Source organism: Dromiciops gliroides, chromosome 4, assembly GCF_019393635.1.
Source record: "Dromiciops gliroides isolate mDroGli1 chromosome 4, mDroGli1.pri, whole genome shotgun sequence".
Lineage (NCBI taxonomy): Eukaryota > Metazoa > Chordata > Mammalia > Microbiotheria > Microbiotheriidae > Dromiciops > Dromiciops gliroides.
The window spans coordinates 452545705-452603141 of NC_057864.1; the positions used below are offsets into that span (position 1 = coordinate 452545705).

At 44.8% G+C, this 57437-nt stretch overlaps 5 protein-coding genes across 7 annotated transcripts; 2 read left to right on the plus strand and 3 right to left on the minus strand.

The window, feature by feature from the left end:
• Positions 1-25652: 25652 nt before the first annotated feature.
• On the plus strand, positions 25653-27942 carry TNFAIP8L2 (TNF alpha induced protein 8 like 2). Its single transcript, XM_044003964.1, has 3 exons — positions 25653-25730; positions 26198-26295; positions 26926-27942. Exon 3 carries the CDS (start codon positions 26931-26933, stop codon positions 27483-27485), a length of 555 nt encoding a protein of 184 aa, XP_043859899.1. The 5' UTR covers positions 25653-25730; positions 26198-26295; positions 26926-26930; the 3' UTR covers positions 27486-27942.
• An 8-nt stretch (positions 27943-27950) lies between these two features.
• Positions 27951-33333, minus strand: LYSMD1 (LysM domain containing 1). Its single transcript, XM_044003961.1, has 3 exons — positions 32697-33333; positions 30018-30376; positions 27951-29318 (listed from the first exon to the last, which is right to left on the minus strand). Exons 1-3 carry the CDS (start codon positions 32874-32876, stop codon positions 29180-29182), a joined length of 678 nt encoding a protein of 225 aa, XP_043859896.1. The 5' UTR covers positions 32877-33333; the 3' UTR covers positions 27951-29179.
• Positions 33334-33453: 120 nt separating this feature from the next.
• SCNM1 (sodium channel modifier 1) lies at positions 33454-38442 on the plus strand. Its single transcript, XM_044003960.1, has 7 exons — positions 33454-33606; positions 34483-34553; positions 34801-34889; positions 34967-35064; positions 35174-35265; positions 37876-38076; positions 38190-38442. Exons 1-7 carry the CDS (start codon positions 33556-33558, stop codon positions 38320-38322), a joined length of 735 nt encoding a protein of 244 aa, XP_043859895.1. The 5' UTR covers positions 33454-33555; the 3' UTR covers positions 38323-38442.
• Positions 38443-38919: 477 nt separating this feature from the next.
• Positions 38920-44077, minus strand: TMOD4 (tropomodulin 4). 3 transcript variants are annotated; one of them, XM_044004591.1, is made up of 10 exons: positions 44020-44077; positions 42762-42899; positions 42408-42564; positions 41740-41856; positions 41336-41425; positions 41027-41157; positions 40837-40944; positions 40133-40276; positions 39635-39779; positions 38920-39033 (listed from the first exon to the last, which is right to left on the minus strand). In XM_044004591.1, the coding sequence occupies exons 2-10, from the start codon at positions 42882-42884 to the stop codon at positions 39011-39013; spliced, it is 1038 nt and encodes a 345-aa protein (XP_043860526.1). In that variant the 5' UTR covers positions 42885-42899; positions 44020-44077; the 3' UTR covers positions 38920-39010. The 3 variants fall into 3 exon arrangements, with proteins under 3 accessions (XP_043860526.1, XP_043860524.1, XP_043860525.1); XM_044004589.1 differs by lacking the exon at positions 44020-44077 and adding an exon at positions 43361-43531; XM_044004590.1 differs by lacking the exon at positions 44020-44077 and adding an exon at positions 43060-43210.
• Positions 44078-44558: 481 nt separating this feature from the next.
• Positions 44559-56856, minus strand: VPS72 (vacuolar protein sorting 72 homolog). Its single transcript, XM_044003572.1, is given in 11 exon segments — positions 44559-44840; positions 44842-44901; positions 44903-44964; positions 44967-45154; positions 45380-45550; positions 45894-46061; positions 46228-46234; positions 46831-46945; positions 47158-47310; positions 54016-54158; positions 56805-56856. Coding segments are annotated over 11 exon segments (1194 nt in total). The 3' UTR covers positions 44559-44765.
• Between the last annotated feature and the right edge of the window lie 581 nt (positions 56857-57437).

The window sequence follows — 57437 nt, forward strand, 5'->3', positions numbered from 1 at the left end:
TCTTACCTAGTGAACCTTTGATCTGAAAAAGCCTGTGTCCTATGATGCAGTAAGAGAGCCTCAACTTCATGAGGGCACTGTATGATTAGAGGGTTACCTAAGACCAGATCAGAGGCTTTATCTACCAAGAGAGCAGTGGCAGCCACAGCTCTTAGGCAGGATGGTGCTCCAGAAGCTACTGAGTCAAGTTGAGTAGAATAATAGGCTATTGGGTGCTGGGCAGGTCCTAATTTTTGAGTCAGGACCCCAGAAGCTACTCCTTTCTGTTCATGTACAAAAAGAGTAAAAGACTTACTGTAGGGACAGTTAGGTGGTGCATTGGATAGAGCACCGGCCCTGGAGTCAGGAGTACCTGAGTTCAAATCCGGCCTCAGACACTTAACACTTACTAGCTGTGTGACCCTTGGCAAGTCACTTAACCCCAATTGCCTCACTAAAAAAACAAAAACCAAACCAAAACAAAAGAGTTACTGTAGTCTGGAAGTCCTAGTGCAGGTGCTGATAACAAAGCTCATTTTAATTCTGATGTAGCTGAAAGATGCTTGGAATCCAGCTGTAAAGGTTCTGGGACAGAATTTTTGGTTAGAGATATAAGAGGCTTAGTAATTTCACCAAAAGAGTGTATCGATTGTCTGCAATACTCAGCTGCACCCAGAATAGCCCTTAGCTACTTTTTAGTAGAGGGAGCAAAAAGCTGTTGAATAATTTGGACATGCTTGGAGAGATGGATCACATGCCAACAGCCAAAATAAAACTCAAATATTCTACTTGAGGTAGTCACCATTGTACCTTTGACTTAGAGACCTTGTGGCCTCTCTGGTGCAGCTCTAGCAACAAATGGTGGCTGTCTTCCTGGCAAACCTCAGCATTGGGTGCAGCCAGGAGTAAGTCATCTACATTTTGAACTAAGGTAGAACCTTTAAAAGTAATGGAGGCTAAAAAAAAAAAAGAAAGAAAGAAAAAAAGGGGCAGCTAGGTGGCATAGTGGATAAAGCACCGGCCCTGGATTCAGGAATACCTGAATTCAAATCCGGCCTCAGACACTTAACACTTACTAGCTGTGTGACCCTGGGCAAGTCACTTAACCCTCATTGTCCTAAAAAAAAAAAGTAATGGAGGCTAAATCCTGCTGCAAAATTTGAGAAAATAGTGTGGGACTATCAACAAACCCCTGTGGGCATCTGGTCCAAGTCCACTGTGTATTTTTCCAGGTGAAGCTAAACAAGTATTGGGAGTCTTGTTGTACTGGTATTAAAAAGAAAGCAGAGCAGAGATCTACCACTGAAGCATGTTGCCTCACATGGTATTGAGGAAACGATAGTAGCAGGGTTGGGCACTATTGGATGTCTAGGTATAACATAAGAGTTAATTGGTCACAGACCTTGTACAAAATGATAAACAGCTTTGCCATCTGGCCCAGGCTTGGGCATCTTAACTGGCAAAATGGGAGTATTACATGGGGAATGATGGCATGGGACAATGATACCTTGGTTTTTCAAAGCCTCAATTATAGGAGAAATTCCCTCAATGGGTTCCCTAGGTAAGGGATATTGTGGAATGGATGGTGGTGGGCCACCTTTAGTCTTAATGGTAACAGGCACAGAAGATTTAAGGAGACCTACATCAGAAGAGGAAGAAGCCCATAGAGACTCAGAAATATCAGAAGGGATTTCAAATGTATCTCTTACTGTTTCCTGAGTGTCTGAGATCAAAATTGGCAGCAAGTGGACAGTGTCCTCTGGCAATTCCAGGGAAATGCCACCATCTGGAGAACAAGATATGGTTGCTCTAAATTTACAAAGGAGGTCATGACCTAATAGATTTGCAGGAGAGTTGGGCATAAGTAGAAATGAATGTTCTACTGTTAATGGGCCCATAGATACCACATGAGGGGTTAATTTTGCAACTGTTTGAGTTTTCCCTGAGACCCTGACTACATTTAGAGATCCAATAGATGTACATTCAGGGTCAGGTTTGCTCACTAGGACTGATCTTGAGGCTCCTGTATCTAATAAACAATCATAATAAGTGTCTCTAACCCTATGTGATGTTTAAAATCTGTGTGACCAAAAATCTAGTGTGTGGTTTTCTTAAATTAGAAGCTTATAGAACCTGTCTTTGGGCATTAAGCATTTATTAAAGTATATGAGAAGTTAGCAAAAGAGAGAGAAAGAGCATGTGGAGTTCAGAAAGAAAAAGCCTAGCTACCCTGGCCCCTGCTGACACAACTGCAACCTCCAGTGGAAAAAAGGATCTTTGTTCTCCTCAAGCGGAAGCTCCCTGCGGGACCACCAGAGGGGTAGTCACCACACACAGTTCCAAGCTAATTGGCTGGTAGCATTGATTGACATGATTTACAGGCGGTTCTATGAATATATGTAACTTCCAGACATTAGTCACATGCTTTCTCCTCAGGGGGCATTGTCCTGGTTCTCACAATGTCTTTCTCAGCAGGGGGTGGCACCCTGATTCTCACACTCATATGGGGTTCATTATTCTTGGGAGGTGAATGGACTGGCACAAGAGGGCTAAAGATCTTAGGGTCTGGAAAGGTAAAGTCTTAGATTCCACCGTCCTTTCCCCTCCTCTATACCATCAGTCCTCTGTACCTCTCTGAAAGGATCTATAACTGTTTTGGTTCTGCCCCTCTGTACCTCTCTGAGAGGTTCTATGACTGTTTTGATTCTGCCCCCTAAAGGGGTTTTCTAAATTCACCACTCATCACTGTATAAGTTCCCTTTGTCTATCCTACAGTACCTCATCATGTGACCCCATCTATTGCAGTAATAGCAAATCTAGGGGGTTGATTAGCGATTCTCAACTGCTTGGACCTCATTGCCTCTGTGGTCTCCTGTAATGGAGCTAAATGCTCTGTCTGTTCCTTTCTTCCCCTCATTTCTTCATAAATATATGTTGCTATTTCTTTAATTCTGTCAATACTCAGGGTATTCCAACTTGGACACTGCCCTTTCAAAAATATTTCTGTATTTCTGGCAAGGATTGTTGCACAAAAATGGATCACGATTAAGTGTGCATCTCTAGAATCTAATATGTCCAATCTTGTAATTTGTTTGGCACTCTTACACAATCTATCATAGAATCTATTAGGTCTTTCTTTAGGTTCCTGAACTCTATCTATAACTTATTGCCCAGTTATCAGTCTTGCTAGCACAGGATTCCATTGCCTTCAACAATGTTTCCCTTGCTTCCTGCAACTTATCAAAATGCTCAGGATATTGGGGGTCCCCCAGTTAGGATCTTCTAAAGGCATAGCAGCTTTTCCTGATGTTCTAAGGAGTTTGCTGCATCTATTATATCAGCTCTTTCCCTGGGGATAATATCATTTCCATGAGATCAGTAACATCACCCCAAGTGGGCTGATATCCTCTGAAAATTGCCCTAAAACTGACTGATAACTGTTGTGGAATCCTCATCAAATTTAGGAATATCTTGTTTCCATGAACTCAAATCTTTGAGCCCCAAAAGGTGTGTATTGTCTGAGCCTCAATACAGCACTATTTCAACCATGTATGAGGATCTCTTGTAGGGGAAGCAATTTTTGGCTTCTGTCTCCTCTAAAAATGAATTTTCTTCTACCTCTGGCATAGAGGAAATAGAGGGAGAGGGGATAGAAGTTAGGTCATTTGGTGTTTTAGCCTGAGAAACAGGCTCAGATTTGAACTCGGGCTCAGATCCCCCTTCTCTAGTATCCCCTTGGGTCAGCTCCTTGCTCACTTTACTCCAGAGTTCCCAATAAAGTAAATGTAGATATTTTGGGGGCCCTTAGCACAGGACTGTTAGAAAATTCCTCAATGTTTGGGGATCAAATGACCCAATTTTGGGCATTCTTCCTCTAATAGCTATGCCACATAAAACAATGACCAATTGTCATGTAGATTTATTCAGCATTCATCTCCTAGTATCAATGGGGGCCTTTAACTACTGGTAGATCTTCATAGGTTTATAGTTCCAGAGCTACCAAGGACCCTATGTGCTATCTGTTCCATTGCTTTTGGGTTTTTTGTTTTTTTTTTAAGTGAGGCAATTGGGGTAAAGTGACTTGCCCAGGGTCACACAGCTAGTAAGTGTTAAGTGTCTGAGGCGGATTTGAAACTCAGGTACTCCTGACTCCAGGGCCAGTGCTCTATCCACTGCACACCTAGCTGCCCCGCTTTTGTTTTAAAGATAAGAAAAAGGAAGTCCAGCAAGGTTAAGTAATGAAGTTAATCTCAGAGGCAGAATTTGAACCCAGGATCTTTGATTCAGAGCTGGTGCTTTTCTTATTTCTTTCTTTCCTTTATTTTTTTTTTTGCAGGGCCATGGGGGTTAAGTGACTTGCCCAGGGGTCACACAGTAGTACGTATAAAGTGTCTGAGGACAGATTGGTGTTTTTCTACAGTACCTTTCTCTCTCTAACCAAACTGAGAACCCTTGCAAATAACTGGTTTGTTTTAAAGATCAATTTAATTTTCAAAAGAAATTGGAGGCGGCAACAAAAGGGATTTGCTATTCTGGACTGCTTTGACCAACGTGGAAGTCTTCATCAATGAAGGAAAATGATCAGAACTCTGGAAGGAAGTGATCACCTTTAGTATTTGTGATAGAGGAGGAGAAGAATGTTGGAAACAGCCTAACATGCACTCTAGATTTTGGGAGGACACATTTTAAAAATGTTCAAAGGATAGGTTAGACTTCATGGACTAACATTCTATATGGCACCACCTCCCATCAGGAGAAATATTCTTTGTTCTGGTTGTCATCATGTGTGCTGTGGTTCTGATTTTCCTAGTGCTTCTGTGGTTCATCCTAAATAGCTTGAATTAGAACACCCACCATGAATTGTAAATATCTGGCATCACATGGACCAGCATGTGACACTTGAGACTTGTTCTTTCTCAAGGAGGTAGGAAAGACCTAGGATTTCTGGGTTTTGTTCTCCTCCACAATTTGGAGGAGAACTTTACTCCCCATCCTCTCTTAGTACTGCCCCTGTAAGGAAGACTTTCCAATAAAAGCCCTATAAGCATTTAAATCATGGAAAGTGCTTTAGAAGATCATTAGGACCTTGCCACAAATGGATGGTATGGGATTGGACCAGTGTTTCCCTGACATATCTTCTTTCTTCCCATCCATAACATGGGGAAGCTTTTACCTACAACTGATTGGTTCCAGATTCCCAGACACAGCTTCCCCCCACACTCCCACCATACACAGCCAACTGGGCTAGGTAGACCAGGACAAGGGGGTCCCTGAGACCTGACTGGCCCTGGTTTTCCTGATGTAGTTTCTGGTCATCTGGGGACATAAAAGTTCCAGCCACCTAGTGTCTAGGCCTCTCAGAGTTTTTGAATACCAAAGGTCAAAAGAGCATGCTACACCCTGATGATCTAATAACTGAAAGGAAGGAAGGGAAGAGAGGGAGAGAGGAAAGGAAGGAAGGAAGGAGGGAAGGAAAGAGAAAGAGAAACAAATACAAAGGAAGAGAAAAAGCAAGAAAAAAGAGTAAGAGGTAACATGAATTTCAGTACAGCTGGAAGAAGATTCTAATAAAACACATTCTTTGCTTGTTTGTTGGTTTCTACCCTGTTAGGCTATGTAGTGCAGTGGATAGAGCACCCCCCACTTGGAGGTCAGAAGAACCTAAGTTCAATCCAACCCTCAAACACTTATTAGCTCTGTGGCCTTAACCTTGCTTGCCTCGTTTTCTCATCTGTCAACTGAGCTGGAGAAAGAAATGGCAAACCGGCCCGTGCCTGGAGAAGGGTTCCATTTGGAATTTTCTGGCAAAGATATTGGAGTGGTTTGCCCATTTCTTTGCACTGTGCTAAGAGCTGGGAAAGCAAGGACAGGTGATGGAAAAGGAACACAAAAGAGGCCTGGTCCTCTAAAGTATTCCCAAGAATTTATAAAGCTCAGAAGCTGAATGCTAAGGATGACAAAGCATGGTGAGTTCAAGAGGAAGTTCAAGGAAGGATGGATTCACTGTTCAGGTAGATGGGACAATGATAATGATATGAAGAGATAATGATAAGTGGCAGAGAAAGCACAACTACTCAGTTACTTTGATCTTATTTTATATATATGTAAAAACAGGGTTAACAGGGAGTTGAAACCCAAACTTAAGGAGAAACTTTAAGAGAATAAATTCAAGTTACCAGGGCCACAGCAAAGTATTACAAGGGTGCTGGAAGAATGGTGGATATAATTGCTGAGCCACTGTTGATGATCATTTAAACCTTGTATAATATAGAAATGCTACTCATTTCTTTCTTTCTTTCTTTCTTTCTTTCTCTCTCTCTCTCTCTTTTTTTTTTGCTGGGCAAAAAGGGTTAAGTGACTTGTCCAGGATCACACAGCTAGGTAAGTGTCAAGTTTCTGAGGCTGGATTTGAACTCAGGTCCTCCTGAATCCAGGGCGGTGCTTTATCCACTGCACCACCCTAGCTGCCCCCAATGCTACTGCCATTTCTGCACTACAGAAGCATTAAATATTCTGATTTTCCATGAGGTGAAATCTGTTAAAAGCTGAGAAACTTGACCTTACTTCATGATGAAATTCTAGAATGTAATTTCTTTTTGGAAATTTAGAAAGGGAAACATTGACTGGTAGGAGCACCATAGCTTTATCAATAACAGCTCCAGCCAACTAATTTCATTTCCTTTTTTCTTAGTCTAGTATATAAGGAAAATCTTGTAGAATAAAAATACCCAAGTTTCAGCAAAGTATAGGTCAAAATCTCTCAAGTTGTTCTTGAAGACAAGATGGAGAGAAGTAGATTAAAATGATATTATAGTTACATTAATATGGAATTTAAATGAATGACAAAACTCAAAGAGTAGCCATTAGTGGGTAGTATCAACGCCGATGGAAATCTATAGTTGAATGCCTAGGGATTTCTATTTAACCCTGTGCTGTTTAACATCTTTAACAATGATTTCCATGGAAGCAGAGATGGTGTGCATTATGAAATCTGCAAATGCCACACACTTGGCAGGATCAGTGAACATGTTGGATGACAGAATCAGGATCCAGAAAGCTCTTGACAGGTTAGTATAATGGCTGAAATGAAAATGGAATTTCATTCCCCTTCAATGGACCTGTGATATCATCAATATGGATACTCCTACTGATGGTGTAGATTGCAACCATTGATGCCTTCTAATCCTGTGGAGCCATTGTCCAAGTTTTCCATAAATCATCACACGGTATCCAAATGGTATCGAGAGCCTTCCTAAACATTACAGGCACTAATGAAGCACATGTTGTTGTTGTTTTGGGGTTTTGTTTTGGGTTTTTATTTGTGAGGCCATTGGGGTTAAAAGACTTGCCCAGAGTCCACAGCTAGTAAATGTTAAGTAACTGAGGCCCGGATTTGAACTTAGTCCTCCTGAATCCAGGTCCCGTGCTCTATCCACTGATTACTCTTGTTTGTTTGTTTGGTTTGGGTTTGGGGGGGCCAATGGGAGTTAAGTGACTTGTCCAAGGTCACACAGCTAGTAAGCATCAAGTGTCTGAGGCTGGATTTGAACTCAGGTCCTCCTGAATCCAGGGTTGGTGCTTTATCCACTGTGCCATATAGTTGCCCCTGCTTACTATTTTTTAAAAAAGCTTTCAAGAAAATGTCAGAAACTACTATGACTACTTCCCCATTTCTACAAAATCTTTATGAAAATAAAGGGCTTGGGGGCAGTTAGGTGGCACAGTGGATAAAGCACCGGCCCTGGATTCAGAAGGACCTGAGTTCAAATCCTGCCTCAGACATTTAACACTTACTAGCTGTGTGACCTTGGGTAAGTCACTTAACCCTCATTGCCCCGCCAAAAAAAAAAAAAAAGAAAAGAAAGGGCTGTCTTGATGAAGGTCTGAGGAAGGGAAAGGAAAGCTTTCATCAGTGTTTTTCTACAGTGGACCACAGTCACACAACTGATTGAAAGGTACAGGAAACAGAAGATCCCAATGTACTTATTGTTTAATGACTATAAAAAGAGTTTGATTCAGTAGAATGAAATGGCACCTTAAAAGGTCTCCAGCAAAGTATTCTCTATTCATACGTTAAAATATTAGATCCCTTGAAAGATTCAGCAACAGAGATAATTTTGTTTGACTCTTCATTTATTTTGTTTTTGTTTTTGTTTTTGGTGAGGCAATTGGGATTAAGTGACTTGCCCAGGGTCACACAGCTAGTAAGTGTCAAGTGTCTGAGACCAGATTTGAACTCAGGTCCTCCTGAATCCAGGGCCAGTGCTCTATCCACTGCGCCATTTAGCTGCACCGACTCTTCATTTATTAACATCAAGTAAAGCATAAAACCAGGGGGACATATGCTCATCAAAGGTATGAGCCATTGTTATGGAGTCCAAATGGTAGGATTGTCCATAGATAATGAAGTCCTCTAAATGCTCCTTAATGAGATCCAAAATTACTCAACAGAGATTAGCCTAACTATCCAAGAAGAAAAAAACAAGTGTGTGAAAAATGCCTGTTGTTCAGACTATGATATGCAGTTGAGTGGGCAGCTGGTCCATGAGTGTTTGTATATATATGTGTATATAATGATATGCAAGAGAGATTCGTTTTTTTCTGTTTGTGTGTATATATGTATATATACTCAACGTTTAGTTACACACACATATATGTATATAGCGTGGAAAGACTGTGAAGATGATTAAGGAATTGGACCTATAACTGCATTTGGGAAATCGTATAATGATTTTAATGATTCCAAACTTTCCAGAAACAAACAAAATACTCCCATCTTTTGAACACAAGTGTTTTTCCATTTGGACTTTATGCTGGGCATCCTCCATCACAAGGGCAAATATCAATGGTAAGTATATATTCCCCTATTTTATTCCTTGACTGATGATAACAGTTTTAGGGTCAAAGTTATTTTTGTCTATCTACCTTTTTAGAGTTAGAGTAGGAAACACCTAGCTGGAGGAGAGCATTTTGGTCTACTGAATCAAATTCTTTTTTTTTAGTCTACAAACAATTTATCCAGACAAGCATAATGGGACCTTCTATTTTCTGAACCTTTCAGTCAATTGTGTTACTGTAAAGATGTGGTCTGCTGTAGACTATGATTTCTGAAAGTCTTGCAGTTCCCTTTTCAAATTTTCATCAAAGAAGCCTTGATATGTATATAGATTGTTCTCAAAAAAGATTTTGTAGAGATGAGAAAGTAGGCATATGGGTCAGTTGTTATTGAAGCATCTCTATTCTCCCCCCTAAGTGTCTGGCATCCTCCCCTACCTATTTCAGATATCTTGAGAATCCCAATTCCCTTAAAATTGTGCTGTCTACAGCATGGACCTTCTGTATCTATTATTTTGGTCTGGTCCAATTGCTCTTATCATCTTTTTTAAAAAAGTCATTTCTACATCCTCATGCCACACATTGGGAACAGTGATGTAAGAGTCTAAATATGGCCATTTCACAGGCATTATTAGAGTTTGTTATGAAAATGTTGGCAGATGTTTTCCATTTCCCATCTATTTACTGTCCCTCTTCCAGTTTTATCCTTACATGCTCTTAGGATGATCTGGCTTAATTGGCTCCCTCACAAAATTTTCTGTAAACTTTCTTTTCCTTTTACTTCTCATTGTTTTAGGAGGCAATATAATCCCCTACCATGTGCCTCTGTAAGATTTTACAAATGAGTTTACATGTTAAGCCAGGGTTGCCCTTGACTGTCATATTTGTGTTGTTAGCTCAAGTAGTTTCAAGGTTCTTTTGGCCTTCTCATTGTAGCAATTGATTTTCATTCATTAGATGCTGTTCATTAGGAAATGGTAATAATCAGTACTGATATCTGCTCCTTTATCCATTTCCCATTTGTGGGCCATCAATAGCTTGTTTGAAAAACTTATGCTAGAAATGTATTAATTGCATGTATTATATATATTTTTGTCTTCTTTAACAGGGTATTGATTTTTATACTTGCTTTAACTAGTCAATGGTCTTCCTGTACACAGCTCATTCAGAATAGATCTCCATGATAACTAGTTGTTTTCCTATATATTAAAACAGCCAATTTCTATGTCTTATGTAGAGCTTGCCATACCCAGTACCCCCCAAATAACTCCTTGAAGAATTAATGCTATTTAGGCATGAAGCTTCTATTTAGTCTTCAAGTTTGGGGATTCTTTTGTTTCTTAATTCTTCGTCATATATGCCAACATATATTTTCACTGTCTTCCCCATGCTCATTTTTGTATTGAAGTCACTGAGTATTAAAATATATATTGATTGGGCTCTTTGCAGATGATATGATGGTATACTTAAAGAATCCTAGAGAATCAACTCAAAAATTACTTGAAACAACAACTTTAGCAAAGTAGCAGGATATAAAATAAATCCACATAAATCATCAGCATTTCTATACATGACCAACAAAGTCCAGCAGCAAGAGATATAAAGAGAAATTCCATTTAAAGTAACGGTAGATAATATAAAATACTTGGGAGTCTACTTGCCAAGACAAACCCAGGAACTCTATGCACACAACTACCAAACACTCTTCACACAAATCAAATCAGATCTAAATAATTGGAAAGATATCAATTGCTCATGGATAGGCAGGGCTAATATAGTAAAAATGACAATACTGCCTAAATTAATTTACTTATTCAGTGCCATACCAATCAGACTACCTAAAAATTATTTTATAGAGCTAGAAAAAATAATAACAAAATCCATATGGAAAAACAAAAAATCAAGAATATCCAGGGAAATAATGAAAAAAAATTCACAGGAAGGTGGGTTAGCGGTACCAAACCTGGAGTTTTACTATAAAGCGGCAGTCATCAAAACTATCTGGTACTGGCTAAAAAATAGAGTGGTAGATCAATGGAATAGGCTAGGCTTAGGAAATGCAGTAGTAAATGACACTAGTAATGTAGGGTTTGATAAACCCAAAGACTCCAGCTTCTGGGATAGGAACTCAGTATTTGACAAAAACTGCTGGGAAAACTGGAAGATAGTATGGCAGAAATTAGGCACAGACCAACATCTTACACCTTATACTAAAATAAGGTCAAAATGGATACATGATTTAGACATAAGAGGTGATACCATAGGTAAATTAGGAGAGAAAGGAATAGTCTACCTATCAGATCTTTGGAAAGGAAAACAGTTTATGACCAAACAAGAGATAGAGTATATTATAAAATGCAAAATGGATGATTTTGATTACATTAAATTAAAAAATTTTTGTACAAACAGAAACAATGCATCCAAAATTAGAAGGGAGGCAGAAAGCTGGGAAACAATTTTTGTGGCCAGTACTTCTGATAAAGGCCTCGTCTCTAAAATATATAGGGAACTAAATCAAATTTATAAGAATCCAAGTCATTCCCCAATTGAGAAATGGTCAAAGGATATGAACAGGCAGTTTTCTGATGAAGAAACCCAAACTATCTATTCCCATATGAAAAAATGTTCTAAATCTCTAATGATTAGAGAGATGCAAATTAAAACAACTCTGAGATACCACCTGACACCTATCAGATTGGCTAAAATTACAAAAAAGGAAAATAATAAATGTTGGAGAAGCTGTGGGAAAATTGGAACACTAATGCATTGTTGGTGGAGCTGTGAACTGATCCAACCATTCTGGAGAGCAATTTGGAATTATGCCCAAAGGGCGATAAAGCTGTGCATACCCTTTGACCCAGCATTACCACTTTTGGGTCTTTTCCCCAAAGAAATCATGGAAAGGGGAAAGGGACCCACATGTACAAAAATATTTATAGCTGCTCTTTATGTGATGGCAAGGAATTGGAAGTTGAGGGGGTACCCATCAATTGGGGAATGGCTGGACAAGTTGTGGTATATGAATACAATGGAATACTATTGTGCTGTAAGAAATGATGAGCAGGAGGAGTTCAGAGAAACCTGGAGGGTGTTGCATGGGCTGATGATGAGTGAGATGAGCAGAACCAGAAGAACATTGTACACAGTATCACCAACATTGTGTGTTGATCTACTGTGATGGACTATATTCTTCTCACCAATGCAATGGTACAGAAGAGTTCCAGGGAACTCATGATAGAAGAGGATCTCCAAATCCAAGAAAAAAAAAAACAACTGTGGAGTATAGATGCTGAATGAACCATACTATTTCTTTTGTTTTTGGTGCGGTTGTTTTTTTCTATTTTGAGGTTTTTCATCATTGCTCTGATTTTTTCCTCTTCTAACATGACTAATGCAGAAATAGGATTCATGTTACTATGTGTGTGTATATATATATAAAACCTACATCGGATTGCCTGCTGTCTGGGGGAGGGGGGAGGGAGGGGAGGGAGGGGAGGGAGGGGAGGGAGGGAGAAAAGTCTGAAATTGTAACGCTTGTATGAACAAGGGTTGAGAGCTATCTTTACATGTGATGGGAAAAAAATAAAATACTTTACTAATTAAAAAAATATATATATATATATATATTGATTGGGGCAGCTAGGTGGCGCAGTAGATAGAGCACTGGCCCCTGGAGTCAGGAGGACCTGAGTTCAAATCTGACCTCAGACACTTGACACTTACTAGCTGTGTGACACTGGGCAAATCACTTAACCCCAATTGCCTCACCAAATATATATATATATATGTATATATATATATATATGTAATTTAGAGAGTATTATTGAGTTCTTGGGCAGCTAGGAGACACAGTGGATAGAGTGTCAGGCCTGGAGTAAGGAAGACTCATCTTCCAGAATTCAAATCTAGCCTCAGTCACTTAGTTGTGTGACCCTGGGCAAGTTACTTAACCCTCTTTGCTTCAATTTCCCCATCTGTAAAATGAGCTGGAGAAGGAAATGGCAAACTATTTTAGTATCTTTGCCAAAAAAAAACCCAAATGGGGTCATGAAGAATCAGACACTACTGAAAAGACTAAACAACAGCACTGAGTTCTACAAAGACTCAAAGAATTTTAGGATTAGAAGGGATCTTGGCGGTCATCTACTCTAGCCAGGACCCAAAAAGGAATCCCCACCATAACACAGACAAGTGGTCATCCATTCTCTTCTTGAAGACTTTCATTGAGAAGGTGCCAACTCGGGCAGCTAGGTGGTGCAGTGGATAGAGCACTGGCCCCTGGAGTCAGGAGTACCTGAGTTCAAATCCAGCCTCAGACACTTAACACTTACTAGCTGTGTGACCCTGAGCAAGTCACTTAACCCCAATTGCCTCACTAAAAAAAAGAAAGAAAAAGAAAAAAAAAATGCCCAAACCAGGCATTTCTTTTTCTCTCTGGGATCATCTTCTGACTATCTCGTCCTACTCTGCCATGCCCTCATATGGGTACCTCCCCTATCCCTGCTTTCCAGATGTTTTTTTAGGTGTCATCTGCCTCCATTAGAATGTAAATTACTAGAAGATAAGGGCTGTCTTTCCTTCTGCTTGTCTATGTATTCCCAGAAGTTAGCACAGTGCCTGACAAGCAGTAATATGTGCTCAATAAATGCTTGTTGGCTTGGCTTGTTTGGCATTTAGGAAATGGCTGAACAAATTATGGTATATGAATGTAATGGAATGCTATATTGCCAAAAGAAATGTAATGGAATACTACATTGCCATAAGAAATGATGAAAGGGACAGTTAGAGAAACCTAGGAAGACTTATATGAACTGATACAGTGTGAAATGAGAACTAGAATAATTTAGATAATAAAATAATAATAAAAGTTATTATTATAACTTTGTAAAGACAAATAACTTTGAATAAGAACTCTCATTAATGCAATGACCTGCCATGATTCCAGAGGCCTGATGATGAACCATGCTACCTACCTCCTGATGGGTGATGGAAACAAGATGAGACATATTTTACATATTGGGGGCGGGAATGAGGGTTAAGTGACTTGACCAGAGTCACACAGCTAGTAAGTGTCAAGTGTCTGAGGCTGGATTTGAACTCAAGGTCCTCCTGAATCCAGGGCCACTGCTTTATCCACTGAGCCACCTAGCTGCCCAAGATATATTTTTTTGACATGGCCAACACGGGAATTTGTTTTGCTTGACTACCTATATTCATTATAAGAGTTTTGTGTTGTTGGGGTTTTTTTCTTTTCCTCAAGAAGTGCATGTGTAGGGGGAAATAAAGGAAGTTGAATCAGGATTTAAAAGAAAGAAAAGAAGAGAAAAACCGTTTCTAGGACAATATCCAAAGACTTTCCATCATATTAGAACCTGTTTATCCTTTGCTGTTATAGCTTTCAAAGGTAAAATGCATACACACACATACATATAATCACAGAATTTTTAGGACTGGATGAGACTATTTTGTTCAAGTAATACCCAAAAGAATTCCCAACCATGACATTCATACAAGTAGCCATCTAACCTCTGCTTGAAGACATACAATGAGGGCACAGCTGCCAACTCTCAAGGCAGCTCATTCTATTTTTGGATAGCTTGAATTGCCAGGAAGTTTTTCCTGATATTGAGCCTAAATTTATTTCTTTTTTTTTTCTTTTTTCTTTTTTTTTAGTGAGGCAATTGGGGTTAAGTGACTTGCCCAGGGTCACACAGCTAGTAAGTGTTAAGTGTCTGAGGCCGGATTTGAACCCATGTACTCCTGACTCCAGGGCTGGTGCTCTATCCCTAAATTTATTTCTTTGTAACTTCCACCCATTGCTCCTGGATCTGGGACCAGAACCATTGCTCCTTTGCTCTGGATCAAACTGAAGAAATATTCCTTTCTCACATGAGAGCCTTCAGATATCTGACTTTAGCTATTTTGTCTCTCTGAGCACTGCCCCCCCCCATCTAGGTTTTCTCTAGGATGAATGTTCCCAGTTCATTCAACTGATTTTTAAATGACATGAACTCCATGTTCTTCACCATCATGGCTTCCCTGCTCTGAGCATTCTTCAGCTCTTCAATATCCTTCCTAAACTGTGGTTCCCAGACATGAACACAGTATTTCACATATGGTCTGATGAGGGAAAAGCACAAAAGGACTCTCATTTCCTTATTTTTGGATATTATGCCTCTCAATGCAGCCCAAGATGCTGTTAGCTTCTTATTTTTTAGCTGATGCATCACAATGCTAACTCATTGTGAACCTGTCAACCACTAAAATGCCTAGATCTACCCACCCCTGTCCCCCAGGCAAAATACTGTCCAATCTTGCCTCCTCTATTTTGTACATGGAAAGTAAAATTTTTTAATCAAAGTTTAAGACTTTACATTTATCCCTACTGAATTCTTCTTTTGAGATACAGTCCAATTCTCTAGCCTAACACTATCTTCCCCCCTCCCCACCACCAGATCTAGGTTCTGACATCCAATGTGTTAGTTAACCCTCTCAGCTCTCTGCCATCTGCAGATTTGAGGAGCATACCATCTAGTCTTTAATAAAGTCATTGACAAAAATGTTAAATAGTAAAGGCCAAGTATAGATGCCTGAGGCACTCTAAGGTAGACCTCCTGCCAGGCTGGCACTGAACCATTAATGACTACTCTTTGTGACTAGTCATTTCAACAATTTCTAAATGCATCTTTTGGTATTATAGTCTAATTCATACTTCTCCATTTATTCCACAGGAATAGTGAGGGAGGGATGCTGGACCAAATGCTTTGCTAAAATCTAGGTCAACTCTACAGCATTCCCCTGAGCTATCAGTTTAGTAACCAAATTAGTCTGGCATGATCTGCTCTTGATGAAGCTATGCTGGGTCTCTGTAATCATCATAACCAATTTTATAAGTACAAGATGGGGGACAGGAGGATAGTTAACACTGCTTATGAAAATATCTGGGGAACTGAATGGACTGAGTTCAACAGTCAACAGTATGATGACCAAAAATTTAGTCCAATATTAAAACTGTAATAAGGGAAGCTCACTGTTCTCTTCAGAACATCTATTCTTTCTGCCTCTACTTCCCTTGCTACTTGCTCACTTCTCAACTCCTTAAAACCTGACTGCCTATAACTCAACTGAAAATGCTTTCTCTGATCTTACTGATCACCTTTTGCCTTCTAAACCAAACCACCCCTTCTCATTCCTCATCCTTCTTGACCTCTCTGAAATCTTTGACACATTTGCTTGGCTACTCTTGCTTGATATTCTTTCCTCCCCTGGTTTCCATGACACTGGCTCTCCTCCTACGTAATTGACTGCTCTTTTTCAGTCTCCTTTGCTGGTTCATGATCTATCTACCTCCCACTCCCTAACTATGGGTGTCAAGGCTCTATCTTGGCCCTCTTCTCAGTCTGTACTCTTACTCCTTGGTGGTCTCAGCAGAGTTCAGTGTATCACCTCTATGCAGAAGACTCTCAAATCTATAAGTGCAGCCCTAAAAAAATCTCCTGAACTTTAGTCCTATATTGCCAGCTGGCCTTCTGGACGTCTCAACCTGGGTGTCCCATCAATATCTCAAATTTTACATTTCCAAAACTCATCTTCCTCCCTAAATCTAGCCCTCCTTCTTCCCTGTTTTTCTTTTCTTTTCTTTTTTTTTTGGCGGGGCAATGGGGGTTAAGTGACTTGCCCAGGGTCACACAGCTAGTAAGTGTCAAGTGTCTGAGGCCGGATTTGAACTCAGGTCCTCCTGAATCCAGGGCCGGTGCTTTATCCACTGAGCTGCCCCCTCAGTTCCCTGTTTTTCTTAGAAGCCACACCACCTTCCTAGACATATGTTTGCAACACTATAGTCATCCTTGATGCTCCCTTTTTATTCACTCCTAATAATCAACCAATTACCAAATCTTTTAGATTCTACCTCCCTATCTCATATCTGTCCCCTTCTCTCTAATCACATAGCCACTGGTTGCAGCTCAGTCCCTTATTACTTCTAACTTGGACTATTATAATAGTCTCATAAATCACAATGCTTCTAATATCTCTCCTCTCCAATCAACAATCAATAAATAATCTTCCTTAAACATAGGTGTCATCGTGTTCTTGAGTTGCTACAATGCTCAAAAATCTCTGGTTAATCTTGATTGCCTCTAGGCAATCAAACTCTTCAGCTTGGCACTTAAGGCTCTCTACAGTCTGGCCTCCACCTACTGTTCCTACCTTATTTCCTATTACTTCCCTTCACATACAACAGTAAATGTACCTGGGGTGGCTCCTGTGAATATAAAAACCGTAAGTAGAGAGAATGATGGGGTACACACATGAAGAATATGTGGAGGAACAAGTCATAGCTCCAGTGCCCCAGGGCTCCTGATGTCCTCAGCCAACTTGCTCTCTGTAAGAAACATTGTCAGGGGCAGTTAGGTGGTGCAGTGGATAGAGCACCAGCCCTGGATTCAGGACCTGAGATCAAATCCGGTCTGACACTTGACACTTACTAGTTGTGTGACCCTGGGCAAGTCACTTAACCCCAATTGCCTCACCAAAAAAAAAAGAAAAAGAAAAAGAAAGAAACATTGTCTACCCTGACATTAGCTTCTAGCTCAATGGGAGGACTTGGCTAGGGCACTTCTATGTTCTTTCAGAAAGAACCAGAACCCTTTTCTTAGGACAAGCAATAGGCCCTCCAATTCTGTTTCCTCATGATCTGGGCTCTGAGGCCTTCTGGCTTTCAACCATCAGGACCCCAAGCTACAGGCACCACACTTCAGCTGTTTCTATACAGAAGTTGGGGTTTTTGAAACAAAATCCTTGAATTCTTAGCTCAGGCTACAAGCAAGAGTATGTGTGGTGTGTGTGTTTGTGTGTGTGTGTGTGTGTTTGGTTTTATGTATACTGATGAAGAAACAGAGTTTCAGAGGTCAAAGTCAAACAGTAAGTGATAGAGTCAGGACTCAAATCCACTGAACCACACTGTGCTCCAAAAGGATTTAGACTTGTTCTGCTTGGCTCCAGAGGGTAACTCTAGGACTAAGAGTTGAAAGTTTCAGAAAGTTTCCACCTAAGGAAAGACTTTCTAAAACAACCAGAGCATCACAGTAGGGAATGCCTTAGGAGGCAGTGATTTCACTCTCACTAGACCTCTTCAAATGGAAATTGGATAGATGCTCCTAGGCAAATGTTGTGCCTCTTAATATCCCATTGGTTGAGGTACAGTTTGATTTAATAAGAGCCGAAGTCTCTTCCACTTATTGGATACTTTGCCCCAGTTCTCTTGGATCCTCTCTGTAAAGGCATCCTCCAGTGGCATGTGATAAAATAATGGGATTTAGCAGATACTCAAAGGCCCACCTGGAGATTAATCTAAACTGATTGAATTAAGTGAGAGTGATTCACTGCTGATTAGCCTACTTCAAGTTAATTAGATTGTAAGCACACCTGGCTAGTCCTTAAGAAGGTATTGTTCTCAGAAGCTAGACTTTGAACTTAACTCGAGATCACCTTCAAATCCAGTGACCAATGGATTTAGATGACAGCTTGAAGCAGTGTGTAAGGCCCGCCCATGCTCCAGACCTATAAAAAGCTTCCACAACCAGTTTGCTGGGGAGTTCGTGATTGAGGCAAGCTCATGGTGGAGGACTTGAGGAAGAACCAGACCAGACCAGACCAGACCAGACCAGACCAGACCAGACCAGACCAGACCAGACCAGAACTCTAGGCTAGATAGGCCTTTTCTTTTCTTTTCTTTTTTTTGGTGAGGCAATTGGGGTTAAGTGACTTGCCCAGGGTCACCCAGCTAGTAAGTGTTAAGTGTCTGAGGCCGGATTGGAACTCAGGTACTCCTGAATCCAGGGCCAGTGCTTTATCCACTGCACCATCTAGCTGCCCTGATAGGCCTTTTCTTAACTTTCTGAACTCCACGTGAATATCTGTATGCTTTAATAAATGTTTAATGCCCAAAGACTGGTGCTAAAGCTTCCAATTTAAGGCGATCACACAATTTAGATTTTAAACCTCACAGTTTGGCAACCATGAAGGGACTGCTGAACCCCTCAACCTTCTGATCTTCACACTGGGTAAGAAATTTTATGTTTGTAAGTTTCTCCTATTTTCATTGATTTTATGTGCCTGTCCCTTTAAATTTTCAATTGGGTTTCTTCTACCCACTAAGCACCTAAGTATCTCCTAAGTACCTGCTTTTCTCTGGTTAATCAGACAAATGGGATAAGATCAAGTTAATGCTTCATTTTTGTGGATTTTCTATTTTGATATATCTTTACCTGCTTTCACCTTTAACTAATAACTGTATAGAGCATTGGTATTATGAAAGAGAAAATAAAGGGGTTGAAGAAAAACAAGAGAAACCTTTATCATCATCATATTTCAAGAACCTGCTATTGCCATAAACTGGGACATATTTTGCCAAAATGCAGAAGTAAACATCAAGATATTAATATGAGATGTGGAGATTTTAGATATCGAAATCAAAAATGCTCTAAATTCACCCAGAGAAATAATGTCAGTTCAAATGTTACAAAAAGGTTTCCTTTTTATGGTATTGCATCTACATTTTGAAATTAATAGTATAAGTTTGTTTTCATAGAGATTTTCATTCTTTTACGATTGTGTTTTGTTTTTCCAACTGATTATTTGATCAAATTATATAAAGTATTTCCTTGGTAAATTGATTACCATGACAAATGTAAATTAATTCTAGAAATACTATCTTTGCAAAAAATATTATTTGGAATTATCGTACATTGTAACATATTCTGAGTCAAAGCAAATTCACATTTTTGTGATCATTATTATCTTCAAATTTTAAATCCATATGAGACTTGGATTATGGGAATTTACCATTTAAGACATTAATTGCCTTCACTCATGAGAGGAATACATACAAGAGGAGGCACTGAACTCTCACAGAAGGGGAGACACGTATGAAGTCCAGGTACTGAAATGACTGATGGCTGGAAGTTTTCATCCCACCCATCTCATTCTACACCTGGCTTCTATTCCCCCTACAATATGCCTGATGCCATGGACCTCTCAATCCGATGCATCTGATTAAGGCTGACTCAGTTTCCTCCAATATGTTCGGTGGCATGGAAGTATATCCCATCCACCTATTTTAAGTCTGGCATATTGCATGGGCTGTATATATTGTTCAAATGTGGGAATGCTCATCTCCCATCAATTCTCTATTCTTTTATGGTAATCCCCATAATTATCTCAGATGTCATCATAGTGTTGGATTTGGCCTTGACATCTGTTACCAATTATATTAGATTTTAAAATTTCTCATAATGGCATGAGACTAATTAGGCAAATGATGCAAAAAGTGATGAAATGAAGTTTAAAAAAAATTCTTGTCTTCTCAATTCATGTTTTTAAGAACTTTCATTGTTTGATTTCATTACTGGCAAAGCTATTTAAAGTTGTGATAAGCTCAATTTTGTAGGAAACTTTTCCTAGCTGATTACCAGCATCTACACATTTTAAACACCTGAAAAGACTTCCATTCCATGACTACACCCAGAGGACATCCCAAGAATCATCTAAAAAAGACTTTCAAAGACTTATTGTTTTTACTGTTTCATCAAGGAACACTTGTTCCTAGAAGAAACAAAGGTGGGGGGAATATGATAAAATAATGGGATTTAGCAGATACTCAAAGGCCCACCTGGAGATTAATTATTAATTAAGTGAGAGTGATTGACTGATGATTAGCCTACTTCAAGTTAACTAGATTGTAAGGACACCTGGCTAGTCCTTAAGAAGGTATTGTTCTCAGGAGCTAGACTTTGAACTTAACTCGAGATCACCTTCAAGTCCAGTGACCAATGGATTTAGATGACAGCTTGAAGCAGTGTGTAAGGCCTGCCCATGCTCCGGACCTATAAAAAGCTTCCACTCTCAGTTTGCTGGGGAGTTCATGATTGAGGCAGGCTCATGGTGGAGGACTTGAGGAAGAACCAGACCAGACCAGACCAGACCAGGCTGGAACTCTAGGCTAGATAGGCCTTTTCTTAACTTTCTGAACTCCACGTGAATATCTGTATGCTTTAATAAATGCTTAATGCCCAAATACTGGTGCTAAAGCTTCCAATTTAAGGCAATCACACAATTTAGATTTTAAACCTCACAGGCACAAGCCATTTTCTCAGCATTCCCTCTACTCTGCTGGCGCACCCCAAAATCCTCTTCCATTTATAATGTTGTTCCTATCATACCAACAGGATCCTGCAACCTTGTTTGACCTAAAGTTGTGTTTTGGGGAGTATAACTAATAATGTTAATGGATAAATCAGTACTGTCAAGAGCAACAGAGAACATGATCAGGGTACTCAGTCTATGGTATAGACAAGTGTTATCCATGTTGCAGAAAGGGAAGATCCATGCAACAGCATGGGTTTCATGGAAAGATGGGACTGGAATTGGGCTCTATACAGAATAAGAGGGCATTTCACATAGTGGAAACCTATGAATGCATGATTAGACGTGGGATAGGATAATTTGCAGCTGAAAAGGACCTCAGAGATCAAAGATCATCTAGACCACAATTTTCCAACTAATTTAACCTGGAACTCTACTGAATTATATTAATAAAACCTTTCAATGCTGGGCTGGAGCCATCTGGGGGTATAGAATGCCTATAGAATAAAGGGTCGGGGAAATTTGGGAGCAAAATAGAAACCAGGAACACAGTCTGAAGGCATATGGTTTGTATGTTAGACCAAAAGTACATTTACGTGTTGTGGAAAGATGGAGATAAAAGTGGAGGGTGAGAAGAGGCTTGTAAAGAGAGAAGTATATAATGTGAAACAAGATGGCATCATGCATGTGATGGGGATAGCTACCCAACATGGAGGATGGAATGGGGAAAACTGACATGGCTGTAGTAAGAAGGAACAAGCTTTGGCTTAAATAGAGACTGAGCCATGGGGTGGAAGACAGGGTCAGCATGGAAAGGGAGTATCCCTGCCAGCCTTCAGCAGCATCAACATTGTTTTCATTAAACCCCTATTCTTATTAGAAGGAAAAGTTTTGGAAAATACTGCGTGACCATGGGAAAGACACTTAGCTACATTGAGTTCTAGTTTCCTCATCTGCAAAATGGAGATACCTATCTCACAGGGTTGTTACAAGGATCAAATAAGACTGTCTAGATAAAGCACTTTGCAAATACTCTAGAATGGTCATCTACTACAATCAGTGAAAAGAGTGCTAGCTTTAGATTCAAAGGCCTTGGGTTCAAATCCTGGCTGCCTTTTCCTACTTATGAGACCTCACACAGGTCACAGCCTCTCTGGTCTCCATTTCCTCAGCTATAAAATGAGGGGGTTGGACTAGAAGACAACAGGCTCTCCAGTTCTCATGATTCCATTACTAGTAGCAGAGCTATGTGCAAAAGTTATGCAAATGAAAAGTAGAGCATGTGTTGGTTGGGGAATACTGGGAGAGAGAACTCACTTTAATATGGCACTTTAAGGTTTGTAAACCATTTTCTTTATAACTATGAAACAGGTGGTACACGCATGACAATGTCCATTTCACAGATAAGTAAACTGAGGCTCTGAGAGGTTGTGACTAACCTGGAATTTTATACCTAGTAAATGTCTAAAGGTGAACTCAAACCCAAGTCCCCAGACTCCAGCACTCTACCCAATAAATTATGGTTGGAGAGGCATAGCAGGTTCTTGAGTATAGGAGTGACAATGACATTAATAACAACAGCATGTTTCATGTGTATAGTGCTTTGTAGTTTGTTGTTTAATTGTTTCAGGCATCTGACTTTTTGTCACCCCACTTGGGGTTTTCTTGGCAAAGGTACTGGAGTGGTTTGCCATTTCCTTCTCTAGCTCATTGGCAGATAAAGAAACTCTAAGGTAAAGAGGGTTAAGTGACTTGTCCAGGGTCACAAGCTGAATTTGAACTCAGGAAGATGACTCTTGACTCTAAGCCTGTCTCTCTATCCACTTCGCCATGTAGCTGCCTCTTTGTAGTTTACAAAGCCCTTTTATATAGGTAGAGGATAAGAGCTAGTTTCCCACTTCCCCCACCTTCCCCACCCTCCAGCCCCCCTGCCCCAGCCGAGAATGTAATTAGTAAAAATAAGGGGGCAGATACAGATAACAAGTTCCTAATATGATTCTTACTAGATGTATATAAGTCCTCCCATTCTTTTACAAAGTATGAAAAAACTGAATTGAAAGAGGAACTTAGCCATTAGTTAGGAAAATACTGGCCATGACCTGTAGTGGCCCTCAAAAACCTAGGCTGCTAGCTTTTCAGTCTAGGAAGGAACCAGTAGTTGAGGAAGAACTCAGCCTGAGAGAAAGAAGGGGAAGAAGAGATTTTTCTTTCTTCCTCCTTATTCTATTGGTCATAGTGTTTTGCAGTGGAACTACTGGGCTGGTGGGAGACACCTCATCAAGCAGAAAGCAGTAGTCATCAGTCTGAGAGAGCTCAAGGCACAGCTGAGATGGATCCAGGAGAGATCAGGCACACATTGTCTAAGGAGACTCAGATGCAGTGTAGCATTTGAGGCAGGACATACCTTCAAGGAGTATGACCCTTGGCAGCAAAGAAGAGAGCCCACTATTGACTTAAGAGAACTAGCCCTGGCAGTTGAGAGATGCACCATGGAGAGGAAAATGAGACAACACATCCATATGATGGCAGCATGAAAACACAGCCTTGAGCTGCCTGAAGCATGAGTTGACTTGGCCACATGTGCTACCTGCATGTGTGCCTATCACTGTACCCCAAACTTGTTCCTACTCTTCTATTTGCGGAAGAGCATTTAGGTTTGTGGGAAGAATGTCTCGTAGCTTGTTTTTATCATGCCATCTTAGTAAATGTTGTTGCTCTATGCCACCTGTTTCTACTGGTTAACTGTTAGGGCAAGTTCACTGTTGGGTGTTTGCAAACTATGGTTTTAGGAATGCAGACCCACAGGGCACCCTAGGACCTGATGGTAACAGCCACCCTCTGGGGACCCAACCCCTCAATTCACGTACAAGTTGGAAGACTCTCCAAGAAGGAAGACTACGAATAGACTATTTACACATTATCTTCTTTGACTCTCACAACCACCAGATGAGGTAGGCAGGGACTACATGGAATCAGTTTTAGAAAGAAAAGCCATTGTATGAACAGACCAATTAGGAAACTATGGCAGTAATCCAAGCATAAGATGATAAAGACTGGTATCAGGTGGGATGCGAAAGGGGAGATTTTGAAGGAAGAATGGCAGGGTGTGTTGAGAGTTTGATCCTTAAGGGAAGAAATAGTGAGCTAAAGTCTTTTTTTGGGGGGGGGGGCAATGAGGGTTAAGTGACTTGCCCAGGGTCACACAGCTAGTAAGAGTCAAGTGTCTGAGTCCAGATTTGAACTCAGGTCCTTCTGAATCCAGGGCCGGTGCTCTATCCACTGCATCACCTAGCTGCCACCTGAGCTAAAGTCTTTCTTTATCAATGTTCCCTTTCTCAAACTCCTATAACATTTCTATTCTGAACCACACTATAATAAATCCTTGGTTATCTAGAACCATAAAATACATTTTCCTGGATATCCTTCCCTCTATAGCTCAAGTTTTCAAATTACAAAATTTGTCCCTTTAAATCTCACAATTCATGAAATGGACTTAAGGTACTGGGAACATTTAGAGAAGGATGGGGTGGCTGGGGGGGGGAGGACATGAACATGCATGAGAACTATCTCCAAGTATCTGAATAAAACACATAAAATACAAACTGTAGAGGGCCCAATTTTCAGGCCCTCACAGTGTGCCTCCAGTCTAATTCCACATCCTTTCCCCTCCTAGACTCTCCATTCCAGACAAACTGAACTACCAGCTGTTTCCCAAATCTGACACATCTGCCTCCTCCCCACACAGCTGCCTTTTCCAATGCCTATCTTCCCTTCCTAGACTCAGCTCCGGTGAGGCTCTCATTGGAACTTTCCCTAATGCCCAGTGTTCCAAGGGCAACCGACTTTGCCAGATCTCTCCCCTCTGGGCTCATCACTAATTTTGTGCCATACTTGAGTGGGTACGTGCCAACCTCCATCCCCAGCAGAATGTGAACTTGAGGGCAGGGAGTGTCTTTTCTTATGCTATTATGCAGTCCAGTGCATCTGATAATTCGTAAGGACACTCAACAGTCTCATTTGTGAACATTTCTCAGCATCGTGCTGACATCTGCTGACTGTCTGCGGTCCTACATCCATGGTGCGGGTGGCTGCCCTGCTTCTTCACTTCCACCAATGAGGTAAAGAACAAGGAAACGTGTCCCCCTAATGCTCAGGGGACTAGAAGCCTAACCTCCGTCCTATGACCCTCCCTCTCAACAGGTAGCATGTTAGGAGAGGGAAGAGAGCTAGGCTAGATACTGCTCAGCTCCAGCCCAGATTCCTCTCCAGTGAGTCCCAAGAATGGGTTTCTTCTGTTAAAGGATTTTCAGAGTTGCAAGGAAGCTTATACCCTACCTGTTTTATTGACCCAACTTTCCCTACAACATTCGCTGCACCTCTGCTTGGATACCCCCAACTCTCCAGTGACAAAGGAACCCACTATCTCATAAGGCAGAAAGAGCACCAGAAACAGGGACATGGGGCCTTGGGGAAAGAGGGTGAGAGAAACAGACCAAGAGAATCAGGGTACCTCAAAAATAGGGATCGAAGGTTTGGGGATTTCTTTTTTTCCCCCAGCCTTTCTTCCTTTCCTCCTTGGTAGGAGGCTCTTGTCCATGGAGTCCTAGACCTTATTGTGTCTGCACATGTTGGGGGGTGGGGGAAGAGAACAGAGAAGAGGGAAGAGGGAAGGAGGGTGGGGCTGGAGGGGCGGTGCTAGACCAGAGACTCTTGAGAGTTTCTTCATTCTCTGTCAGTTCTCCAGTACATCCAAGGCAAGACTGGCCTCAAAGGTGAGGGATGGGCAATGGTGAAGGGACAAGATGGGGAGAGGGATAAAAGGACTGGGCTGGATGTTGATGCTTCCCTCACCCTTAGCCTTTCCATTTCGCAGGGCTTTTACTGGGGAAGTGCAACACTTGGGAGATATCTCATTAGCGACTTTCTCTGGGGGCAGGAGAGGGATAACTGGACACATAGACAGGGACAAAAACAATGATGGGAGAGAGGAGAAAAAGTTGAGAGGATGAGGGATGGTGGAATGAAATGCAGGGAGAATTTAGGAGACTGGTGAACAGTTAAAATAAAGGGGATGAGAGGGACTAAGGATCCAGAGCCCAGAAGGACTGAGATGGTAAGAATGACAGGGAAACATAAGATAAGAACATAGATAGGGAGACAGAAAGAAGGGGTGACAAGGACACAGATGGGGGGAAAGTGATAGAGGAAGCAGGGCACACATGGCTCTTTCTGCTCCCAGCTGCCTGGCACAGAACTGAAGAGCCCTACACTACGCCAGGAGCAAAATCCCTCCCTGGGTCCTGACTGCATGAATCCTGCTGGGGAGCTGGACTCCAGGTACCCATCTGTCTGACCCTTTCAGACTCCCACCGTGAGGAGGGGGAGAGGGTGGGGCTGCTCCTCCCTGTGGTCACAGCCACATCCTGTAGAGGAGGGGAGGGGGAAGTGAGAAGCAAAACCACCTGAGGAAGGGAGCCTCATTTGGGGCAAATTCTAGGACCCAGACAACCTTCCTCAAGGGTTAAAGGGACCCCAATTCAGCCCCAAATGGAAACTCTGCATGTCCCAAGATTAAGTTTTTCCGGGGGGCCCTGACCCTTTGCCTCTCCTGGTGCTGAGAACACATAGAACCTCCCCATGTCATCTTCTTTCCTTCATCTACTCTCCCTTCCTTTCTGTTGAGGCTTAGCTACTAGGGAGCCTGGTTTCCCAGGTCCCCTTTGTCAATCCCCTGGGCCAATCCTTTCCCTGACTCCTTTGTCCTACCCTTGGAGGTGCACTCTCTAGAACAGAGCCCTAAGGAAGCAAGAATGTAGGTGCTCAAGTGAAGAGATAGGGACCCAGTCACAGCTAGTAGGAAAGACACTCAACTAAGGAAGGGAGAAAGCTGCCTCTTCCTCCTGTCACTACCTGGTGGCCTGTCCTCTCTGTTGGCATTTAATATGGACGTGGATCTCTGTCCGCTAGGGATCATGGAGCCCTTCAGCTCAAGAAACCTTGCCCTGCAGGCCGAGAAGAAGCTCCTGAGCAAGCTGGCTGGGCGGTCAGTGGCACACCTCTTCATCGACGAGACCAGCAGTGAAGTGCTGGATGAACTGTACAGGGTGTCTAAAGAGTATACCCACAGCCGTGGTGAGGCCCAGCGGGTCATCAAAGACTTGGTCAAGGTGGCCATCAAGGTGGCAGTGTTGCATCGAAATGAGCAGTTTGGCCCCGGGGAGATGGCCGTGGCGGACCGCTTCCGCCAGAAGTTGCGTCAAGGTGCCATGACCGCACTCAGCTTTGGCGAAGTGGACTTTACCTTTGAGGCCGCCGTGCTGACCACTCTGCTGACGGAGTGTCGAGATACCTTGCTAGAGCTGGTAGAGCACCACCTCACGCCCAAGTCTCACGGCCGCATCCGCCATGTCTTTGATCACTTCTCAGACCCCAGCCTACTCACTGCCCTCTACAGTCCTGGCTATGCCCAGCACCTCAGCAAGATCTGTGAGGGGCTCCGCAAGCTGCTGGACGAGGGAAAGCTCTGAGTGCTGCTTCCTAACCAGGTGGCGGACGCTGAATGGGCAACAGGCCCCAGCTCTAGTTCTGCTTGCCCACTTTAGAACCCTCCCCTCCAAGCCCCTGGCTCGGGTCTCCTTAGAGAGTGGTCGGCTCTGGTGGGCAAGAGTGAGGTTCACAAGCCCTTCCCTCCCTTGTGCCTCTGGCTACCAGGACAGGAAATGAAGCTGCCTAAAAAAGATGAAGTGAAAGTCGGATCTTCTACTTCCCCCTGATCTGGACACATGATATGGGGAAACCCCTTCCAGGAGGAGGAAGAACAGTACCCCAAGCTGCTGATGCAGGGGAGGAGGTGTCAGCCTGAAGGCCAGTCCAGTGGCCAGTCCTGGGGACAGTGTAGATGGCTGAGAGAAGCCTTGCTCCCAGAGAGGGGCAGAGCTGGGGAAGCTACTCAGAAGGGAAATAAATCTGCTAAAACATGTACAGGGCTCTATGTTTAATCTCTGCATTTCTAACAACTTACTATCGACACAGGGAGAGGGGAGTGGAAAAACACATTCACTTTCCCTATGTCCAACATTAAATAACAAAATAAGGCAGACTCTTAGCCCCAAAGGGCCTTCCTGGCCTGCTGGTTTCTCTTCAAAAACACAGAATGACACCTCAAGCTGATGCTACAAACCACAAATAAATATGCAACAGAGAGAAAGAAAGGAAGCAAGAGGCCATGGAGGCAGCAAGAGAAGCCTCCAGTGCTCAGTGTTGGGGGGGGTGGGAAGAGGTGCAGACACACACACACAGACACACCACACACTCAGTGCACATACACACTCACACACACACATGCATGCAGAACACAAGGGGACAGTCCTGTTCTTTCAATCCCAAACTGACTGATTCCCCATCCAGGTGCCAGGTACACAGTCTTCCCACCCCTCTCTCTAGCCCAGTATGAAGCTCAGTGGAACAGGAAAGAAAAGTAGCAAGGAGGGAAAGAATGACTCAAGTCTCTAATCTCCTGAGCCATGAGAAAGAAGACAGGACCAGTCAGGTCAAGGCTAAGTCCAGCATTTCACTTCCTGATTTGGGGGAGAAAGTTGGTACAGCATCCAGGGAGGCTGGTTCAGTACCTCAGTGCCGCAGAGCAGGGGTTGGGGTGCAGACACCCCCACACTCCCAATGGTCCCCAGGGCTCCCTAGCTTGAGGGGACTACAGGAGCAGCCGTAACGGCTGATCGTTCTTAGTCACCATCCTGAGAGCTGGGAGGACTCCCATCTTCTGCTAGGAAAACAAAATGTAGCCAATAAATAGGATTCCAACATAGCACCAAATAAATTAGAGAGGAGGGTGAGACAGAGTGGAGGGGGACAGGTTCTGGAGATCCCTCCACCCTACGGTAAGGCCAAGGAACTGTGTCAGGAACCAGAGAGAGGAAGGAAAGGGACAGATAGAATTCTCTGAATCTAAAGATACTGAGATTCAGCCAAGAGAACTTGGAAAGGATCTAATCTCAACCTTTCCATTCTCGCCTACAACTCCTCCTGTAGCCCTGAAGTCCCTGAGAGGAACAAGAAGGCTAGGTCAGAGGCATGGGGGGCGGGGCAGGGAAGCCAAAGTGGGGATGGGCTGAGATGGTGGATCCTCAACCTTCACCCCACGTTGAACTCCCCATCAGACAGGTTCTCTTCTACTGCTCCTCTCTTGCCAACAGTCTTGGGGCTATCAGAGTTTAAAGATTTCATCTTCCTGGTCCCGTAAGGTGGCTGCCCTGCTGGTTCGAGTCAGGGGTACAGGGCCCAGAACTGCACGCTGCTGCTTCCGGGGGGAAGCCAAGTGGGGATGCAGATCCTCCCCAGGTATCCTGCAGGTAAAGATGAAGGGAAGAGAATTCAGGAAGGGAGGGAAGAAGGGAAAGAACACGTGTTTGTTAATCACTTACTACATGGCAGGCACTAAAGCTAACTAAACACGTTATAAATTTCTCTTTTGAAGCAAGAACTCGGGGGGGTGTGTGTGTGTGTGTGTGTGTGTGTGTGTGTGTGTGTACACACAGGCATGCGCACTAAACAGAGGGAGAGAGATCTAGCAAGCTGCCTCTGGTAATGCTGCCATGCCTGCCCAAGGCTCAATTTGCTGTGTCCCTGGCAGGAGAGAGTGGTAATAAGAACAGGAAACTATAAGCTCATCCCCCATAGATGTATTCCAGGAGGAATTAGCTCCCTTTGCTTCTGTGATTCAAATTATAAGATGGAAGGGGCCATTGAGAGCATCTGGCCCAACTCCTTGATTTTCTTTCTTTCTTTCTTTTTGTTACAGGGCAATAAGGGTTAAGTGACTTGCCCAGGGTCACACAGCTAGTGTCAAGTGTCTGAGGCTGGATTTGAACTCAGGTCCTCCTGAATCCAGAGCTGCTGCTTTATCTACTGCACCACCTACCTGTCCCCCAACTCCTTGATTTTCAAAAGAAAGGGTGTCCCACAGGCCTGGATTTGCGCCTCCCCATGCCCAACGCAGGGCTCGTCTGTCAAACCAGGGACTGTTGCAGAAGCACCAGACTCACCCGCTCTCATCTTTCTTCAGCTTCCTGACGGCAGCCTTCTTTGACAAACTGATCTGTGAGTCGATTTTCTTGAGGAAGTCGGTGGCAGAGAGGTCATGGCTGGGTATGGAGAGGTCCTGGCCACATTTGGAAGAGAGGCCTTCACCATTGGCTTTTTCCTCTTGTTTTTTCCTCAAAGCTGAGGGGGCTTCGGCTCCACCTTGACTTGAGAGCTTCTCCCCCTCTTTGTCTTCTTCCTCCTCAGAATCTAGCCCATTGAATATTCCCCGGGGCTCAGTCAGGATGGGAATATAGAGAGTTTTCTTGAGGAAGATGGAGTCATTAGTATAAAGGCGGTTAACACGTTTAATTTGTTCCATCTGGGGGAGGGGGAAGGAAGAGAGGGGAAATAGATTAACGACAGCAGTAATAACGGAGCTCACACTTTTACAATACTTCATATTTTTAATGTATTTGCAAACCTAAAGCTAATATTAACAACCATCCTAAGGAATAGGGAGGGCAGGTATTATCCTGGTTTTATATATGAATATACTGAGGCCTATTTAAAAGATCATGACTTGCCTAAGAACACAGGAAAAAGTTAGTGGCGGACTCTAAAAAATCTCAGGGCTCCTTGTTAATAAATCTGGGGCTGTGGAGTATTTATTATTGGCTTTTTTTTTTTTTTGGGTGAGGCAATGAAGGTTAAGTGATTTGGCCAGGGTCACACAGCTAGTAAGTGTCAAGTGTCTGAAGCTAGATTTGAACTCAGGTCCTCCTGAATCCAGGGCTGGTGCTTTGTCCACTGCACCACCTAGCTGCCACGAGTATTTACTATTAATGCTTACATGAATTTGTCAAATTTGTCAGCATTTTTTGATCATATACTTTGAATAAACTGGGGCATAACACATTGACAAGGCAGTACTTAGAATCATAGTCTGGGGGCAGTTAGGTGGCGCACTGGATAAAGCACCAGACCTGGATTCTGGAGGACCTGAGTTCAAATCCAGCCTCAGGTACTTGACACTTACTAGCTGTGTGACCCTGGCCAAGTCACTTAACCCTCATTGCCCAGTCAAAAAAAAAAAAAAAGAATCATAGTCTCTATGAAGGTTAGAGTTAAGAGGAACCATTCAATCCAACTTCTGGAAACCTGACATATAACCAAGGTATTTCTATCCTGGCACAAAACCTTTATAATGAACTTGAACAATGGCAATGTTTTACATAATCCTACATGTATAACCCATATCTGATTGCTTACTGCCTCAGAGAGGGGAGAGGGGAGGGAGAGGAGGGATAAAAATTGGAACCCGAAACTAGAAATAAGATTGTTTATTACTTAAAAAAAATGAACTTGAATAACTGATCACTAGACTTCAGGACTTGGAAGTCATGGAGAACGGAGTTGGAATCCTGTGTCAGTCACTTATCAGATGTGGGACCCTGGGCAAGCAGTGTCACCATTTTCAGCCTCAGTTTCTTCATCTGTAAAATGAGGCTAATAATAGCACCTAACTCACAGGGTTCTTGTGAGGATCAGATAACATGTAAAATGTTCTGAGAGCTTTCAAGTGTTCTAGAAATGCTATTATTATTAAAACCAGAATACTCAGAAGAACCAAAAAGTTAATACCTCAGATTCACCTATTTTGCTCTTCAAAGTGCTTTTAGTGTTATTTCATTTTGTTTTTAGACTTTGTAAGAGATGATTTCACAGTGATGTGGTACAATCATCTCACAGCCAGCACCCTTGGGGGAGGGAAAGCATGATCCCTGTTTGACTGAGGCCTGAACAAGTGCAGAGTCTTTCATCAAAGCCTGGCCTCAAGACAGCCTGATTATCAGCCAAGGATCTGTCCCCTGCAGACCCAGGTGTCCGGTGCACAGGAGGGGGCAGCCTAGGGCTGGATGCTCTCTGGTCTGGGATATGCCTCCTTCCCTGTGGGTGTGTTTTGTGTGTTTGTTTTGTAATCTCCAGCTGATTAGCTCAATGCCAAAATATGTTAGTAAATATACCCACAGACTCTTGTACATTTCTACATCCAGGGCAGCTGTGTGTGTTTCACCATCGCTGTCAGAAGCCACACGAGGTTAGAAGCCACAAGCCCAACGAGCTTTAACACTCGGCATTTCTACATCCACAGGGTGCACCCTTCCCATAACTTGAGCTCTTCACAGAAAACCCGTGGCATTTATGGGGCACAGGGGTCACCCTAAACAGAGACTGGAAGGCAGGGGCTGTTCCCCCCAATCCCCTCTCCCCCTTCCCCCCCCCCCCCCCGTTGAGGCAGAGAGGCTGCAAAATGGATAAAATCGCTGGGCCTGGAGTCAGGAAGACATGGGTTCAAATCGGGCCTCATACTCCAAGCAAAGTCACTTCACCAGTCTCAGCCTCAGTTTCCTCATCTGTATGATGGGGATCATAATAGCACCAACCTCCCAGACTTGTGGTTAGGATCAAAGGAGATAGCTTACACCTTCATTACCTCTACTTCTCTATATACCGAATTACATGGATGAGGATAAGGATGGGGGAGGGGGGCGGGGAGGGGAGGGAAGGGTCCCCCCAAGGGAAGCCAGCCGGGAATTCGGACCCATCATGGTCTAGCACTGTCTAGGCTCTTAACACGGCCTGGCCACAGTTCGGGGGTGCGGGAAGGTGCTCGCGTCGTGCCCCCTCCGCCCACTCACCGTCACCCCGTACTTGAGCGCCAGACCGGCCAGGGTGTCCCCAGGCTCCAGCAGGTGCTCCACTCGCCGCTCGCGCACCGGGGAGCAGGCCGACTGGACCAGGCTGCCGTAAGACCGGGCCCGGCTCCCTCGCAGGAGCCCCGAGCCCCCCGGGGACGCCTGTCGGGAAGGGGACGCCATGGTTTCGCCAGCCCAGCCTGGCCCTGACCTTCGACCCTGACGGCCTTTGACCCCTGACCTTCGAGGCGCCCCTCTCAGCCCAAATCCCGGGGGCCGGCCTCCGCCATAGGCCGCCGACTCCCGCTCCGGGGTGAAGATCTCCGACCCCGGTCAAGCCCAAGTGCGGTGCCCCGCCCCTCCCGTCCAAGGCCCCGGCGCTGGGTTCCACAGCAGGCGATTCGGTTGCTGCCCGCGGCCAGGGAGGCGCGAGGAGTGGCTGGGGCTCTAGTGGCGTTCTTGCGAGCACAGCTGGGCCAGCTCACCACCCCGGCCCGGGAGGAAGCTCCCACCGCCCATGCGGGCTCCGGAACCAGGAGACAATCCCGAACCCTCCTGTTAAAAGGGCCTTACAGCCCTGCTGAGCTTTCTAGACACTGGGAAAGACTTAAATTCCCAGAGATCCGCGGGGCCCCCAAAGCATCATGGGAAATGTAGTTCTTCCGCGAGGCCAATCGGAGGGAGCCGCGGAGTAGATGCTCTCGCATTCCCGGAAGCATAGGCCCCGGAAATAAGAAACCAACCAACTAAAAAATACCGCTTCCCCGCCCCGCCCCCGTGGAAACTACGGTGGCTGTGAAGGCGTCGGAGTCTAGGTGGTGGGCCTTCCATTAGCTAGTGGAGCAGGGCTGCGATACAGACCATGTCTTTCAAGAGGGAGGGGAACGACTGGAGCCAGCTCAACGTGCTCAAGGTAGGGGGGAGTGGGCGGTAGTTGTCGTCCCAGACGTGATGCTTACATGTTGCCTCGGCAACCCCCCAAGGGGCGGGGCCATGCAGGGGGGAGAAGGAGGGAGGGATTCTAATAGGGGAGGAGAGAGGGGAGGGAAGTGTTCGTTCTCTCCTCTCTGTAGCCCACGCAAGCACTAGAACTAGGCTGGACCCACGGGGCTTTGGTCAAGGCGCAGAAATGTAAAGGGATGTCACTTTCATCTCCAGCACTCCTTACTTGTCAGCTTTCTTTGTGTGTTGTCTTCCCCTATCGTTAGATTGTAAACTCCTTGAGGGCAGGCGCTGGCCTTGTATTTGTGTCCTCAGCACAATGCCTGGCCCGAAGTAGCAGCTTCATGTTTATTGACTCTTGATTGACATTTGGGAGCATGTCACAGACAAGCTACTGGAATCTGATGTAAAAACAACCAGACCACTTTTGCTCTGCCCCTGTGACCCCATGTCCCAAGGTTGAGATAGGACACTTCCTCTCCCTCTTCTACCTTTGTCCACCTCATATTAAGGAGCCGGGATATCAAAAGGCTTGGAGGGTTAGCTGAGATGTGGCAGGGGGAGGCATAGACCAGGTTCCCTGGGGATAAGCCTTCCCTCCCCTGACATGAATGTGGCTTACAGGAAAGCTAGGTACAGCTCAAAGAGAATGATGACTACCTGTACCCCTGAGGTGAGGTCTCAAGGCCTTCACTCACAAGATAAAATGGGGCCATGGACTACCCCGGGCTGGCTTTTAGCCTCCTGGACTCCCCTCAGTTTCTCTCCTCCCCACCCACCACCTTGTCCTCTGCACCATAATTCCTGGTTATAGCATTGAACCATACCTTGCCTACTCCTTTTCCAGAAGCGGAGAGTTGGTGACTTGCTGGCCAGTTATATCCCAGAAGATGAGGCACTAATGCTTCGAGATGGACGGTGAGGTCTAGGAGTGGTCACACTTGAGGAGACAAAGGGTTGATGAGAAGAAAATGTTGATTCTAGAAGCCTTGACTCACAGGAGAGGAAGGCAGAGTGGCAGGTGGTGAGGGGAGATTGGAAGAGGTGTATGCTGACAAAGGAGTAAGAAGATCTGAAAAGGGAGGAGGGAAGAATAGCCTTGAAATGACCAAAAGCAAGGGTTCTTGAGGTTCTTGAGGTTCTTTTACCCTTCTTTCCTCTCCAGATTTGCCTGTGCAGTCTGTCCCCACCGGCCTGTATTAGACACACTGACCATGTTGACTGCTCACCGGGCAGGGAAGAGGCACCTGGCCAGTAAGTTAAGGGTTAAAAGCAGAACATTAACTTGACAAAGTTTTCCTGAGCCATGCTGAATGCCCCTTCCCTACCAGGCCTGCAAGATTTCTATGGCAAGAAGCACCAGTGGAAAGGAGAAGAACAGAATCCAAAACAGCAGGAAGAATGGAGAACTGAGAAGAGGGGGGATCAGGTAATGGAGAAAGGGGGTTTGTCCCAGGTAGAACTCTCATCCTGGGAGGTTTGAAGTGTCTTGGTCGTCCTAGGTCTGAGAGTATTTGTTTATCTCTGCTTTCTATCAGGCTCCTCTGCTGGCTCAGACCCGTTTAATCACCCAAAGTGCCCTGCGCAGAGCTCCAAATTATAACAGTTGCTGTCGACGTCAGAGGAACAGGTATTTTTGGATAGGGGAGAGAAACAATGTGAAACAAGAGGATGAGACAGGAAAATGGCAGTAGGTGTAGAAGAGCAAGGAAATTAGAGGAACAGGAGGATGGGGAGAAAAGGGAAGAATACAAAATGGGGCTATCTTGAAGCATTTGTTACCAGATTATAAAACTCCATGAAGACAGGGATCTTAATTTTCTATCTCCCCCAGCATGTAGCACAGTGGATGCAAAATGACTAATAAATGGATGCTTTCAATAATAAGAAGATGTGAAGACAAGGGAATATTAAAGGGTTGAGAAGATAGGAAGGAGAATCATAGTAGAGACTTGGATATGGATGGACAGAAAGATTACTGGGGGTTGCTTGTGAGATGGGAGGAACAGAAATCGATAGCTCTGGTGTATTAGGGACAAAAGATGACTGGCTCCCTCCCCAACACTAAAATTTTAAAATTCAATTTTATTTTATTTTTCAAATTCTCTCCATATTACCCTTCCTCACCCATTAAAAAGTCAGGAAAAACAAAATCTGTGCATACCCTTTGACCCAGCAAGACCACTTTTGGGTCTTATTCCCAAAGAGATCATAAAAAAGGGAAAAGGACATACATGTACAAAAATATTTATATCTGCTCTTTCTGTGGTAGCAAAGAATTGGAAGTTGAGGGGATGCCCATCAATTGGGGAATGGCCAAACAAGTTGTGGTATATGAATGTAATGGAATTATATTGTTCTATAAGAAATGATAAGCAGGTGGATTTCAGAAAAACCTGGAAAGACTTACATGAATTGATGCTGAGTGAAATGAGCAGAACTAAGAGAATATTGTACACAGTATCAACAACATTGTATGATGACCAACTGTGATAGACTTAATTCTTCTCAGCAATGAAATGATCCAACACAATGCCAAAAGACTTATGGTGGAAAATGCACTCCACGTTCAGAAAAAGAACTATGGAGTCTGAATGCAGATTGAAGCATACTATTTTCACTTGTGTTGTTACTTTTTTGTTATTGTTCTTGTTTATTCTTTCTTGCGTCTTTTTTCCCCTTTTGTTCTGATTCTTTTCTTACAACATGACTAATGTGGAAATATGTTTAACATTATTGTAATGTATAACCTATATCAAATTGCTTGCTGTTCTCGGGAGGGGGGAGGGAAGGGAGTGTGGGGGAAAAATCTGGAACTCAAAAAAAATATCTTTTATATATAATTGGAAAAATAATTAAAAGAAATAAATTTTTAAAAAAGAAAAAGAAAAGAGAAAACAAAGTCTATTATAAATATATATAATCATACAAAACAAACTTCCATATTAGTCACATCCAAAAAGAGAGAGAGAGAGAAGAAAATATGCCTCAATCTGTACTCTGAGGCCATCATCTCTCACCATCTAGAAAGGGCTAGCATATTTCATCATGAGTCTTTTGGAATTGTGTTTTGTCCCTGTGTTGATCAGAGTCTTTCATTGCTGAATGTCTTTACAATATTGCTATTATTATATAAATTGTTCCACTGGTTCTGCTCCCCTCACTTTGCATCAGTTCATACAAGTCTTCCCAGGTTTTCCTAAAACCATCCCCTTCATTTTTTTTTTTTTTGGTGAGGCAGTTGGGGTTAAGTGACTTGCTCAGGGTCACACAGCTAGTAAGTGTGTAAAGTGTCTGAGGCCGGATTTGAACTCGGGTCCTCCTGAATCCAGGGCCGGTGCTCTATCCACTGTGCCACCTAGCTGCCCCTATCATTTTTTAAAGAACAGTAGTATTCTATCACATTCATATACCATAACTTGTTCAGCCACTCCCCTATAGATGGTCATCCCCTCAATTTCCATTTTTTTCCCACTACAAAAAAGCTACTATAAATATTTTTGTATATTAGTTCTTTTCCTCTTTCTTTGAGCTCTTTGTGCTTTAGACCTAGTAGTAGTATCTCTGGGTCAAAAGGTATATACAGTTTAATGGCTTTTTAGGCATAGTTCCAAATGCCTTTCCGTAATGGTTGGACTAGTCCACAGCTCTACTAACAGTGCATTAGTGGAGCTGTTTTCCCACATCCCCACTAGCATTTGTCATTTTCTTTTTTTGTCATTTTAGTCAATCTGATGGGTATGAGATGGTACTTCAGTGTTGTTTTAATTTGCATTTCTCTAATAAGTAGGGATTTAAAGCATTTCTTTCTTTCTTTTTTTTTTATTCTTTTTAATTTTTTTGCAGGGCAATGAGGGTTAAGTGACTTGCCCAGGGTCACACAGCTAATAAGTGTCAAGTGTCTGAGGCTGGATTTGAACTCAAGTCCTCCTGAATCCAAGGCCAGTGCTTTATCCACTGCGCCACCTAGCTGACCCCAGCATTTTTTTTTCCATAAGGCTATTGATATCTTAGATTTCTTCCTCTGAAAACTGCCTACTCATATCCTTTGACCATTTATCATTTGGAGAATGACTCGTATCTCGTTAGGTCATGAACTCTTCCTCTGTCCATAGATCCGAGAGATCATTTCTTCCCTGCTCCACTAATTTATGATATCACCCTTTATGTCTAAATCATGTACCCATTTGGAGCCTGCCTTGGTATATGCACATTGTAAACTTTGTTCCTTCTCCCTCAGACCAGAAGCTCCTTCACCCTCAGCTCCCCACCTCCCAAACAGTCCCCGACAGACTGAGGAACCACCAGACAAGAAGGCTGGCAGAGCACTCAAGTCAGAGGGTGATATACAGGCCAAGAGGGATTCAGCAGCAACCCCAACCCCTGTGCCCTTGAGTCCTGCCAGACGAAGAGCCTTGGACCATTATCTGACCCTGCGTAGGTGGGTAGCCTGCATTGCGTCTCTTCTCTCAGACTTGGTCTTGTTTTCTGCCTCTCTCCCCTCTGAACCTATTTCCTCATTCTGACCAGACCTATTTTCTCTGATTTTCTCAGCTCTGGTTGGATCCAGGATGGAACAGGTCAATGGGTAAAGGATAAGAATGTGGAGTTTGATTCTGATGAAGAGGAGCCCCCAGATCTCCCCTCGGATTGCTACCCTGCCTCCTCACCCGTTTCATTTAAATAAATTAGAGAAGATCCTGGGAACCTCACTTCTTTCTTCCTTTAAGGTCTGGCTGTGTGTGCACCAGACAACTCTCTCAGGTCCTTCCCCCCTTGCAGGGTGCACAATTCCCTATGCCACACCGCCCCTTCCAGAACCATGCCAAGCGTCAGCTGCACCCAGCCTCCTGCCCTATTAATAAAGTGTATAGGGCAGGACTCTGCCCTTTGAGTTGTCAGATGCCTTCTCTCTACCTCAACTCCCCCTGCTTTCCCCTCCCATTTCCACAGGGGCTTTTCCTACTTTCCAGCAGGGCTTAGCCAAATTCAGGAGGTACTGGGGGAGCCAAGCACCGAGTGGAAATAGAGAAGGGTGTGTGTGTGTGTGTGTGTGTGTGTGTGTGTGTGTGTGTGTGTGTGTGTGTTGGGATGGGTCAGAGGCAGAAGAGGACTAGTAAAGGGAAAGATTTCACCCTCCCCTTAGTGGTAACCTGAGCCTAGAACCTGCTGATCTCCAGGGTATAAATAATCCCCTAGTGAACTGGCAGACACCCTGGGAAGGGGGTGGTGTTTAATGCCAAGATCCCTCCCCACTTTCCAGGCCAAAAAAAGAGGCAGGTGAAAGTGGGCAAAAAGACCTTTATTTACAGGAAGGGGAGATGGGAATTCCAGCCTCCAGGGGTCCCAGCTTTCAACAGTAGGGAAGGACAGCGTTATGTTTTCTTCTGCTGCCGACCTGTGGAGGTAGGAGGACTCAGAAAACGGGTCTGAACCCAAGCCCTTGCTTTGAGCCTGTTCATGAGGATAATCTCCATTTATTATTCCCTCCCCAAGAACCCCATGGAAAGTAGTATCTTAGGATGTCTAACTTGTGCGCCCTTTCCCGTCCCCTTAATAACTGCCCTCTGTTGCCCAGTCTCTGTTCTCTGGCCACTCCTATTGGCCAGAGATCCCTGTGGCAGTAATGCCATCAGGGAGAGAATACGGAAGAAGGGTTAGACATCCTGAGCCCCATTGGTACAGGCCTGTAGTCACCAAGAAGTACATTAGCTGGACTCCCTGTGAATGATTTATTGAAGCACCAGGGCTGAAGTCACAAAGGATAGGAGACACCTGGGTTTGCATCTCTACAGCTGAAGGCAGTGCCCTCGTGGGCAAGATCTCAGAGTGTATGGGAAGAGCCTTACCAACCTCTCGCTTCACCACCACTCCCAACCTCCCGTGGGCAGAGTTTGGCCCCTCCGATTTCTGTTGGAACTTCCCTAGTCGGCCACTTACTGAACATCACGTTGGAAGAGCTAACCCTCCTCACTTCCCCCGACTCAGTGGGCACTTACGTAATTCATTGTTGCGGGTCACTGCCCGGGCTGCCCGAGCCCGAGGTCCTTGCTGTGTGAAGTGATATCCAAATCGTACTATGGCTGAGCAGTGCTCCAACATGGCAGCCATCTCCATCTCCACAGCATCTCCGGGCCAGTGACGCTGGGAGGGTTGCGGGGAGGAAACAGACCGGGGCTTCTTAAACTTTATCCTCTCGCAACCCCTTTTTGCCAATAGATTTTTATGCAACCCCAGGCATATAGGTATATAACATAACAATTTACTGCTGCCAAATTTTTTGCAAGCCCCACATTCAGTTACATGACCCCCTATGGGATCACGACCCACAGTTTAAGAAACTAGGGCATAGAGAATACAGGCTGGTTAGCATCCTGGTCACTAACCCCCCAAGGTTCCTACATCTTTGAGATGGGATAGTTAAGGGGGCTGTCTTGATTCTCTACAGAAACAGGGTTTCGGGAAGAGGGGATATCTTGGAGAAGGCCGATACTAACCTGGTTGTCCACCCTTAGCTCGGTGAGTGTGGAATTCTCCCGAACGGCCTTTAGCACAGCCATGAGCCCTGTACTGCTGATGAAGTTGGACTCAATGTTGAGGCTCTGAAGGCTCTGGTTCTCCCGAAGCATCTCAGCTATAGCCTGAGTGGCAGAAACATGAGGCCGGGTGAGCAAATGTCACCTAGGGCAGCATGAACCTGGAGCGAGCGGGAAACAAGTCTCTGGGAGGGATTTTCAGGGACAATGAGGGCAGACCAGAGCCGAGCAAGACTCGGGATGAGGAAAAAAAAATGAAAAGAGAGCAAAGCGTAGTCCTTGAGAGAAGGGTTTGGAACTGCCTAGCTCATAGACTTAGAGCCCGAAGGCCCCTTAGAGGTCATAGAGGCCATTTGATGCTGTGACCTGAGTCAGTTCCTGGGCCAGGGAGGAGCGGACATGCTGGGAGGAGGAGTGCTGGACTTTAGGGCTTGTCCCTGTGTTGTCGCCGGTCACCATTTCAACTGTAAAGTGGGGGATTGAACTCGATCTATGAGGGCCCTTCCCTTCTAACCAGATGAGCTTATGATTTCGTGTATTTTGGGGAGATAAGGATGGGAATCCAGGGGAAGGGGAGGGTGCGTGGTATGCTGATGAGCGAGTACCCTTGGAGGTCCAAGACAAGGTGAGAGGAGTGTGACTGGGAGTGAGAACTGAGGACTCACATTGGCTACAGGGTCACCACTTCGTGTGGCCACTAGGCTGAAGCTCCGGACGTGGGTATTCCCCTTCATCGCCTGGCACAGCTCGATGATAGAGGATGCTGCGATGTCCTATCAGCAGGAAAGGGGATAATCAGGTTTCTTCCCATTGGAATAAATCATTTCTCCTCTAGGTTGGGACCAGATACAGTACCTGTATATTGTTGAGGTTCACCTCTTCTAGCTCCTGGTCATTGTTCTGAACCCTCTTCAGTGTTTCCTCGATGTCCGTAGGGTTCGGTGGTTCATCTGGGACTGGCTTATATTTGTCAGGTTGCACCACGCCTAGAGGGTGTGGGGAGGAGGGGGGAAATCCCCCATGTTCCCCCATCCCCGCTACCCCATCCCATTTCCCTTAGCCCCTCTGTCCCCAGTCCTGTCCCACTAGTGGTGAGCCCAGCCCTCTGTGTGCCCACTGCAGGAGCTGCTTGGTTTTCACACCTCCCACTCAGCACCTACTCACTGGAGATGCCTTCGGTGTTGCAGATTTCTCCACTGCAGATGGCATCGTAGTATTGTTTGTTACTCATCAGTGTGTACATGCCCAGGATGGCTGAGGGATGGCAGAGGAGATAAGAGTGATACACTCAGGGCAGCTAGGTGGTACAGTAGATAGAGCACCGGCCCTGGACTTAGGAGGACCTGAGTTCAAATCCGGCCTCAAACACTTAACAATTACTAGCTGTGTGACCCTAGGCAAGTCACTTAACCCCAATTGCCTCATCCAAGGAAAAAAAAAAAAAAAGAGTGATATACTCGACCTCCCCACCAGTGAATCTGGGGACAGAGGAGGGGGAGCAGAGCGGACATGGCCTTAGGCAGCGGGGACTAACAACTCATCCAGGGATTATCCCGGGGGTTGCCCACCTGCAATGTCACACATTTCAGCATCTGTGGCCTTGGCCAAAGCCTCCTCCAGCTCAGGTTCCAAAGTGATCTGTTCTTCCACAGGGATTTCCCGCTTAGGTTGGATGAATGGTTTCCCTGGTAGAAGGATGAAAGTTAGCAAAGGGAAACTTGCCAACCTATATCCTTGGCTTCCTGCCTGCCCTCGTCCTCCTCACCCAAGCTCCTAGAGTTCAGTCAGGACACTGACACACAGGTCCTCCATCAGTCTTGGCACCCCCAGATCTGGGCCTCCTGTCAGGCCTATGTTACAATGCCTAAACCCTGGTTGGGACAGAGGACTAAGTGCTTAGGGTGTAGGATGTCAAGACCCTTGGGGGTCTGGGCTGGGACATGGAGCTGAGAGGAGAGATGACTTTGCTGGGGAAAATGGCAGAACTGGAGAATGGGATCTCTGGGTCTCTATGGGAATGAGAGGGAGGAACTCAAGGTCCAGATGTTGGGATTGGTCCTCCTCTAACCCCCAGTGGGGTGGTACTTCACAGAGCCTGGGAAATATGGAGAGGCTGGTCAATGGGGCTTGCAAGTGGGAATAGCGGGCATGGGGGGAGGGGAAAGGGGGAAGTGCCAATGATACAGAATAAAGTAAAAGCAGGGTGAGGCCGAGTGCCCCACCAAGGTTCCTGTACCCTTCTTCTCTCCTGTGAAGGGCACCAGGTCATCTCGCTCCTTAGTCTCCAGGGCCTGCCGTTCCAGGTGCTGCATCAAGGCTTCCCGGTCCAGGGGCCCCGTAGGGCTCTTCTTTGTCTGGTCACGCTGCCTTAGCCCGGCTGGCAGGAGCATGTTCTTGGGAGGGGGTAGGAGTGGGGGGAAGTACCAGCTCAGACTCCCCACTCCCAAACTTGGGATACCCTTAGGGTTCCCCCTTCTGACCCCCTTGGCCCCTTAAGGACTCCCTGAGCCCGCCACCCTGTAGTCTAGAACCCTGAGGACATTCTTCAGGTGCCTACTATTTAGACTGCCTTCCCACCTAATGCCCTTACCTCAGGGTCCATTTCCTGTAGCTCACAGTCCAGCTGCTCCAGCTCCTCGGGGCTCAGGCTTCTCAGGATCTCATCTTCATCAATGTCCCTATACTTCTCCAGTTCCTTCTGATAGGATGACATGGTGTCCCACAGAGCCTAGGGAATAAGAGGGAATTGTTACACTAGACAGGTGCAAGAAGAGATCGTGGGTGAAGGAAGGTAGAGATCCCTCAGGGAGTGACAGGGAACCCAGGGCACTGGGCAGCCCAGGATGCTTGGGTGAGATGGGAGGCAGGGAGAAGTGGGATGGGGGAACCTGGGCTTAGCATTGGAGATCTTTCATCTCCCCAGCTTCTGCTCCCCCTCGACGGGGATCTCTAACGTTCAGGATGGTAACGTGTGGGAAGAAGTCCTAGCAGCAGCCCACACACCCAGCCCACACCCTCCCTCAGCCGTCAGCACCTCTCCTGCCCCTCTCACCCCCAACACAGCTGCCTGGGGCCCTGGCCAACATCTCTTGGGCCCCTGCCTAGTTCCTATGGAAGGAGGGGGTGGAGAGCTTCAGGGAAATTCCTCCTCCCCCCTCTCAATCAATCCAGCTCCTTCCTTAGACTAACAGGGAGAGCCTGGAGGGCTGAGGAAATGGGAAGCGCCAGCCAGCTGCTCCTCTTTCCCTGTGCAATAGGGGGAGGCTTGGGGGGCTCGGTGGGGTGGACCACTGTCAGAACTTCACTTCCTCTGCCTTCCAAACTTCCAAGGGAGACCTGGGGCTCAGGGCCGGAGGAAACCTGAGGGACCCTCCAGGTGGCAGGAAGGGCATGAGGGATTCCCAGAGGCCGGAGGGAAGGTACTGGAGTCCCCAGCATTCGTCTCCGCCCTTAAGTGGAAGGATGCATGGTCCTATTTGGGGGGGTGAGGGAGAAGGAATGACTATCATGCTTTGTAATTTGGGGGTCAAGTTCTTCCAGAAACATTTGGTGGGGGCCATGGGTGGGGAGGAATAAGTACAATCAGTGTGGGAGACATAGAGATATATCCCCACACACACTCCGGACACACACAAGCCCGGACACATACACACAAAACTTGAAATACCCCACACAAGTGTAAACCACACAGAACCTGTGTTGAGAAGACACCCAACCTGGGTGACGGTGTTACATACACACACTCTGCCTCCCAACTCCCCATGACTCCCAATAATGAAGCACCTCCCTCCTCCCACCCTCACGGGCTCCCCCACCCCAGCAATCCTGTTGGCCCCCTCCCCTCTCACCTCCCCTTCTGTCGGTCTTGCTCTGCTCTGCCTGGCACTGACCGGGCAGCAGTGAGGAGCCCTGATGCTGGGGGAGGGGGCAGGGGGAGCAGTGAGCTCACGCATTTTATATTTTGGTTCTGGCCAGGGTGGGGGGTGGGGGTGGGAGATCGCATGTACACCCCACACACATACACCCAGCCCAGCCCCAGACCCCCTAGTGGCCAGTAATGGAAATGGCAGCTCTTCACCACTCTCCTTCCCCCACAAGATGAGTGTTCTGGACACCTGAATTCTAGTCCCTGCTGGGGGAATCAGCAAATATTTAGAGGCCACTTTTGATGTGCTGGTTCAGGGAGGACACAAGAGGCATAACAACGCTGCAGCCCCTGCCTCAAGAAGTTCCCAGTCTGCTTGAAAAGCCCGGATGTGAGGGCCACCTCCTACGCTAACTTTTTATGCACTGTGCTGGGATCACAATCATGGAAGAGACACTTTCACTGTCAATGGCACAAATGATCCTCCTCCTTGCACCGCCACAGAAAGGCTTTGCAGACAGAAGGTTTTTCTATTTTTATGTAGATTAAAAAAATACAGACAGGACACGGGCAGGTCACTCTGGGGGAAAGAAGAAGGGAAAAAGAATAAGGAGTCTGAGATGGGCACGAGGGCAAAAGACAGCTAGAGGGGGAAGGCAGAGAGGCAAGGTCAGTAAGGTCCAGGCGGGCAAAGGGCAAAAGAGGGGTATCTGAGGACCAGCCATGCTTTCATTTGATTATGAGTTTCTGGCGAAGAGCCGGGGCCAGGCCGGGGAGGGGCTCTGGAGGTGGTGGGCCAGGGCCCCAGTGCAGAAGCAGCAGGTGGGAGTCCATGGGCTGTGATGTACTTCTTGTAGGCCTCCCGGCATGATCTTGAAGGCTCTAGCTGTGGCATAGGGAATATCTGTGACGGGATCTCGGTACAGGCTGGACGATGGGTCACAGGACAGACTTCACGCACAGGAATCTTGGGGGGTTTTCCCCTGGGGAAAACAATCTCCTCAAATGTGGCATCATCACTGAAGGTGATGAAAGTACGAGAGCACCGGGCTGGTGGCATTACCGACCCTGTTCCAGAGTGAGGACCCACTGCAGAGATCATAGGTGTTGGCTCAAGTCTGAGGGAGGGAAGAGACAAGAAGTCTATGAATAAGAGACAGAAACAGAGAAAACCTTCTCGATTGAGCTGGGTGATGGACAAACATGAAAAAGAAACAGAAAATGAAAGGGAGAAAATAAGCCAGGACAAAGGAACCTCTGTTGGCTGGAGGAGAGGGAGAAGAGGGGATGGTCCAGGGGCAAGGAGAGCTAGTGAGGGAGATGGAAGGAGAATGTCCACCCACCCTTCCACATCTACGTTCTCCTCCTTGGGTCCTGGCTCAGCCAGCAGGGGCACCGTCATGGAGTGGTAGGTGATCACCGGGCCTGGGCATTTGCGCTTCTTGTGAACCTGTTTCTTCTTGTCTGCCTCTAGTCGCTCATAGTTCTCTGGAGAAAAGAAGGGAAGTCAGGCCCTCCCTGATCCATGTGTGTATGAGGTCAGTCCTCTCTCCAAGGTCATTACCTTCTCTGCCTCCTAGTGCTTTCACTCCCTACCCTGAGCACGCCACCTGGGTATACTGCCTCCCGGTGCTGCATCTTTGTCTGTTCAGAGCCTGGCCCTACAGGCCCCATCTCCACATGACATCACACCCAGGATCCTCCTCTGCCCTCTGTCCTCTGCCCGGCTGTTGCCATCTACGTCAGTCGTCCATTCCCCCTGGTAATTTCTATGCTTCTCCTCTGTTCCATCCTAGCTCCTGTCTCCCAGTCCCCGCCTCTCCTCTTCCCCCAGGCCCCTGGCTGACCAAGGGAAACGTAGGTTGAGTTCCCCTCTGTGATCTTTGCTTCCTGAGGAGCTCCTCTTGCGCAGTGGGACGCTCACAGTGTGGACACCTTTCCCGGCGCCGTGACTGGCCCTGCCCGCTCTGAACCCCGAAAGGAATGTCTGGCTAAGTGTGCTCAGCTGTCGACTGGCGCATCGGACTTCCGGCCTAGGAGATTGAGCAGAAGTGGGAATCTTGTAACTCAGGACCCACCTCTCAAGAAGCCCACCTGGACTGATGTAATCTTAGCTCCTTCCCCAAAACAAACAAATGCCCCAATGACACCTTTTCCCTTTTATACCACTTTTACACCTTGGCTCTGCTACTTCCTACCTAAGAGGCTTTGGGCAATATCAATAGACTTTGTGAGACTTCTCATCTACCAATGAAGGAGTTGGGCTAGATTGTCTCTGGGCTCCCTTCTGCTCTGAATCTCACAGCGCTCATACTCTGGATTAGCCATGACATTAAAGCAGGGCTGCAGGACAAATCACTGAAACGTTGGCATTTACCATTAGCTTGTTTTCCGAATTCTGTTGTGAGGCAGCTGATATCAAATAAGGCGATCTTCTTTGAGCACAAGGAAAGGCATCCCAGAAGCAAGCTGACCACATGGAACTAAACATTTGCTGAACCTAGTCCACAAAGGGGCGCCCCCAAAGGAAGCGTGGGCTCTAAGGAACTTATCTATGGACTAATGCTTCCTCACAAATCAGGTGACAGGCTCCCCAGGGGAGCCTAAGAAAGAGCTTTCTTCTTCAATACGCTCAAGGTCTCATGCCTGAGTATCCAGGAAACCCTGGGCTTATTTATCCTTTGTTGTCAATAACACGGTTCTACCACAACCTTCTAGGTCTAGTTCTGGTCTGGAGGGGTAGATGAAAGGCCCTTCCAGGGCTAAGACACAGCAAGACAGTCTCCCCACTCACTATCAAGGCTGTCATCTTGGAGCTCCAAGGGTAGTAATGTCTTCTCCTCTCGCGTCTTCTGGGTGCTGCCAGCTGGGGTGCTTACTTTTCGAGGCCTCAAGCTCTTGATGGGCTCCTGGGGGCAGGTTGGGATCAAAGACCAGGGGCTAAAGGGATAAGGACAAGGAGCAAGAACCTGGGGCCTACAGAAGGGAACCTAAAACTTGCGGGAGTTGGGTTGGAATGGAAAGAACCTGGAAGATTGGTGAAAGACAGCAGGAGCTTACAGAAGCCGAGAACAGCTGGTGCTGGGATAGGCCCTCCCCAACCCCAGGGTCCCCACTCCACCTTGTAGGCCTTGGTGACTACACGACGCTTTCTCCTTGGTTCATCTCCATCCCCATCACTTGCTGGCTCATCCCCCTCGTCAATGTCAAAATCCGAGTCAACTTCATCCTCTGTGTCTGACTGGTCCCCCTGATATTCATCATCACCAGATTCCTGGAGGAGGAGAGAGGAAATGAGAATTTGGTCAGCATAGAACATTGTCACTCATGGAGTAGGGATGTAACTCTTCTTCAGGGGCTGGAGGACTGGGCCTGGAGTCAGGAAGACCTGAGTTCAAATCCAGCCTCAAATACTTATTAGCTGTCTGACCCCTAGGCAAGTCACTTAATCTCTGTCTACCTCAATTTCCTCAAGTGTAAAACAGGGGTGATAATAGTACCTACCTCTCAGGGCTGGTTTGAAAATCAAATAATATCTGTAAAACACTTACCACCATGCCTGGCAGATAATGTTATAGACATGCTAAATGTTATCATTATTATTATTATATTAAACTCAGCTAGGTGGCACAGTGAATAGAGTGCTGGGCCTGAAGTCAGAAAGATTCATCTTCCTAAGTTTAAATTTAGCCTCAGACACATAGTAGCTGTATGACTCTGGGCAAGTCACTTAACCCTGTTTACCTCAGTTCCTCATCTGTAAAATAAGTTGGAGAAAAAAAACACAAACCACTCTAGTATCTTTTTCAAGAAAACCCCAAATGAGACAACAAAGAGTCACACATGATTCAACAACAACAAAGAAAAGCTCCTTCACCAAGAAGACCACCCAAATAGCCTCTACTTGGTGTCCCCCACTCTGCTTCCAGCAATAACTTTTTTTTTTTTTAATTTTTAGTGAGGCAATTGGGGTTAAGTGACTTGCCCAGGGTCACATAGCTATTAAGTGTTAAATGTCTGAGGCTGGATTTGAACTCAGGTACTCCTGACTCCAGGGCCGGTGCTCTATCCACTGCACCACCTAGCTGCCCCATAATTACACTTTTGTTGTCTGTTTCTGCGTTCTATTTGTAAATGGCACACTCAGTATCTCCACATTGGTGGCCACCTAGCTGCCCCTAGCAATAACTTTTTTAAAAAAATTTCTGCATTAGTCATATTGTGAAAAGAAGAATCAGAGCAAAAGGGAAAAAACTTTTTAAATTTTTAGTGAGGCAATTGGTCGTTAAGTGACTTACCCCAGGGTCACACAGCTAGTAAGTGTTTAAATGTCTGAGGCCGGATTTGAACTCAGGTACTCCTGACTCCAGGGCCGGTGCTCTATCCTGAAGCCTAAAATTCTGAACACTCAAATGATTCTGATGCAATGATCCAAAACAACTTCAAAGAACTCATGATAGAAAATGTTCTTGACATCCAGAAAAAAAGATTGGATCATTGCACTGATGAGCAGAGTCAAGGTCTATCACAATTGTTCATCACACAATGTTTCCAGCAATAACTTCTAATTCTACCTCCGATACTTATTATTTGTGACTCTGGATAATTTAAATCTCCTAAGAGTCTTCATTATCTACTCTGTAAAAATGTGAATAGTGATACCATACCTTGGCTGCCCCATATGGTTGTTGCAAAAATTTAAACAAAATGATGGCTAGGAACATGCTTCAGAAATATTAAAACTCTTTTAGGCTTTCTTCCCCATTGGGAAAGAACACTAGAAGGGGCAGCTAGGTGACGCAGTGCCGATAGAGCACTGGCCCTGGAGTCAGAGTACTTGAGTTCAAATCCGGTCTCAGACACTTAACACTTACTAGCTTTGTGACCCCTGGCCAAGTCACTTAACCCCTAATTGCCTCACTTTATAGGAAAAAAAAAAGAAAGAACACTAGATCTCAGATTCCAAGGTCAGGGCTTCAAAGTCAAAATCCTCTTACCTTCCCACCTTCTGAGTGTGACACAGGGCAAGTCCTTTAGTCTGAGCCCTAGCTTCCTCATCTGGAAAATGAGTTGAGCATTCTTTTAGTTCTAAAATTCTACAATTTTATGCTTTTTCCCTCTTATAAATTGCCATAGCTATCTGTTCCTCTCTTATGCACTCAGCAGATTCTGCCTTGCATCAATGTTAATTATACATGCATACACGCACATCTATAATTTTTGCCAATTAGCTTTACAAGTCCTTGTGAGAGCACATTTTACTTTTCTCTATATACTCTACAGTGACTTACAGAGGGTTGGTATATAATAAGCCCAAAATATTTGTTGAATGCTTACTATCAACAAACACTTATTAAGCACCTAATATGTATAGGAGAGTAAGATGAAGAAGCCATGGTCTCACCATCAAGGCATTTACAGTCTAGTTGAGGAGACAACACATCATAATAAGAGCTCACAATCAGAGGATTTTTTGTTTGTTTGTTTGTTTTTTCAGGACAATGGGGGTTAAGTGACTTGCCCAGGGTCACACAGCTAGTAAGTGTCAAGTGTCTGAGGCCAGATTTGAGCTCAGGTCCTCCTGAATCCAGGGCCAGTGCTTTATCTACTGCGCCACCTAGCTGCCCCGAGGATTTTTTTTTTTAACAAAGGTTTACAAAGTATTTTACACACCCTATCTTATTTGATTCTAAAAACAATGTTGTGAGACAGGGAATACACATATCCCCACTTTACAAATCAGGAAACTGAGGCTTAGTGAATGTACATGATGGTGAGTGGAAGAGCTAGACGTGAACCTGGTTCCTCGGATCTGTAATCCAGGGTTCCTTCCAGGACACCACATTGTCTATGAAAAGAGTAATTAATGATGGGAGGCCACTTTTTGTAAGTGAGGAAGGAATATGGGTGAGAAGTGCTATAAGATTTTGGGGGAAGGTACAATCCTTAAGGCCTGGAGTAGTAAGGAACCTGGAAGAATGTTTGACACCTCCGATTTAGACTGATCCTTGCCCAATGCTGAAACCCCCTCTAACATATCCTCTGCTTGGAGTCTTCTAATGATGGGGAAACTCACGCCTTCACAGGGCAGTCGACCCTTTTTTTGGACAGCTCTAACTGGTTTAAACAAAAGTCATGCTGCATTAATATTTGCCTCTTGCCACTTCCTAGTTTTTTTCCCTCTGGAGCTAAACCTAACAGGTTGAGTTTTCTCTATACAATTGCTGTTACAGTATCTGATGACATAATCCCGACTGAAGGAAGATTCTCCCAGTTGAACAGCCCTCAATTTTTCACTTATTGTTCATGAGATATGGTTTCCAGACCCTTTTCTATCCATGCTGTGCTTTAATGAGCCTGCTCCCGTTTGCTCAACATCTCTCCTTAAACGTGATTCTCAAAACTGAAACCCACTACTCCCAGTGAAGACTGACTCCTACAGTATGTGGTGGATTATCACCTCCCTCTCTCTGGATACTCTATTAATGCCACCTAAATCAAATTAGTTTTTTTGGCAGCCATGTCTCAATGATGATTGCATTGAGTTTTCAGTGAATGAAACAGGGTAACTACTGGGATAAAGTCCAAGAGTTGGGCTCCAAAAATTAAACTGTACAAGAAACAGGATGGTGAAGAAACTGTTAACCTAACAGTTCCTGTGAAAAAGTTTTGGGGGCTTCTGTAAACTTGAGGAATTAGTCAACAGTTTTAATGTGGCACCCCAGAAAGCTGCCACTATTTATTATGGTCACTTGAGAGGCCTAGGGTCTAGAACAGAGGAATTTCCCCTGCCCCCTGCCCTGGTCAGAGCAGGTATGCAGTTCCATCTTCAGTCACATGTGTTTCAGCAGGATAACTGACAAGCTGGAGATCAACATAGAGGAGCAAGAGGAAGGGGACAAGACTGAAAAACATGCTCTATACATCAAAATCGGCTGAAGGAAATAGGATGTTTAGCCTAGATAAAAGACTAAAGGCAGAAGTGGCTGACTGCCTTCAGGTACTTAAAAGATTCTCATGTGGAATAGGAAATATTTGTTTGTCTTGGCCCCAGAAAGCAAGAATTGTCGCAATGAATGAATGCAAACGGTGAAGCAGATTAAATTAAATGTGAAGAAATATCTCCTAACAATAAGAGGCGGCTCCTAGAACTGGGTGAGAGGGCTGAGTTCCCTATCACTGGAAGCATTCCATCAGAAGGCTGAGTAAAGCTCGTCAGGAATACTACAGAGGGAATTCCCATTTGGACAACAGGTGGAAGTAGATGACCTCTGAGATCACCTTATAATTGTGTAATTCTGCAGAATCTTCTGGATTGTTTGGATGAAGTACTGTTTCAAGTGAACTCTCCCATTCTATGTACCCAATAATGGTGACGTTTTGACCCTGGAGCTGTATTTTACACTTATGTCTGTTAAAGTTCATGATACTCAACAGGTCAAAAGTTTCAAGCACTAAGTATTGTCATCCAAGACTTTCTCTCTGGCTTAGGGTTATTTACAAATTGACAATAAGCTATCTGTACCTTCATCCACATCTTTGACTGAAAAATATGAAACAGCAAGAACTAGGGGACACAGCTCCAGGTGAGAAGATCCATTAACCAAACATTTTTTGGAAAAAAGGCTTCAAATACCTACAATTCCACTTAACTGTGCTACCATCAAGGGCCCATCTCTTCGTCATAAGGATATCATTAAGAACTTTGTCATATGCTTTGCAGACAGCTGGGTTTACTATGGCTACATTATTCCCTTGCTAACCTCTTTTTTAAAGGAACAAACCAAACTAGGAATACAAAGAACACTGAACTTGGAGTCGGGTGACCTGAATTTCAATCGAGACTTTTCTGCTTATTACTTATGTCACCCTGAGTAAGTCACAATTCTCTAGACCTAGTTTTCCTTATACATACTGTCAAAAAGTTCGACTATAGGGCTTTTATAGCTCTAAATTTATTTAGACCCATCTAGCTCTAAGTTTATGATCCTATTGTGATAAAACAATGGGATTTAGCAGATACTCAAAGGCCTACCTGGAGATTAATCTAAACTGATTGAATTAAGTGAGAGTGATTGACTGCTGATTAGTGTACTTTAAGTTAACTAGATTGTAATCACACCTGGCTAGCCCTTAAGAAGGTATTGTTCTCAGAAGCTAGACTTTGAACTTAACTGGAGACCACCTTCAAGTCCAGTGAACAATGGATTTGGATGATGCCTGCCAATCAGCTTGAAGCAATGTGTAAGGACCGCCTCTGCTCTGGGCCTATAAAAAGCTTCCACACTCAGTTTGAAGAGAATTCGTGATTGAAGCAGGCTCATGGTGGAGGACTTGAGGAAGAACCAAACTGGGCTGGAACTCTAGGCTAGATAGGCCTTTTCTTAACTTTCTGAACTCCACATGAATACCTGGTATGCCTTTAATAAGATGTTTAATGCCCATAGATTGGTGCTAAAGCTCTAATTTAAAGTGACCAACATTTAGATTTTAAAACATCACACTATGAAAATAAAGTCAATCACATAATACAATCATCACTACCCTAGTGTTTATATAGTGACTACCATGTACCAGGCACTGTTATTAGGTAAGCATTTTACAAATATTATCTCACTTGATCCTCACAACGAGGGGAAGGAGGTGCTCTTATTAGTCCCCATTTTACAATTGAGGCATATGAAGCAGAGGTTAAGTGACTTGCCCAGGAACACACGGCTAGTATGTGTGGCTGGATTTGAACTCTTCTTCCTGACTCCAGGCCCAGCACTCTACCAACAGTGCCACCAACTGCCTCTTGTTTTTAGTAACATCACTTGTTCTCATGCAATTACATGCTTGCTTCCTCTGATCACCACTTCCCTAGATGTTCACCAAACTAAATGTTTAATAATTTTCGACCCCTTCCCAATACCCTAGTAGATAAGAACACTACCCCTGGAGTGCCAAAGATTGAATCTCACTTTAGACACTAAGTCGTATGATTCTGGGAAAACAAATTTATAAAGGAACTATGCAGCACAGCAAATACAGCTTCGAATGAGGGTTGTCAGGAAGACCTAAGGTCAATCTGACTTTGGACACTTACTACTGTGTGACCCTGGCAAGTCACTTCAGTTCTTTGTGCTTCAGTTTCCCATCTGTAAAATGGTTATGATAAGAACAATCCCTACCTTCTGGGGTTGTGGTGGGGATAAAATGAGAGAATATTTGTAAAGTGCTTCATAAATGCTGATTATTATTTAATCTCTTGGAGCATCAGTTTCAAGTTTCTCTATCTGTAATGGGATGATAATAGCATCTATCTCATGGGGCTAGTGTGGGACTCAAATGAGATCCTTGTAAAGGTCTCACTTTGCACAGTGCCTAGGCACATAGTAAGCACTGTATAAATTTTACCTATTTTCATAATAATTATTATGCAATTGGGTTACTTTGCAATCTTTAATATTCCACTATAAATTCCTCCAGGAATTGATGATGATAGGCTAGCATTAAATGCTTTACCAATTTTCTCTCATTTATTCACACAATCCTGGAAGTAGTATATATTATTATGGTACTACTATGAAATATTTATAAAGCGCTCCATAAACACTAGTTATTGTCGATCATCATCATCCGCTGGATAACAGGTGATGGGAAATGAGGCAGAGGAAGTGAAGTGACCTTGTCCAGAGCCACACAGCTGGCCAAGGTCAGAAGCTGGACTGGAACCCAGGCCTAGCTGATGCCTGATGCCAGCCGACAGTGAAGGATCCAGAAATACAAGCTGGCCCTGCCCCGCCCGACTGTCCCTGGGGAGGCCAAGGAAAGGGGAAGGCTGAAGAAGGGCGCCCCCTCAGGCCCCCTCCTCCTCCCCTCTCAGCCACCCCCCCCCCCGCCCCCGCCTCCGCCCCTCCCCCTTCTCATCCCACCCCCGGCCCCTTTTTCAGACCCTTCCGCGCAGCCCCGCCCCCTCCACGGGCTCAGCTCTTGCCTCGGTGAACCCCCCCCATAAGTAGTCTTGGTAGAATTCATCTTCCTCCTCTGCCTCCAAGAGCCCAGACAATCGATTCCCTGCGGTCTTCCGGGGGAGCTCGGCCCCCCGGCCAAGCTCATCCCTCCTCCGGCCCAGCCGTCACCGGCGGCGGCCCCGGCCTCGTTCGGCGCCATCAGCGCTTTCCGCCTGCCCAGCTTCGACCGCCGGAAAAGGGGAAAATCGTCACAGGCAGAGGCCAGCCGAGCCGCCGAGGTGAAGATAAAGCCGAGCTCCGGAGCGGCCCCGCCTCACTCACTCCTCGCTCCGCCCTGTTCCTCAGCCCCTCCCCTTCTTCACCATAGCCCGGCCTACTGGCACGGAGCCTCGATGGCTCCGCCTCCTTCCCTCTAGAGCAGCCCACTTCTCCCCCACCCCCTCAAGCTCCCAACAGTTTCCAGTAAGCTACGTGAAAGGCTGTTAGAGCTTGGGCTCAGTCTGTCCTTGGGTGGAGGCTTTAGACTTGAAAGGCCATGTCATTCAGCCTCATTTTGAAGTATAGAAACAGTCACCTAGCGAATTAGAGGCAGAAAGGGACTAGAAGCCGGGTCTCCAAAGCCAGGGAGCTTTTGAACACCTAGTCCCTCTGCTTTGCCCGTCCTATCTCCAAGTCTTCCAAGCTGTCTTCACCTTCAAAAACCGGGAATCAGATAACCTTCTTAAGGACTGGCTGGTCAACAGAGCCATTTAAAATGATGCACGAAAAATAAAATAAAATAAAATAAAATGATGCACGAACTATGTCGAAACAAGAAAATATTTACGTGAAATAATGTGTTCAGATACATATGTGTGTGTGTGTGTGTGTGTTTAAAATGGGAAACGGGGCAGCTAGATGGCCCAGTAGATAGAGCACCGGCCCTGGATTCAGGAGCACCTGAGTTCAAATCCGACCTCAGACACAACACTTACTAGCTGTGTGACCCTGGGCAAGTCACTTAACCCCAACTGCCTCACCAAAAAGAAAAAAATTTAAATGGGATAGGATTGGTCTGGATGGGACTCATGAGATATTTGTAAAGTTCTTAGCACAGGGCCTGACACTTATTAGGCAAACTATATAAAAGCTACTTATTATTATTATTATTATACATAAGGTGCTTTTCAATCTTTTATGTTCATTATAATTCATCTGGAAATGATTATGATGATAGATTTATATAGCACTTTAATCAATGGAATCTGACCCTTACTCAGATTAATAAAGATCACAAGATAATTTCAGTAAGTTCAGAGTCTGAACTGGAAATATCGCAGTGGACAATCAATCTAGTTCAACCTGTAGGGGTAGGTTAGAGTTTAATGCTATCATTTTTAGCCTGTGTGAATTTGTTTCAATTTTGTAATTTAGAAACATAATTGTGAAGGGGAAAAAAGGATTCCTAAACTTCTCGACTCTCCTCTGCCCGATTCATCCTCTTCTTAATCTAGACCCACTACAGTGTCCAATATTCCAGATGATGACTATATTTCTGGTTTCTCTATTAAAGGGGTGTGTATAATAATAATAGCTGAGATTTATATAGCATCTTAAGGTTTGGAAAAACTCTGTGGGGATCAATCAGCTATGCCAAACTGCCTCTCATATAGACAGGATTATCTCTGTGATTCTTGTTAGGGGCACCATGCCATTTCCCCTTTTCTAGTGGAAATGGAGATTAGCCCCCCCCCCTTTCCCACTTCCTGAAGAGTGCAAAACTATTCTGCCCTACCCTTGCCCCCACACCCTGCCACATCATCCTGTGTCCTCATGTGCTATGTCAGGAATGTTGCTGTGGAAGATCAGGGATATGACTCAAACAGAGAGAGCTGCAGAGAAGGGGTGGGGGGCTGCCTTGCTGAACAGCATACCTCCTCTGCATGAGTCAAGATTGAGAAGGAGGTATCCCTAATTATGTCCTTGCCCATTTCCTGACCCCTCTTATTTAGTTATGAACATATAATTACTCTTTACTCTGATTCCTTTTCTAGTACATAGAGAGAAAACTAAGATTCCCTGGGCCAGAATGAAGCTGGAAGACAGAGGTCCCCAGGGGAGATGGCCTTTGTCATCCAAATCCCACTCTCTCCTCCATTCAGATGTATTGCTGAGGGTGATGGGTTTCCTTCATATAGCCAGATTCTCTGTTGGTCAGACTCATGGAGATATGTCCAATTTTAATTTAGTCTCAGCTTTATTCTCATAACTACTGGTCCTTGGGGAGGCATTGTCTTCTCTGGGAGAAATTTTCACAGGAATGTGCGGTGGCCATTTTCAAAATCTCTCACACTCATAGCAGCTCAAAGAATCATATCCAGCTCCCTTTTACAGATGAAATAATAGAACTCTAGAAAGGTTATGGGCAGTCGAATGGCACAGTAGATAGAACACCACCTGGAGTCAGGAAGACTCATCTTCCTGGGTTCAAATCTGACCTCAGACAATTACTAGCTACATGACCCTAGGCAAGTCACTTAACCCTGTTTGCCTCAGTGTCCTCATCTGTAAAATGAGCTGAAGAAGAAAATAGCAAACCACTCCAGTATCTTTGCCAAGAAAACCCCAAATGCGATCACGAAGAGTCCGACAGACTGAACAAGATCAGAAAGGTTACATCACTTAGTCAAAGCCACTCAGCTGGTCCAGCCAGGACTATAATAACCCCAAGTCTCCTGCCTAATAATCTTGGTGGGGGGTGGGGGTAGGGTGGGGAACCAAAACAAACAAACACAAACAAAATGTGCACTAGGTGGCAGCAGGGAGCATTTACTATAGTTGTAGACCTCTTGGGCGTAAGAGATAGGAAAGTTCATGGGGCACATACGCGTATGGGGCGGATGCCCATGACCTTCTAGTCCTGACATTCCTTCCCCAAGAGAAAACTGAAGAACTGAAATAATCAAATAGAGATAGGGAAGAACTGATCTTGAAAAGATTTAAACAGGATTAATTTGCACAATACTTCTGGCAAATTTTGTTGGACCTGAAAAAGGCCTGAAACAAAGATGACGGGATAAAAACGTCAGCTGATTCTCTCTGTCTTGTGCCTATTTTTCTGTGTCCACTTTGTAGGCTCGATTTTTGGATGGGGTCGGATGATCTTTGATACGGTCCACCGACTGTGATGACCTACGGCTCATTCAGCCATTATTGACTAGTGCTCACTTTGGCATGTTTTGCTTGGTCAGTGGGGCATGGAGACGTATACAACCGGGTGAGTTAAGAAGCTCAAGAGAGAGGTATGACGACTTTGGAAATGAGTCCAATAAAAGTGTGTCAAATGAATGAACACGCAAGAAAAGATAATCGTGATGGATATCAGGAGGGAGGGGACCGTGTAGACAAGGGCCTTAAGGCTCCTCCGAGGGCAGGCTCTTGGAACTTGACCTGAGCCAAGGCTCAA

Bases quoted from the DNA above. Each gene is read 5' to 3' on its own strand.
- TNFAIP8L2 (XM_044003964.1), top strand. From the start codon at position 26,931: ATGGAGCCCTTCAGCTCAAGAAACCTTGCCCTGCAGGCCGAGAAGAAG.
- LYSMD1 (XM_044003961.1), bottom strand. From the start codon at position 32,876: ATGGCGTCCCCTTCCCGACAGGCGTCCCCGGGGGGCTCGGGGCTCCTG. The intron at 30,377-32,696 runs GTGAGTGGGCGG...CCCCTCCCCCAG, and splicing joins CGCTCAAGTACGGGGTGACG to ATGGAACAAATTAAACGTGT. The intron at 29,319-30,017 runs GTGAGTCTGGTG...CTTTACCTGCAG, and splicing joins CTGAAGAAAGATGAGAGCGG to GATACCTGGGGAGGATCTGC.
- SCNM1 (XM_044003960.1), top strand. From the start codon at position 33,556: ATGTCTTTCAAGAGGGAGGGGAACGACTGGAGCCAGCTCAACGTGCTC. The intron at 33,607-34,482 runs GTAGGGGGGAGT...CTCCTTTTCCAG, and splicing joins GCCAGCTCAACGTGCTCAAG to AAGCGGAGAGTTGGTGACTT. The intron at 35,065-35,173 runs GTAATGGAGAAA...GCTTTCTATCAG, and splicing joins CTGAGAAGAGGGGGGATCAG to GCTCCTCTGCTGGCTCAGAC.
- TMOD4 (XM_044004591.1), bottom strand. From the start codon at position 42,884: ATGTCATCCTATCAGAAGGAACTGGAGAAGTATAGGGACATTGATGAA. The intron at 41,426-41,739 runs GTGGGCAACCCC...GCCATCCCTCAG, and splicing joins TGAAATGTGTGACATTGCAG to CCATCCTGGGCATGTACACA. The intron at 39,034-39,634 runs GTAAGTGCCCAC...CTACCTCCACAG, and splicing joins GACCCGCAACAATGAATTAC to GTCGGCAGCAGAAGAAAACA.